Below are 68,390 nucleotides of genomic sequence, written 5' to 3'. Positions count from 1 at the left end.
AACAGGGATGAGAGGTGGGAGGGAAAGGGAGAGAGAAGGGAAATTGCATGGAAATGGAAGGAGACCCTCAGGGTTATACAGTGGAGGGGGTAGAGAGAGAGGAGGGGAGGGGAGGGGAGAGGTGGGGAGGGTGGAGGGTGGAGGATGGGAAAGGCAGCGGAGCACAACAGACACTAATATGGCAATATGTAAATCAATGGATGTGTAACTGATGTGATTCTGCAATCTGTGTATGGGGTGAAGGTGGGAGTTCATAACCCACTTGAATCAAAGTGTGGAATATGATATGTCAAGAAATTTGTAATGTTTTGAACAACCCACAATAAAAAATAAAAAATTTAAAAAAAAAAACATATTTGCATGAAAAAAAAAAATGGAGAACACCCACTCGTCGTAAACAGAAATTTTCAGTAACTCACTCTGATACCTTGGACAGCGCCTAGGCGTGTCGTATAATTCAACACTCATTCAATTGCCTGAGTGGGATATTTGATTAAGTGAGCCCTCAGAAAGCAAGCATCCAAGAAAAGAGGAGTGGGTAGGGATGGAAGCAGCACGACAGACAGGAGAACACTGATACTCAATTAGTGCATTAGTGCACTTCTGAAACCCCTGGGGCATCACTTGGAAGCCTTAGGCTTCCTGTCTCCTTGCATATCATGGGAGACTGGGGGCTCCCTAGAGTCTACATCAGCCAGTTGATGGCAGGACATCTGGAGCATGTCTGCAGGTGGTGAGTTGTCCCTAACTGACAAGGGAAGAGGGAGTCAGGGCCAGCTCCAGCCCACATGGCTCTGAGGTAGATAAGCTGCTCTCCCTCCAACATGCTCTGTGAAAGGCCCTTCAGTTCAGCGAGGGCAGGATCAATGTCTGTCACCCTTCCCTCTCCAAAGGGAATGTTAAGAAGCTGACATTTATCAAAATGAACAAACACCTGCTGCCACTGAATCGTGCCCTAAATAAGGACATACAGGAGGACATCTAGAGAGTTTGTGATGAGAACCAGAGGCTATCCATACTGAGGGCCTCCAAAGGCAAGCTTTCATTCATACCATGCACAGAATTTATCACAATCAGTTTGACCCCTGCAGGGAGGGAATCCTTATCTCCTTGCTCTTACTTTGGAGAGATGGAGATTAGAAAAAAGGCTCAGATTTCTTCTTGAGGTATGCCCCAGAGTCTCAGCCTCTTGTTTCTGATTTCTCATATACAGCAATTCATTTATATTCCACTGGGCTTGTGAACATAAAATTCATCTCTGTGTGGGTGGAAGTAGCCCCAACTTACTTCCGTGCTGTTCACAGAGTTATTTTCATTATTGGTACATTATGTGCTATCTGTGTAACTCACTGTACTTTGAGAAACAAATGTTGGACTCCAGAGGGGTAAAATCCAGTTTAATTGCCTTAACTCTCTTCTTGCCATCAGAGTAGGCATTGTTCTCCATCATCGTTCATCAAATGCCGGCATCCCTAGACTTGGATCTTCTGTACCTTTAATAATAATTCTGATGTGAAAATAATAATACTGACATGGATTTTAGAATTGTGCTCTGTGTTCTTCATTACTGTCACACAAATACAAATTGATAAATTTGCATGTGCCATGTCCCCTGCTGAAAAACTTGGACACCATGCAAGATCTTTTTTATTTTTTCCCCTTTTGGTAATGGGGATTGAACTCTGTGCCTCACACATGCTTAGAGCTCTACTACTGAGCTATACCCCCAGTTCCTTATTATTATTATTATTATTATTATTATCATTATTATTATTATTAAGGGATGGGGGCCCTTAATAATAACTATGTTGCTCAGGCTGACTTCAAACTCTTAGGCTCAAACAATCCTTCTGCCTCAGGCTCCTGAATAGCCAGGACTACAGATATACCACCACGCCCAGCCACCATGCAAGATCTTGAACACAATTTCAGTTGTTTACTGGTAGGGATTTAGTCTGGTTGGCTGGAGAGAGAGCTAACACGTATTGAATGTTTTCCCTGAGGTAGACATTTTCACATGTCTTATTTCATTAACAATGCCCACAATAGCTCTTGAAGGTAAGTCTTCCTAACCTTATCAATGGGTGAGAAAAAGGAGACACTGAGAAGTGAAATCACTTGTCAACAGTCATGAAGCTAACTAGCAAGCCAGGTTTCACATGCAGGACTGTCAATTCCCAGGTCCATGTCCTTTTTGCTCAGCTGTGCCACATCTCCTAGTATGTGCAGGACCCATGGGACTAGTGCTGAGAAGCATCAGTTGGAGGGTAGTAAAAGAAGACATCAAGTGGACCCTACTCAGAACATCATAAATGCATGTTGTTGTGTCCTACATGGAACATTGCCGCACCTGCAGAAAGAAGCTCCTTTTCATCAAACCCTGCTGGAGGCAGCTGAGGCATATCTGGATCATTACTTCTCTTTCTTTTTTTTCCCCTTCCAGTGCTAGGGATTAAACCCAGGACCTTGTGCATGATTTACCACTGAGCTAAACCTCCAGTTCCTACACATTCTATTATGGTTCTCAAGCACTTTTAGGCCCTTAAATTACTCTGTAACCTTTGACTAGTTTTCCTACTTTCAGAAATAACAGGATATACCTGAGAAGGCTGCAAAAGCCCCTCTCCTTAAGGCCAAGGTCTCAGGGACTAGGGATATCGCTCAGAGACAGAGCACTTGCCTAGCATTCATAAGGCCTCAGATTCAATCCACAGTGTCAAAAATAAAGGACAAATAACAATGTCAGAGATGAGCGATATCAGCCTCTACTAGCTCTAGAGCCACATGTTGAGGTTCAAATATAGGCTACTTCCTGGTTAATCTTGAGGAAATTGCTCCTCCTTTCTGTGTCTTGGTCTCCCTATCTGCAAAACTGCAGAATATAACAGTACATATTTCAGAGGGTTGTGATGGGGATTTCAGGAGTTAGCGTTTGTACAGCATTTAAATGACACTTGATCTTTTTAGTCACTGCTGCTTTAGAGACAGATTTTCTCCTTGCCCCTGTGGCAATGATCCTGGGCAAGATTTCTTCACTTTCTTTATAATCATAGAATGGCTGACCAGGAGTCCTTATGAGGATTTAGACTTACTGGGCTAGGGGGATGCAGTTTTTGTTTTCTTTATGCACTTGAAACAGGCCTGGGTTCTTTCATTTGTATCCATGGGTTAATTTCTCCTTTTAGACTTCAGTGATTGGGGAAGGCAAAGGCACAGTTTCTAGAGCCTTGTGCTGGTTATGCTTTTTGAGAATAGAACCTATGACACATCTTTCCCATTGGCGTTTCTCTGGCATCTGTACTTCATTCCATTTCGCTCTGTTTAACAGTTTCTGTAGTGTAGTCACTATTATGTTTACCTAACACCCCATCTCACAGGCTATGAATGTGTTCTAGGCCCTATAATTGTTTCAGAGGATCCCCAAGAATCACTGAAACAAAGGCTCTTGGCCTCAAGGACCTTCAAGCTCATATTGTTTTGTTAGTTCTCCAATTCCTTTGCATCTACAAGAACCAACCTAAGGATTTCTTGCCTTTTTCATGGTAGTACCCTGGCATCCATGTATATACTCAGATGAGTTTACTCAAGTTGGCAATGTTTATTATGTCATGATACCTCAGTGTATCTGCAGTTAATAAACACCCCTTGACTAGAGATATAGCTCAGTAATAGAGCCCATGCTTAGCATGCAAGAGGCCCCAGGTTCAATTCGCAGCATCAAAACCAGAACCAAACAAAAAACAAAACAAAAAAAACACATGTTGAGTACATCCTAAGACCATTTTTGTTTTGTTTTTGAGTTATTTTAAAATTTTTTTTAGATGTTGATGGACCTTTATTTTATTGATTTATTCTTTTTTAATTTTTTTTATTAGTTACACATGACAGTACAATGATCTTGACAATTCATACCTTTGTGATTTATTCTTATGTGGTACTGAGAATCAAACCCAGTGCCTCACACATGCTAGGCAAGTGCTGTACCACTGAGCCACAACCCCAGTCCCAAGACCATTGTTTTTAATGTCTCTTTCCCTCTCCCTTTCCACAAATAGAAATGGTTTTGAAAATGTGTGATGAGATATTTCTTTAAAATCTTGCCCACCGTTTAAGGAACATTGGCCCAACTTTAGGAGAAAAGCATTATTCTCAGCACTGGAGAAAATGCCAAGAACAAAGCCGAAGAGTCCTCTGCTCTTATAAAATGTGCATTTTAGGGGAGGGAACAGTCAATAAACAGGTGATATTTGTGCTGAGGGGTATAGAGAAAAAGGAGGAGGATCAGACAGGAGGGAGCAACAGTAGGGTGGTACGCTAGAGAATAATATTGGGAAGATAGCAGCCTGGGGGCTATTTGAAACTGAACACATGGGAACATGCTTTTTGAAACAGTGATTTTGACACCTCAATCGGGGAAAGAACCAGCACTTGAGTTAGGAGAAGGCTATAGAACAGAACAAACAGTACGTGCAAAGTCCCTTGGGCAGAAAAGGAGCATCATATTCAAGCCAGAGAAAAGCACTCCCGGGTGAGTGGACTCAGGAGGACAGTGGTACTGCACACAGTTGGGGATGTGGACAGCTGTCAGAGCAGGCAATGTCTTGGGGGCTGTCATAAGGAGTTTTCATTTGGTTATGAAAACATGTCTAGCACATTAGTACCTTCAAATGCCGGCTAGACTCTGCACAAAGATGCCTTCTTACTTTCCTATGGCAGATACCTCCTCCAACTTTAACCATTGGCTACTCCAGAATTTTCCAACCATTTTAAAGTAAAGCAGAAAAAGTAGAGGAAGGAAGCAAGTTTTAAAGAAACTGCCAAAGCTAAATGGAAAGGGAAAAAAATAAATCTTTAGTTCCGGTGCTCCTATTTTTAAAAGTGTGGTGGCTCTCATCTGGTCTGTTACAGAGACAAAGATTTGTCAGTGAACAGCAAATTAAGTTCCTCTGAGTAATGATTTTAATTGTTTTAACATGAATTATTGGTATCAGAGAAAAGTTTATATGTTGGGGATGCATTCAAACTCAGACAAAGCTTATCAATTCTGTCATATAAATAGCATAGCTTTTCCTTGTCCAATGATCTGAACTTATGTGGAAATAAAGCTAGGGAAACTAATTTTTCTGTTATGTGCTAAAAAATCAGAGCCCAGTATTAAACAAAGCCTGGGGAAAGGGGTAGCATAAATTCCTTAAATGAACTAGATGTTAAATGAGACTTCAGATAACTGTTCTGTATAATCTGTTAGCTTAGACATTAAATGTTATTGCCTCATTTTAAAAGAGTATCAATTTCTTCTAAAATGTGGTCCAAACTGTTATTTTAAATAGCTGATGGAAGAGTATTTGGAAAATTAATGCCATTTAGTTTAAGGTCTTCCCTTTTATTGTTTGCTTTAATTTATCTAAAGACTCCACTGTGGTTTTTATAGCAGTCAAAAAGAAAAGAATACAAAAAACCTTCTATGGGAAGATCTCACGAGAATAATGACCTTCCCCATCACAGTGAAGAGGAAGAAGAGAACCCCTTTGATATAGTAATAAGAACTTTCTTTCAGGCAAATTTAATTAAATGTCAAAATGTTAATAAACCATTTGTCGGTGCACTTTTTAATTACTTTGAAAGTAATACACTCCCCCAAGTTCATTTTCCAGATGAGAAAGTTGAGAATCATGATTTACAAAATAATCTCTAGAACAATGCTCTTTACAGTCTCTAGCTAGGAAGAAATCATCTCGCCATTTCCTCTTATAAAACTAATGTTAATCCTTCCAAGTCTTTGAAGCCAGGAAGTACCAATCTCCCCAAATTTCCAGAATAAAATCATTTTCTAACAGTTCCTCTCAGAATGGGCTCCAAATTGCAAAACTTAAAAAAAAAATACAGCATACATTGCTTCTCTGTATTTATATCTTCTGTATTTACATCAGAAGTGAATTTTAATTTAAGAAGCACAGCAACTTGTATTTTAAGAACAAATTAGCCTCATTAGCTAGTACAAAATGCTGCTCCTCCAGCTATGGTTCTGAGATTTTTTTTTAAATTACATTTATCTTTCTTTTGCTACCAGAAGTCAACTGTCAGATTAAATGACAGCCACCAGCCACCCACAGAGATACTATGGCAGATCAATTGTTGCATTTGGTCACTGCCTTTGCAGATATCAGAGGCACCAAAAAGGAAGGAAAGCCCAAGATACCCGAAACAAGCATTTGTATAGGAAATATGCTAAAACCAAATATTAAAAAATATGGCCACTTCTGAGAGGAACTTTGTAGAGAAAAAGGCATCCAGGAAGATTTCTGAAGTTTTGATAGATGGCAGTTCCATTTAATTTTTCAGTGTCGAAGGGTCACGGTCAGTGCAAACCTAATAGCTTTGGAATGAAAAGTATGGTAACAATGTAAACTCGTATTTTTCAGCCATGACCTTCCTTTTTCCTTTCACTCCCCTCAGGAGATACTTTAATCATCTCCTGGTTTTATTCTCAAGAAGTTTTCTTATAAATTTTGGTCCTCCAATTTAAACTCCAGTACATGCTTTTATTGTAAATTATACTTTAAGAATTCTTGGGTAGTATAATAGGCAAAAAAAAATCAGGACAATACTCTTAAATTTAAATGCTCCCATTCTTGTTACTCTTTTTTTTCTTTTGCCAAATCACACAGTCCATTTTTCTCATAAATCAGCCCATATACACTAATCACTTTTGTTGCTTTATGCTGATTTCCCTCTAGCTCCTCTATATCTGTCTGCTCCCAAGATACGCAGACCTGAACACAATATTCCAGGTGTGTTTTTGCCAAATTCACTAAATTACTCTACCCCTCTCCCATGATGTGATGTCTCCACACTTACAGCCCCAAATCACATTAGCTTCCATGGCATATTGCAAACACATCTAATTTGTTGTCCCCTCTCCCCCTGGTTTTTCTGGCATTACTATTTTCTGGATTTTCCCTTCTTGCTGCTAACTTTTGCAGCTCCCTCCCCACCCCTCCCCAGAGCACTGGAGTTATACCTGTCTGATTTAATTCTCATATCATTTGATTCTTTCCATATTTTTAACCTCAGAAAACCTGTATAGCACTTCTCTTTATTCACTGGTGTGTTTCCAGAGCTTCCTGATTTAATTTCATCTGAAAATCTAATTAACATGCTGTTTACTACATTTTTTTCCAGGTTACAAATGGACATGCTCAGGGAAAAATATAACACTAACAGGGATTCCCGGGGCCCTTCTCAGTGCCTGTCCTACTAGGATAGCCTCAGAAAGTGCAATTAACTTTCTCCAGCTCAGGGGATGGCTGTTTCAGCCACTTTACACCATTTTGATGGACAGCTGTGTCTCTCCTCTAATCAGCCAATTTGGAGATAGAACAATTACAAAAGACAGCAATTGTTGAATGCAGTCTGTCATTGTAAAGATGGAGATTGAGAAGAGGAAGAGGAAAGAAGAAATGGCTCAAATTTAGAGTCAGATGATAAAAAGGAAATCAACTTTATTGAGGGAGTGGACCCAAAGAGGGGGTGACAAAAAGCAAAGAGAGTTCTAGATTCAAGGAGGTCAAAATGCAAGCTAGCTTCTCAATGTTCAATTCATCAAAGATTGTTTTTGTAAATTTTGTTATTCTTAAAGATTCCCGAGTTTCTTCAAATCACACTCTGATAGCTAAACATTTAAGATTTTTTTCCTTATAACTCTGATTTTGTTGTTGTCATCATAATTAAAATACAATTCACTTTGTTTTTTGTTTTGTTCTGCTTTGTTTATCCCAGGGCTGGAGATGCAAACCAGGACCTCAGGCATGATAGGCGAGAGCTCTACCACTGAGCCACACCTCCAGCTCCACTTTGTTTTTTAAAGTGAATGAAATGACTGGAAAACCTTTTTTTTATAATGATTATGAACCGTAGAACTTTGAAGAGTTTTTGTTTGTTTGTTTGTTTTCTAATCTGTTTATTTTGAGAGGGCTTAGTAATTTCAAGTTTTTAATTTTTCCCCATATCCACTTTCGCAATTGTCTCAAAAGCACCATATACTTTCTCCATATCCAGAAAAAAGGCCCCCAAATCAGATACTAATCAATGAGAAAATATTACTTCCCAATTTTAACAGTCATGGTTTTTACAAGATTAGGAAAACCTCTTAAGAGAAACAATGCATATCTCTACTTACACATATTTAACCAGAATGATTTCTAATTAAATGTATTTTTTTATATTTCAGGAGAACATGAAAGACAGTATCAGGGTTTTTTTTTTTTTTTTTAATCAAATCTGTCAGAAGTCATGTTGAAAATTTGTGGAGCTTAATGTAGAAATCCTTTCCAACATAGGTTGTACAAACATTAGGAAGGAAAAAAAAAAAACTACAATAAAAATATGGCTTCCAGGGAAAACTTTCATATTTTGGTGGGAGAGAATCACATTAGCGAATCTTATGAATATTTTACAAAAGTGGTATACCTTGCCTCTCTCCAACTGTTTTTCTGTTCTCATAAATGAAACACAGAAAAGGAGAAGACGACATAAAATTCCAGCTTTCCTGTCAGTAAAATAAGGGAGTGGGGGGCTTTTAAAGATGGAGATATCTTAGAGAGACAAGAATAATAAAGGCAAACAAATGTCCTCTTTCAGATAAATGGGAAATAGACTGTGGAAATCTTCTGATACCAAAGCTTCCTGAAACCCTGAAGCAGGTGGTATATTCTCAAACTGGAATCTTCCACAGTGCCTTGGACAGGCCCAGCTTCAGAGCATCTGTAGGAAAAAGTAAAGGTAAATGTTTTTTGTAGAACAAAATGAAGTAAGTCCAAATTGGATTGAGCATTGACCCTGATAACTGGATTTGTCTTTTATTGGTTATATGACCTTGCATAAGGTATTTGATTTCTCCCTCTCTGATCTCTCATCTGTTCAAATGTCTTTTCCCATCAGGTTATCATAATGATCAAATGAAATGATAAAATGAAACCTCAATCTTTGTACAAAAATAAGACATTTTTCCTAATTAAGATTTTTTAAAAATTTGAAATGTTTTATTGTTACAGAGATTGTCTATAGTTATTATCAATCATCACTGGAAAACATTCAATTTTGTGTTCCTTAATCCTAGTCCAGTGATATTACACCTTCATTTTCAAAGAAACACTAAGAATTTCGAATATTAAAATATTTTAAATAGCTATTAAACACTTAATTTCATAAACTTTTCATTTTATTTATTCAGCCATTATCTATTTCAACTAATCATTTTAGTGTATATTTTTCATAGGATTTCAAACTTGAATGTTTATTTTGGAGTTATTCTATCATTTAACCACTCCGAAATCTTTTGCTATATTTTCATGTATTCTGTTTTTTTTATTTGTTCTAATTAGTTATACATGACAGTAGAATACACTTACGCACTTTGATATACCATACATAAATGGAGTATAATTTCTCATTTTTCTGATTGTAATTGTTGCAGAATCACATTGGTCATGTAGTCATATGTACATAAGGTAATAATGTCTGTTTCATTCTACTATCCTTCCTATCTCCACACCCCCTCTCCTCCCTGCACTCCCCTCTATCTAATCTAAAGTAATTCTATTCCCCACTTACTGTGCATTAGCATCTGCATGTCATGTATTCTATTTATTTACCAAGGATTTGAAGTAAAAATCAAGTCAATGGAACAACTATCATATTGAAACGATTATATCAATGAATAGTTGACCTAATTTTTTTTTTTTTTTTGCAAATATAGCTGAAATTAACCAGACTACAGATATTCACTCTGAGTCCTGCAATTGCTAACTGATCTTCGGTACTCTAATCTATTATTCATCAGTCAACCTGCAAATGGCCTGTGCACTTGGACACACAAAGCATGTTATTATGTAGACTTAGTCTCCAAGGATATATAGATAAGAACAGTGTATGTAAAACAGGTTATAAGAAACTCCAGGAGTGTGTGTGTGTGTCCTTAAAGTTAATTTTTCCATTGGCTGTTTGCTAATAAAGTGTATATCAAAGAATATTTGTTTATAATGAAAACAAATTAGTTAAATTCATTTAGCCAAGAGGATACCTAAAACAATAATCTATATATATCTCAGTAAAAAGATATTGAGATAAAATTAGCAATATCCATATATGGAAAGAAGCTTGAGAATAGATGAATATAGTCTTCAAAATCAAGAATATATACCATTTGAACTCACTGAAAATTTTCAATGTCAATAAAAATGGAATAATCAAATAGTTTGTGTCCCATAAAGTGATGCAATAGGAAGTATACAGCACCAACTACACAGTGTTCTTTTCTAAAAATTGGACCTGAAACTAATCAAGTCTAGAGATGTAGATAAGAGTTACAGGAGATTCAGTGGACAGAGGATCAGGCTATAAATATCTTTATAAGCAAACTGTTGGCCAATAGAATGTAAGACAGTGTATGGACAAATGACCTGGTTTATCTAATCAATAAAACGAAAAAAGTCAATTAATAAAACTAAGAAACATAATCAGAACTTTGTTTGGGTTCTGATTTGAACAAACCAACTATAAAAACCACCTCTGAGATAAGCAGGAGACCCCAGAGATGGATTAGGAATGAGTTCATGTTGAAGGAACACGCGACTGCTATTTTGGGTTATTGTAGTTTTGAAAAGTTGCCCTTGTTGGTTAGGAATGAATATTGTATTAGTATTTCAGGGTGACATGACATTTTGAATATTCTTTAAATACTCTAGGAAAGGTGGAGAAAGTGGGGGAAAGATGAAACAAAATTAGCAAAATGTAAGTAATTATTAAACGAGGTAATAAGTACCTGAGTCAACACCCTATCTACTTCTTTTATATGTTTTATATATTTTTTTCAAACTGAAACATTTTTAAAAGAGAAGACGTATTCACACTGTATTTGTATCAGCACAATAGTTTTGGAGAATAGATAGTAGCTAAAATCTTGATTTGTTTGCAAGTTCTAAATCATAGATCACCAATAATAAACTTGAGTATAAGCTACAATGAAACAAGAGTAAAATAACCTCCTTGTAGGACTACTCTGATTCCATTAAATGAATATTTATATATACCCATCTAGTGTTTACCTGTATCTCCTTCCCTCCTTTCCCACTTCCAATGAGAGTGGCTCACTTTATTGCTGAGTCATTGCATCTTTTGTGTGTTCATGTGGGTGTGGTGCTGGGGATTAGACCCAGGGCACCATGCATGTTAGGCAAGTGCTCTACTACTGGCCTACACCCCCAGCCCCTGTCATTGAATCTTGATCATTGTCACACAGTCTCCCATGGTGAAGCAAGGAATGGAAAACATTGCCTTCACACAAAGGAGCTCATTGATAACACACCTTGGTGCTATACCCACTGCATGAGCTAATGTGCATGACTCCAAAGAGGAGCTAGGGCTGGGATTTTAGGGACTGTGGCTAATACATCAGGAGAATGTGGGAAAGATAGAAGGAGATGATGTCTGAATATCCAATTTTCTCAAGTTCTGAAATTAATGTATAAATTTCCCTTGGATTTTTGTTTTGTACTTGTAAATGGTTTTATTTCAGATGGTTATACTTTATTTTTTTTGTTCGCTACCTCTCCAACATAACAGATATACATAACATATTTTTTTTGAGCCCAGGAAAAATATGTATCCCAAGTTACCATGTGGAGATGAGAAGCTGCTCCACATGAAAGAACCCCGCTCACACCCTACCCCCATAAATCCCAGCTCACATAGCTCTTCAAAGCCCTCCAGGGACAGCGGAGAGGCATAATGTGGAGCAACTGTTTGAAGGGTGGAATAAAAGCACATCCTGATGTCTTGGAGCTAAGAGAAGGAAAAGGATATTTACATAAGATGAGATGCCAATAAATTGGAAAGTTCAATGTGCTTAGAAATAGACAGTGGCTGGGACAATGATAGAGGAATCAAATTGCTGCAGCAGATTGCATCTTTCATGTTTAATTTTCATTTAATTCCTAAAGAAGGCAGAGGCTCAAAGGAATGATTCACCCTCATCCTTACCCTTCAGAAAAACTTTTGCCGACCTCTCAAATGCCAAAACCTGGAAATACCCTTCTTTGTTAGACCCCCGAATTGATCATTTTTCATAAAGTACTTATTGATTAGAAGCAATGTTCATCTGAGTCTCAGCCATGAAGTGGTGTTTCAACCAAGTGACGATGGACATTTCCAGCCTGTTCCTGTGAACTGACCCATCTGTCATCATCTTTGTGCCCAGAGGGAACAGTAAGCCTTCTTGCCTCCTCCTCCGTCTCTTACTTGCTCTATGTTGCAAAAATACAGTTAACACATTAATGTATTTTATCTGTTTTAAGCAGAAACATTTTTGTGAGCTCAGTTAAAAAAATAAAAGTTAAGTGATGGAACTAAAGTTCTGAATAACAAGAATAGTTTAGTCGGGTTCAACATGAGGTTACAACAAAATAGAAGTGACAAAGAAATTGAAATCAGATATGTTTAAATGACTTTAAACTGTTGTTTTTATTAAATATAGGTAAGAATATGCAGGAAACAAAGACAGCAGGTTTTCAATGGTCATGGACTTGACATCTCCTAAGAAATCCTTAACCCTTATTGTAGTGGTTTCCCAAAAGTCTCAGCATACATATAAAACATTCACTGTTTTGCCTTGATTATGAATGGAAGCTGATTTATTATGCTTATTTTAGTTCATAATAAACTGGAAAACCTAGAGAATTTTGAATTTTCTTGGGAACATAAAATTGATAACATCCAACCAGTTTTTCCTTATCTATGATGTCCCTTGGGGGAAGGAAGACAGTTAAAATGTGTGTGTAAATTATTATATATTTTTTGTATGTGTAAAATTTGAGGCCTTAAGGAAGACTGAGGCCTGTTTTGTTTTGTTTATTCCCATTAGAAGATTATACATTAATACCAAGAGTGATTATTGATTTTTTAAAATTCTAAATATTAATATTTTTTAGACTGTAGGTTAATTTATTCAACAAGATTATGGAGAACCCACTAGGTTCAAGAGAATGTGCTTAAAAATTAAGAACCTAGGCCAGGCATGGTGATACAGGTCTATAATCCCAACTGCATGGGAGGTTGAAGCAGGAGGATCACAAGTTCAAAGCCAGCCTCAGCAACTTAGTGAGACTCTATCTCAAATAAAAAGTAAAAAGGGGTGGTGATGTGACTTAGTGGTTAAAAAACCCTGGGTTAAAAAAAAAAAAAAGTGCCAAGAAAAGAAAGAAAAAACTCAAAGGACTTTAAAAATTAAGATCCTATTACTTAATCCCTTGTGAAGTTTTTATTCTTTTACAATTAAATAGTAGTTTTTGGTTTCTTCATGATAAAAACATACTTTAGTTACAATCAAAACATAATAAGAAAATAATAATTTCTAGCCACTACCTAACAAGTTGCTTTGTTCTTTCAACTTTTCATCTGGTATTAACTGTCATTACCTAGAAGATTATATTATATTGTATTTTTAATTCACTCCCCAAATTAAAGCATTTTTAGATGAAATTGGAGCCAAGTCCCATTGGTATTTGAAAGTGGCAATATCATGATTTCTCCATATTTTATATTCCAGTATTTTTTCTCTTTTCCCAACCTGTTCTGTAGACAGGTTTCTAATTCTGTGCCATATCTTTGAGTGTGATTCTACAGAAATTTCATATAAATGAGAAATATTCACTATACATCAGAAACAAACAACCCTCTAATTTGACAACAAATAAATTTTGTTTAAATGCAAAGTGTACTTTCACTTCCAAAAATCTGACCTTTATTCCCCACAAAACTTCTATGGAGAAATCCCATTCATGAATTTTATCTATACCAGAACAAAAATATCTAATTGCCTCTTCTATGAAATCTGTATTTATCAATTATGACTTTCTCGGGGAAATTCTAATTTGCAAAAATGCTCTACATTCCAAGCTTTAACAGTTGGAGGTGGATGTCCTTAAGGATGGAGGGGAAAAAAGTTCTTTTTTAAATGGCACATTTACTAATTATAAAATGCTCTTATCTCTCTGCAGCCAAAGCCAAAATGAACATGTGCCTTGTACTAAGAAATCCCAGGATTGTCACAACTTGTGCCAGCTGTTGAGGTTATGACACCTGTGCCAGCATCGCCAGCTCTGCCCACTGTCATCTGTTCCAACTGTTCCATCTGCACTGTTTGTACCAATTCTCCCATTTCTGCATCTGTACCTTCTGCAGAAACGTTTCCAACAATGCCAGCTGTGTCATTGGTGCCAAATATGCCAGATGTTCTATTTGTCCACCCTGGGCCAAATCAATGCAGTTTTGTGCTCATTAGTTTTAGCTGGTAGATTCTATTTTACAATTTTTTGAGATGTATTTAGATTGAATCCAGGCAAAAATCCCTCATACAACAATATTACATCTATCTATCCATCTTTTTGCATCTTTATTTTTTTTTCTGCCAACATGAAGTTGGTCAGTGTTATTTTGATCATGTTAATCCTGGTGGTGATAACCTGTTTGATGTTAATTGTGGTAGAGGATTTCCTATAATGTAAAATATATGTTGCAAAAGCCATGGAACACAGCAAGATATTGCAAAGTAATTAGGAAAAAAATGAAACTTTGTTCTGATAAACAGAGAATGCTCAGAAATCAATATGGTGAGCCTATTAAAGTAATCTGTGGCATAATGTCCTATTAAACTGCCTGTTTATTGGTCTTTTAATGGACAGAGTTATACATGCAAATTAATGTTGATGTCACATACTACTATTTCCTGGGTTCTGGTCTAGAAAGTATTAACCAAAGGTACACATGAGTTACACATGGGTGTTAGGGTGAGCTCTATTGCATTTGTTGCTTCCTGGTAAAACTAAGCAAGCTCAGGATCTAGTTCTCTAGCTAAAATCTAGCTCTCTCTCCTCTCCCAAATGTCAATTCTGCTGGTGCCAACACAAACCATTCTTATTCACATGCTTTTCCAGCTTTAAAATTGAAAAAAGCAAAAAAAAAAAAAAAAAAAAAAGTATTTTCATCCTCACAACCTCAATATTCTCCATCACCATGAATCAAACAATTATGCTTTTCTCTTTTATTTTTTCTCATTTGGGGAAGTCTTTTTAAGGAGCTCTGACACTTAATCTCTGAGTTTTACCCAAATTCTTTATTCTGAAATCATTTCAGACTTGGAAGATGAGCACAGTGCCTGTTATTTGAAAATCAGTGATTTACCAGGAATGCAAAATCCAGAGGACATGGAGGCTACCTCTTATTAATTTGCCCCGAATCATTTAACTTGTTCTTTCCAATGATGAAAGTTGTATCCACTCACTAAGGCTTGAAAGTGTTCATGGATAAAATTCTTTACAGTGGATAAAATGTCAGCTCACCATCACATCCAAAGATTTGCCATCAGCCTATACATGTGATGAGATACAGTGAGAAAATTTCTTGACAATTCCATCAGGTTTTCAAAACCTATACAAAAAACACTAAGTTTCTATAATGAATGAATCACCAAAGTACCCTGATTAATGAACTTATCTAAGGATAAAACTCCTGATGGTATCTTATGTTTCTGGGAAAGGATATACTGATATCTTTCTTATCAAGGGTCTGTGTGCTGAGCTGCCAGACCCCAGGGCAATGGTCCCAGAGCATGTCAGTTTTCCCGTATGGGGAGAACTCCTCCCTTCCACATACTCTTCCTTTATAGGGTCAGTGATTATTTCTCAATAAACCAAGTCCTTCACTTTTCCACCAGAGTCTTATCTATTTCTGATCCTTTCACTCTGAACCTTTTCCAAACCTAGATTGAATAAATATCGATTCATTAAAATGGTAGCTGTCTATCAAAAAATGCCTAGCTTAGCGAAAGGGATGCAATCTGAGTCTGTTGACCTTACTTCTAGAAATGCTACAAACTTTTTTATTCTAATTCCCTATGTTGCAAAATGCCAGGAAGGAACATCCTTAATTAGGATTAAAATAGCTTTGTGACTAGTTGGGAGTGTACCCTGTACCTTCTCGGTACATCTTAATTAATATAACTTCTGCTCCCTGCTGACAAAGACGTTTCCGATGGTGTTTTGGCCCAACATCTTTACCGCCTTCATTGATGTGAGTCACTTGAATACTTGGAGGAATCCACAAACTTTACAGTTTCATGTAAAATAAAGAATTGAGTGTTAGAATTGCCAGGTAGGCATACATAGCTGAGAATATTTACCCCTACCTATCTTGCTTTTTTAAATGTAATTTCTTAATATAATGACCATGAGAATCCTCATATTTGCAGACAGAGAATAGAAAAACACACATTTCAAGGTTTCGATGGCAGAGAAAAAGACCTGAGTGTTTTAGAAATCTGCTATTGTACATTTGGATTAGCCTTTAAATAGTTGTTTTTCTGGGATAAGTCACTGTCCGTTGTTTCCCTAACTCTTTAGAATAAACAGAAAACCTCAGTCCTCTGAAGTTTCTTGAGTATTTGTCACCCTACTTTCCCAATTTCATTCAAATTTGGAAGGAGAATGGAAACTCTGATCTTTCTAGTTGCATCTTTATTCATGTGTTTGTATGCTATGACTATCATTCTTTAAATCACAAGAATTATAGTAGCAGTTATACGATCAATATTCATTAAAATAGTATGAAAGAAGGCAGTAACTTACACTGAGGTGTCATGACTCAACTGGTACTTCAGTTCCTGTAGTCATTTTCATCCTTTTCTCTCTCATTTTGACACTGTGTTATTTTCAGGAAAATGACATTACTTGACTCACTAATGTTCCAAGACTTGAATTTGGCTCCTTTTAGGAGCCCTCAACTCCAGTGTTGATATATGTAGACAAGCCATCTACATCTAAAAGAGAAGTTTGTCAAAATGTAGAAGAGTTTGAAGGAATGGGGACAGAGATTGATAGAATACAAAGTAGAGCAATGATAGAAAAAGAGTGAGTCACTACACGAAATCAATAAGAAATGAATTGTCACTGGGCAGGGTGGCACATGCCTGTAATCCCAGTGGCTCTGGGGGCTGAGGCAGGAAGATCTCAAGTTCAAAACCAGCCTCAGCAATTTAGCAAGGCACTTAGCAACTCAGTGAGACCCTGTCTGTAAATTAAAAATATATATAAAAAAAAAAAAGGCGGGCAGGGGATGTGGCTCAGTGGTTAAGTGCCCCCCCTCCCCGAGTTCAATCCCTAGTATCCCCAAAAAGAAGAAGAAGAAGAGAAAAAAAACAAGAAATGGATTGTCTTGGTTAAATGAAACAGGAAATCAGAGAGCATTAGGAATTAATGACTCACAAAGTTACAGAACCATCAAGTAGAAAGCACTCGTGAAGATTCACTAATCCAACTAGAAAATTGAGAAGAAAATTGAGGTCCAGTGTTATATAGCTACACTCACACAGTTGATTAAAGGTAAAATCAAGTCTAGAACCAGTCTCTCTGTGTGTGTTTCCCCACCTATAAAATGGGAATGATAATAATACAGTATTAGAGAAAATTAAATGAGTGAATGGGTCTAACAGATAGCTTCTGTTAGATCCTGACAGTCATAGTTTTATCGACCACCATTCTTGTCATTGTCATCATTATTAGGATACCTGAGTCTCATGATTTTAACTTCTCCAAGATCAGACTAAACTAATCCTGCAGACCTCAGGATCAAATTTGTACTTTTACTCTGGACTTTGGGATGATCTTGTTTCCATGTTTTATTTTGATCATCAAATTCACATTATGAAAAAAATAGTTGGAATTTGAGTCTGGAATTAAGCAATGGTCCAATGACTTTATTTTCTGGCTACTATCTGACACACAATCCAGATGTTCAGTCAATGCAGGGAAATCCAAGATGTCCAAGTTCACAAGAAGGAAGCAAAAACATGATTAATCTCTACTGATAAATGACAAAAAAGCAGTAGTATTTGGCTTTAAAAAGAAAGCACATTGTCTGTCAAGAGCAGCCTCACACATTCTTACACAGATACTGTCCAGATATTTCTTTGTGCCAGTCACAGGCATGTGGGTTCTTGCTGAGTAACAGAAAAAAATGAGACCACAGGAACTCGTGAATGAGTTATCCATGTTGGGAAATTAGGAGAATCCAGAAAGGAAATTGTATTGGTTACTTCATAAAACTTATATTTCACATTTGTAAACACTTTTTCATAGTTGGTGTTGGAGATGGAACCCAGGGCTTCAAGCATGCTTAGCACCTGCTCTACATTTGAGCTACACCCTCAGCTCCTGCAAAACAGTTTATGCTTCTCTGTATTTTACTAACATCTCTGATTCTAGGCCTCAGTAACTGGTAGCTCATTAAAATCAACTTAGAATGTCCAGGGCTGGGGTGTGGCTCAGTGACAGAGCATGCTTAGCATATGTGTCGCTTGATTAGATCCCAGCACACACACAAAAATGTATACAAGAGTAATTAAATGAGAATCTCTCAGGGATCAAGACCAGGTAACTGTGTTATTTTGGTTTGTGTTTTGTAGATTTTTGTTTGTGGTACTGGGGATCAAACCCAAGACCTTGCACACACTAAGCACTCCCTCTGTCACTGAGCCACACCAACGGCCCCAAGTATCTATGTGCACCAGGAAGGATTTTAAAACTACCTTTTCTCTTCATTGAAACAGCCTCCTAGCTGGGGGTGCAGCTCAGTGGTAGAGCACTTGCGTAGCATGTGTGAGGCTGTGGGTTCCACCCCAACACTGCAAAAAAAAAAAAAAAAAAAAGAAAGAAACCAGCAGACCTCTAACAGAACTTCACTACATTTAAATTAGTCACATAGACCTTAAAATTTTTGAGCTTTAAATAGGAGATGATACTTCATTTTAAAAGTTTAGATTAAACTGGGTTAGCTTTCCCTGTCAAGGCTTCTGTTTCCACAGTATTTCCTTGCCTCATCTCAATCCATTCAAGTTGGACTGAATCACAAAAGCCAGAGATAGAACATGAACTCAGATTGCTCCATATTCTCCTGTAGGAGTCTGCCCCTTTGTTAACATTGTTACAACTCGAGATCCATCTTAAAAAGTGTTAGGATGAGTGATGATGCAGACAGAACATGTTAGAGAGATGGGTCACTGCGCTGGTATTTAGTGCAATCACAAATATACAGTGACATCTAAACCTAGTCATAGTATACTCAGTATGAATCCACAGAATATTGGACTAAATAGACTTTTTTCAAGCTAATGTTTCAAATCATGTTGAAAGCAATTCAAAGCACTTTTGTGCATAGAAGCAGAGTTACCCAACCTGTGGACCATGGCACATTTGTGTGGCCCAGATGGTTCCTGGGGGCGCCAAGAGAGTGACCCTTCATCCTCCGGGCAGCCAGAGATTCTGGGCTGGTCGCCTTCAGATATTAGCAGCCTCACCCCATTGACCATAAAAATATCACCATCTTCTATGTGTGCCATGTCATAAAGAATGCTGGAGAACACTGCAAAGCACAAGCCAAGCCCTGGAGCAGCACTCAATAGACTTCCAGAATTTCTGGACTCATAATAGCTAAAGAAGAAGAATCAATGTGTATTCTCAAACTTTTATTTTATTTTAATATAAAAAAATTATTACATATGAGTATAATTTCAGAAATATGGGGGATAGTTGCACTATTTCTAAAATGCTTTATTTTAAAATAGTTCAAAGCTGGTCAAGAAGAGGCACACACCTGTAGTTCCAGCTACTGAGGAGGCTGAAGTCAGAAGATCACTTGAGCCCAACAGTTCAAGGCAGTTTGTGCAGCATAGCAAGATTCTGTCCCAAAGAAGAAGAAAAAAAAGTAGTTTATGTCAGGGAAGAGAGTACAACCCAAACATGATATATCCATGAAATATTTATCAAGAAGAATTGAAGCTTTTCTTCTTGGTTTTATCCTGAATTTTTTAAATTTGTTTTGAAAAAAAAATCTTTATTTTAAGGAAAAATAAAGTTCACAAAAAATTTCACAAGTTTTTTTTCAAGAAATGTCTTACTAAAAAGTTGAATTAATATCATAATAAATATAAATATCCCCTTCATCTATATTCACAGCGTGTTTCCATTTGGCCACATTGGCTTTATTTAACTTTTCTTTGGCAGACTTTTGGAAAGTTGCATCCTTCCAACTACTTCATCCCTAAATACTCTTTCATGTACCCCTAAGGAGAAATAAAATATTCTTCACCTAAGAAAATTAGCTTGGGAATGGGACATAGAGTGGTAGAGCACTTGCCTAGCATCTGTGAAGCCCTGGGTTCCATTTCCAGCACTGCAAAACAAAAACAACATGAACACAGATACCTGGCAAAAAGGAAAATTAGCGTGAATTATATCAGCCTAAAAAACAGTTCATATTCAATTTCCACCATTGTTTCAGAAATGTCCTTTATAAATTTGTTTTCCAAGATTTAATCCAGTCCCACCCATACCTAGAGTGGTCCTGCCACACTTTTTTTTTTTTTAAAAAAGGGGAACACTTATTCTATTTTATGGAATGAAGTGTTGCCCAATTCTATAATGGAAAATAAAGTCAATTAAGATCTTTAAATATATATATATTGTTGACGGGTGTGGTGGCACACACTTGTAATCACAATGGCTCAGGAGGCTAAGGCAGGAGGAAGCTGAGGCAGGAAGATGGTAAGTTCAAGACCAGCTTTAGCAACTTAGGGAGACCCTAAGCAAACTTAGAGAGTCCCTGTCTGAAAACAGAAAAACAAAAGTGGATAGGGATACAGCTTAGTGGTAAAGCACCTCTGGGTTAAATCTCTAGTACCTCCCAAAATAAATGTTTTTCATTATATTGATTCTTTAGAAGAAAGAGTCTTCTTTTGAAATCTACATTCCAGATTTGTTTGTTTACTCATACTTTTAGCAAGAAGGGTTATTTTTTAAACTCTAGAATACAAAGGAAAGATATAATATCAGATTAAATGAATACATTGAATTAGGGGGAGAGATTCCCTCCATAGACTACATTTTCTTCCCTATGGAGTATAAATAGCTTAGTACAGGATGACACTTTTTACAGGCCAGCATCAGGGAATCAGCATCCTAGAGAATAAAAATAAGTCCACCATATCTAACTACTAATCAATGAATGGTGTCACTGGAAAAAAAAACCTAAGTCTTAATGAAGTGGTCTAAGATTCTGCCAGGGTTTGTTTATACAGGCCCTAGAGCAGTGGCTCCTTCCCCAAAAAATAAATAAATAAATAAAAGAATAAAAAAATTGTTAGGCTGCAATGATCTTCTCTGACCTTGAATGTTGTCTGTGATCAAACTGCGGTGGGGCTCCAGGTCTACTAAACCATTTACAGAGAGAGACTGTCAGAGCCCCCACTGGCTTGTTGAATAGTCCTGTGCTTTAATGAATGTGGTTTGCAGATGAAGCAGGGTGCACAGCCTCACCCTGTGCCCTGCCCACCTGCTGCCTCATAAGCTTGCTCAACGTCAGGAGTGTCCCAGTCATCACATGCTCTATTTGTTCAGAGCTTCTTGGTCATGAATAGAATAGATACACATTCAAACATGATCTGTGCTCTATCATGGTGCCCTGACTTGTGTCAAAAAACTCCTTTAGTTACATCAATTAAGATGAAAGTGTGTGACCACAGAACCCAGGACAAGGACAGACTCCAGGACAGCTACCAGACTTTTCAGTGTGCCAGCTGTCTTTCTGGGGGTAGGGGGTGCTCTCTCCATTCTCCCTGGAGCATTTCCTTCACCCTACAAGGTGCATTTAGTAATCAAGGAAGAAAGAAGATCTGCAGTCCCCTCTCTTATAATGGCTGGTCACAGCATTCCCCTCCTGAGTTGGCACCTCCACACTGGTGTTGAGTGTAGGGGACAACCAACATGACAAGGGCAGTGCACACTAAGTATCATATTCACACATCAATTTCTTTCTTTGTTTCCTTCTTTTTTCTGCAGTGCTGGGGATGGAACCCAGGGCTTCCTATATACTAAGCACTAGGCACTAGGCCCTGAACCACTAAGCCACAGCCCAACCCAGTTTCTTTTCAATGGACACTCATCTTTTCCTTTTTAAATTTTTTTTCTTTTCTTTAGTTGTGGATGGACGCAATAGCTTTATTTAATTTATTTATTTTTTATGTGGTGCTGAGGATCAAACCCAGTGCCTCACACATGCTAGATGAGCATTTCACCACTGAGCCACAACCCCAGCCCTCAGTGGACACTCATGCTTCTAAAAAAGGACTTGTGGATTACAACAGACACTGCTCACCTCAGTTACTCCACTTCTAGCCAGCTGTTCCTGTATCTGCTTGATACCATTCCTGAACCTGGCGCCTGCTTCTTCATGGCCTCTGTGGTTGCTTTTCAGACCAGGTTCAGCCAGAGATGGCAGAGATCACCCTTCATGTGTCTATTGTCCTCCCTTTTGCCCCAGCACAGAGTCCTTCCATTCATCTCATCCCATGTCTGCATCATCCACTGACTCTCAACAGGATGGAGACTAGGAACTGAGTATTCAGAGATGTGTAAGATACAGTGTGGTTGAGGGGAAATATAAATAAATAAGGTAGAGGGTTGTGTCTTAATAAAGGGAGACATTCGAGCTTCCGGGAGGGGGCACCTGGTTAGGCTACCCAGTTAGAAACTACCCTGCCTTCATTTTTGAGAAAGAGAAGACAGTGCATGCTTTTTTCAGGGAATAGTAAGTAGATAACTGGTTTGAGATGGTGACCAATGAGATATGGGCAGTATCAGAAAAAAGAATCAATTGCCTCATAGGTTTTTTAGATGGTATTAAAATCTAAATGTTAGTGCTATTGTATTAGTCAATAAAGAAAATTCTGAGCAATTGGGTTTGTGAGAGAAGCACCTGAACTGCTTATTCATCTCTTTCAAAAATATTTCTTTACCACATGCTTTATGCTGGGAACTGTGCTAGTCTGGGAAAGCTGCATTTTATTATTATAGTTGATATTCTGAGTTTTAGAGGTATTGTAGCATCTCAGATTATAGTCCGCAGATTCATTACAGGTTAGGAAAAAATTTTTAAAAAAAGTATGAGCCCAACATTGAGACTTAAATGTACAGTATAAAGTTTAGGCATCTGTTATATTAAAAAATTGAACAATACATAGATGCTTATTTTCTTATCACCCACTATAGGATTATTCACTCTGCTATTTTAAGGCCAATATATTTATCTGTTTTAATAATGGCTAATTTTGCAGAATAAAATAAAATAGAATAAAATGTGGTTGTCAATTAGATCTTTGACAAAACACATGGATTATCATTTCTTCCTATTTATTTTTCTTTTTTCAATACGGGGAATTGAACCCAAGGCCTTGTCTATGCTGAACACATTCTCTACCATTACCACGAGGCTACACTAACAGTCAAAACATGGGTTATCTGTCATTCAGTCATGAGACCAGACACCACTAGCCATCATGTGTAACCTATCCTAACTTCAGGGAAGGTTCCCAACTGGGCCTGGAGGGAGTCACCTAAGAAGTCTCCCTACTGGTGAAACTTGCAAACCACAAAGTAAATGATAAAATTATATCAAAACCTACCATATTCTTTGGAGAACTCATCCAACCAATGGTCAAACCAAGATATTACATTTGTTGAAGATAAACCAGGCAATGTTATGACTTAATTGAACTCAAATCTTTCCCTGGTATCCCAGGAGGACCAGATGTTTTATAATGGAAATCCCTAAGTTAATCACAACACAGTTGCACAGCTTTGTGAGTCCAATTCCCCCAGCTCTGGTAATAATATTGTAATTCTCCCTGACTCGTCCCTTAGGCTGTTTCACTAAGGTCCAGTTAAGTCAGACTTCGGTTTTTGCTGTTGATATTCCTTTGGGATTCTATGTGTCCCATAAAACAAGAAGTCATTTGTATGATTCAACTTGCCTAGCTCAGAAATAAGCATAGGTGTTCATACATAAATTCTTTAAAAGGCAAACATTAGCTGGGTGTGGTGGTGTACTTCTGTAATCCCAGCAGCTTGGGAGGCTGAGGCAGGAGTACCATAAATTCAAAGCCAGCCTCGGCAACTTAGTGAGACCTTGTCTCAAAATAAAATATAAAAAGGGCTGGGGATTGTGGCTCACTGGTTGAGTACCCCTGGGCTCAATCCACAGTGCAAAAACATAAAAAGGCAAATACTGTGTTAGGAACTATGAATTTAAACAACAAATGGAAAGAGATTTTCCAAACATTAGAGTTTTTCAGGAATAGCAGAACAACTCAATGAAAATATATGTGACAGTAAAATAAGAGTGCATACATAGAGGTTGAGGCAAGGGGAAGCTTTTGAAGGTGAAATGAGGAAGATTAGATAAGTTGTTTCAAATCAATTGTCCTTGGGTACAAGGATCAATAACAAGGGTGGCATCAGTCCAAGGTTGGATAGGCAGTTGCTGGGCAGATGCCCTTGCAGAAATACTTTCTGTGTAAGATTGTGGTGGCCTTTGTGTAAGGTTGTGGTTCTAGCACAGTCTTTTGTGATAGTTCTTTCAATCAAACATACTTGTGTGAGATCCCTTTCTTCATATTCTCCCAGCTTGATTGATTGATTGATTGTTTGATTTCCTAGGACTTCATACAAACAGCTCCATTTGATTCTGACAATTTTCACAGGGACTTAATATCTAATATGCAAGTTTAAGAGAAGGAAGACATGTTAGTCTCCTAGGATTGCAAAAAACTACCACAAACTAGATGGCTTGTTTTTTCATAATTCTGTAAGTTAGAAGTCCCAGTTCAAGGTGTCTGCAGGGCCTTGTTCCTTCTTAGGCTTTAAGGGAGAATCATCCCTGACCTTCTTAGTTTCTAGTGACTTTTAGCGATCCCTATTATTTCTTGGTTTGTAGCATTGTGTGTCTGTGTCCAATTTTTTTCTTCTTATAAGGACACTAATTATTAATTCAATATAACATCATCTTCATTTTATTGCATCTACAAAGATTATTTCTTCCTCCTCCTCCTCCTTCTCCTCCTTCTAGAGGATGGAGTGGGATGCAATGCAGGGCCTCACATATGCTAAGCACACAATCAACCACCAAGCTACAATCTACCACAGTCTACCTCCAACCCCTCTATTTCTAAATAAGGTCACATTCACAGGTAGCAGGGGTTAGGAACATCTCTTTTGGGGGGACTTTTCAACCTACAATAAAGGAAACTGCAGCCTTTTCAGTTTTGTTCTTTTTAATAAAAGGAGACATAAAAATATGTGTGTGTGTGTGTGTGTGTGTGTGTAATAAATCCAAGATGCTACAAATTTTCTTTAAAAAATGTTTTAAAGTTACATGAAAGACATTTTATTATAATTTTAAGATGTGTCCTAAAAAATTAAAAGACCTAAAAACTTGAAAATGTTATCAGCATTATTTAATTTTATTTTGAAGTTTTGTTTTATTTATTTATTTTTTTGCAGTGTTGGGGATCAAACCCAGGGTTGCACACATGCTAAGCAAGTGCTGCATCACTGAGCTAAACCCTCAGTCCTATTTTTGAACTTTTAACATGTGAATCAAACATGCTAATAGGATTGATGAAGACAGAAACGCCATATGGTAGCAGTTGAGCAGATAACTGTGCAGACATGAAAGTGGAAGTAAAAACAATTCTTTGAGTCCCTAAAGATTAGCTATTGACAGCACTGCTTTTAGCACCTCCATAGACTATCAGTCATTTTTTCCTTTGTAGAAGCATGGCACATAGAGTCGAAACACTAAGATTATATAGATATTTGCAACATAAAAACTGTCCTAGTGTTAAGCACTAAAAGTGCAACAGTTGCCTAAATAATCCAATACGCAGTCCTATGGTTTGGATCTTGAGTGTCACTTCTGTGTCAAATGTTTGTTCCCAGTGCAGCACTATTAGGAGGTGGTAAAAACTTCAAAAGGTGGGGTCCATTGGAGGGGACTGTGGGACCCCTCTCTTTTACATCCCCATTATAATGTCCAGCATCACCACAGACCCAGAAGCAAAGAGAAGCAGGCAACCAATTATGGACTGAAACCATAAGTTTCAAGGGCAGGCAATAAACCATAGACTGAAACCATAAGCAAAATAAACCTTCCTTCTGTATAAGTTTATTATGTCAGGTATTTCGTTCCAGTAATAGAAAGCTGACTAAAACACTGGGGATTGATGCCCCAGACCAGATGTATTATTTAAATTGGCATACAGGCGGCAGAAGCAGGAGGACTACAAGTTTCAGAACAGCCTAGACAACTAGGACACTCTGCCTCAAAATAAAATTTGAAAAGGGCTGAGAATGTAGCTTAGTGGCCCTGGGTTCAATACCTAGTACCACAAAATTAACTAATTAATTAATTAATTAATTAGCAGAGATAGCACTCCAGTCATTTGAAAAGAATTATACTTTTATACAATCATCTCTTTCAGCAAAAACAAATTTCTCAATTACCCTTCAATTCATATCCCCACAGTAAAATACTTTCAAAGTAATCTGTAGAATTTCATTTTAAACCATACCCTGCCTAAAAAGCCCCATTTACAATCCTCCTTTTGTTGTGGAACTATATAGAATCTCACACAAATGGATTTATAGACACTCTAAAATTGCAGGTATGCTCTAACACTCCAGCTTAATACTTACAAATCATTGTAAATATAGAGGGCAACTGGACTGTCCAAAAGCAAAACTGACAATACTAAGCCAGTCTACCTCTGGCTTTCTCAAAGTCATCCTCACTATGCATTGTGCTCCATCAAAGTAACACTCAAGAATAAATTGGAGGTCTGGGGATGTAATTCAATGGTAGAGCATTTGCCTAGCATGTGCAAGGTCTTGAGTTCAATTATGCAATTGTTCATTTGTGTTCCAGTACCCAGTAACACACACATACACACGAATAATTGTCAGTCACTTTTTCTAACATTCATTTGTGATCCTGCAAAATAGTTCCAACTTAGGTCCATGAAGATACCACTTATAGAATGGTATCATGATAAATCACATATAATAAGATATGCCTCTGACAAGTGAAAATTAACTGAAATTTTTGTATATGCTCCTAGAAGAAGGCAATTAAACTAATGACTCGACACTCCTCACTTGTGTTATAAATGTTTTTTCAAGTGATCTGAAAGAGTTGATGAACTTTTACTGTGTATTTAAGTTACTCCCAGGGAGTACTTGACATATATAAAGTACCCACTTCCTATGTCATGGCTAAAATGTCATGTTCTTTTGTGCAAGGTAATAGATCTAAGTTCTCACAGGAGTACTATTCTCAAAAAAAAAAAAAAAAAGCGATAGAAAGAAGGAAAAGAAAAGAAATAAAGTAAAATTGAAAATAAACCAAAATGTAACAAGGGTTCAGAGATTATCTGATCCAGATAAGAAGACACTCAAGCCTTTTAAAACAAACTTCCCAAGTCGGTGACTGTCACCTTGATTGGTTAAGCTGCACTAGGAGACTTCCCACAGGATGCCATGTGAAAGATGTGCTAAGACTCAGAATGTCCTTGAGTGTATCTCTTGTCAGCTGGAACAGCATTTGAGATTTTCTATATTTAAGTCATTCCTTGCTTTCCTTGTCCAGGATCCTCTTTCCAAATGCCCTCATGGTGCTCTGCACAGCACTAATCACACTGTATAAATCACCAAGTGCTTCCCCCCGCCCTGTCACCACTGGGTGATGAACAGATCTCCTAGAAGAGACCTTCTCTTACTTGTCCCTTGTGTTCCCAGGGCCTAATGCAGCGTCCAATGAATGGTAAATGCTCAATAAGCTTTTGCTCAATGAAAAAGTATTCTTAAAAAGGACAGTACATGAAGCCTGCCTTTCCCATCTGGGTATAAATATATTGTGTTGAAGTTTATTGAAGAAGTTACTTCACAAGTCACTAAAGGAATGGGATATAATTTGTGTGCTTGTTCTTCCAGAGGGATAGAAGGAAGGATGGAATTAAAGTTTAGGAATTTTCTATTTAGGAAAAGTATAGGTTTTAAAGCAAACCCCAGTCATCAGCTGTGCAGAATGAAGGGTTACAGTGGGGATGGGTCACTGGCAGGGACAGGTGAGGGAACTGGGAACCTGCACTGGAAATTAGCAGTTCTCCACTTCCATAAGTGACTTAAGGCTCTTCCCACCATTGGGCTTCTTATCAGATCAGCCGAAGTCAGGGTGAAGGGATTTCTTTTTTATTTTAGGCTAAAGGGGTTTTAAAATGCATTGGGCTTTATGTAGGCTGAGGTATTCCTATCCCATGCTAATTTCCAACAATGATAACAGTCCCTTTTCATGGATGAAGCTAACCAAAGTCATGCCAGCTTCCTTGTTGAGGCAAAAGACCCATCATAGCTCTCCAGTGCTTGCTTACTGATTCAGACAGGGTGGATTAAGGGTAATGCACATCACATCAGACTGAACAGTCTTACCAAATTGCTTCTGCAACTCCCTTTCATTTAGGATAAGGGTGTTTGTATACACAGGCTCTATTTCTATAACTCTCCCCCAAAGAGGAGACAGAAATTGAATGGTCTGCTTCAACACAAGGGATAGCTCCTCTGGGCCTGGAGGAGGCAAGGAGACTTCTTCCACCCTGGTGCTAAGTAAGGTTTCTGATTCTGGGGTTCAGCCTTCTGTTCTGTTCCCTTCTCTGATACAGCTGGGAGCCACACAGTAACCTCAGAGGTTCAAACCTCTCTGACTTGATTCACTCTCTTCTTCCTTTCCCTGCCACAGCCATATTCCAGATTTTGCCCTGATGGCCTCTCTGGCAATGAACTCTGACCTATTTGATTCTTTTTTTCTCCTGTCTCTCTACCCCATCCCCATTTGATTCCGGTTTGATGTCTTTTTTCTTTGTTAAGCAATGCTAGATCACGTGGCCTTGTTTGAGGGGTCTTGTGCACAAGCAGAGGGATTGTGAAGTAAATGAGGTCACTTGCCCTGAACTCTTCTGAGGCTATGAAAGGGTCCTTGGCGATTTTAAATTTGTTGTGTGTAATATTCTTCACATGTTTGCACATACAGACATATACAAATAAAAATACATTCCATAAACTTGGGCCCCCATACCAGTATCTGTCCCTGGTCTTGAATAAAAGGTTCTACACAGTCACAACCCGTCTCAGACTAACTACACTGTCAGGCAGCCTGACCTGGCCTAGAAAATTCCATTCCCCAAATCCAATCCCTTAGGCTCTTCCCAGCCCCATCACAGACAATAGCCTTCTATGTTCCCCCATCTGTTTATCACAGATTAAGACTCGTCTCTGATCTCTCTGAGCTTTTCTTGACCAGAATCTGGGGTTGTGCAGATAAGAGCCTGGTCTCTGCCTTGGCTTGTATCTTTGTTTTTTCTAAGACATCCTCTTTCTAGTCATTTTTCCCCACTGAGAATACAGCTCTCTCCTGTTTTTAAAGGCACATGTCATGATACAAAATAGAATTCCATTTGGTAGTAAAAAAAAAAAAAAAAAAAATCACAGCACTACTGAAAATCTTAATGAAAACTAAGCAGCAGAATTCAAGGTCAGACTGTTGAGACAGATTCCTGAGCATTTTTATCTCCCTTGCAAATGATAATTTTGAAGTAAACTCCAGACTATTGTTTAGCTTTAGTTACTCAATTAGTTCATCTTTAAATGGGCATTTCCCCTGCCATTGGGTGATGTTAGGGAGATAACTCTTCTGTTCTCATCTGATAGAAAGCTATGAAAGTTCATCAAAGGACTGAGCTCTTTTCTGCTCCAGGGCATTTGAACACACCCTCTCAACCCAAAGTACTCTTATCCATCGTAACTCAGTATTATAAACAGTCTTCCCTGACTATCTAAAGGAAATCCACTGTCATTCTCTAAGCATATTTTGTTTCCTTCTCAGAATAAGTAATTATATATGTATTTGTTTATTTACTTCTTTTTTCCTGTACCTTTCAAACCAAGGTCCATGAATGTAAGAACCATGGCCTCCTTTTCTATTTGTATCTGCAGCACAAGTACCATCCAAAGCCCTGTGTAATCACTCCCCATTGAAACCTGACAGATTGTTGTCATTGCCATTACAGTGGACTAGATCTCACAGTCCAGATAAGAGAGGCATAGATGTTTGCCCTAAGCTTGTGGTAGGGCTCTTCCTAAACAGGCAGGAACAGTTCAGAAATTTTCCTTTGTGGAGATACAGGTGATGTATGGCATCTCCAAAGTTTCTACTTTCTCTTCTACCTACAACTTCCCCAAACAGGCTGGCTCTCCAGTGCTTGCTTACTGATTCAGAAAGGGTGGATTAAGGGTAATGCACACCACATCAGACTGAACAGTCTTACCAAATTGCTTCTGCAACTCCCTTTCATTTAGGATAAGGGTGTTTGCAGATACCGACTCTATTTCTATAACTCTCCCCCAAAGAGGAGACAGAAAGTGAATGGTCTGCTTCAATACAAGGGATAGCTCCTCTGGGCCTGGAGGAGGCAGGGAGACTTCTTCTACTCTGGTGCTAAGTAAGGTTTCTGGTTTTGGAGTTCAGTTAGTTGTGAGCCTTTGACACTATTGGGAAGTGGGGAGACTCACTGTTCTGTTCTGTTATTCTGTTCTGTTCCCTCCTCTGATACAGCTGGGAGCCACACAGTAACCCCAGAGGTTCAAAGAGCGATTAGAAATTTATATTGAGTTCACTTAGCCCCAGAATTCAGGGTCCTCCCTTGGTAGTCAGTATCTCAGATTTATAACAGGACACATCAGAAATGTAGGATAGAAATTGGGGATAAAGAAGATGGGGATGGAGCAGTGGAATTCCAGCTTCCATCAAGAATTTGTGGTCTGGTCCAATCTGGGTTAGTCTTGGCAAAATATTCACTTGTAAGTTATTTGTTCTGGCTGCTTTTTCCTGTTTGTTCCTATAGAATGAGTTGTTTGTATGGACGCTAGCTCAGGATATCTTAAACACCAGAGTTTGCTTCTACAATTAATGTGAACAAAGCAGTGTGCTCATACATTTTAAAAATCTCTAGGACCCCAGTCCTCCATTATCCTTTAAGAATACGGACATCTTTAGATTCTTGAAGTCAAAACTGGTTGTGTATCAGTTAGATTTTAGACACCATGATGAAATACCTAAGAAAATCAACTTAAATGGAATAAAAGATTTTTTTTTTTTTTTGGCTCACAGTTTCAGAGGTTTTGGTCCATAGTTGTTCAACCCTATCATTTTGGGCCTGTGGCAGCAAAGCACATCATAGCAGGAGTGCTTCGCTAAGGAAGCCTATTCTCCTTATGCTGGACAGGAAACAAACAGAGCAAGAGGAAGAAGCTGGGGTCCTGCTATCCTCTTTAAGGGCATGCCCCCTAATAACCTAACTTTCTCCCACTAGACTCCATCTCCTAAAGGTCTCCCCACTTCCCAATAGTGTCAAAGGCTCACAACTAATTCTTTTAACACTTGGTCCCTTGGGGGACACCTCCAACCTTAGCAGTTCTGAAATAGGGACCGTTTCCCTCTTAAACATTTACCATGAGTCAGGCATGACAATTAGTGGTTCTGAGGCCAGTACAATATGTCAGTCAATTTGCCTGCAGGTATCTATGGAGAGAATTCAGAAGTGATTAATTCGGACACCCCTACCTTTTCTAGGTGGAAGGAAAAACTCCCAGTCAAGATTCCCATTTAATGCAGAATGAACTGTTTCTTAGGAGTTTTGCCACTGCAGGCCAAGTACTGAAAACCAAGGGAGTTAGCAGATCAGCGAAAGCAGGCTAATGAAGAAAATGACTGCAAAAGCAGCCTTTCCCGGACTTCAGTATCATACTGTGTTGCGCTTGTATTTTTGGTATCCGTTGATTGATTGAGAAGATACACAATGACAAAAAGATGTTATGAATTCAGTCATGCTTTTAAATAGATCTATGTCTAATTAGATACAGAAGCATCTACACACATTTCCAAAACATAATGAGTATATTTATATAAGACATTCTACATTCAGTCTCCAGACAAGGCTTGGTGGACATATGGATGCCTGGATTCCTTGCAACACTCCAGAACTGTCCAGGCATCTACATCCTTCATATTCTAACCATTAGTTAGATACTGTTGCAAAGGGCCTGGCCTTTCAGACTGGATGCCCACAGTTTGATTTGTTCAGTGTGGTGACAAACCCCACCAGCAGTCACACCCTCAGGAATCAGAAACCACTGACCAAGTGGGAAGAGGCCCAGGATATGAATCAGTTCCAGGGAGGAAGGCTAGCAAGAGTCACATATGGTGTAAAGAAATTTGTCCAGCAGGCTGGGGCTCAGGGACATACTCCATTTATTGGATGCTGTTGGAGGTAGAATGCTAGAACATGATAAGTGGCCACTGGGGAATGGAGAAAGAATCCAAGGGCATAGTGGGATGCAACAATTCATGGGGCATACAGGAGAACATGGCTTACCCTTGGAGCTGGTTAACAGCAAAGGACATTAGTGAGCAAAGAAAGTTAGCAAACATGGCACAACATGACATCCTGAATCTGCAGGGGCATTTGATTTAATTCTCGTAGTGGATAAGGCTGGGATTACAGACATCTGGATTGATTTTAGGATCTGGGGCCAGACTGAGCCAGCCAATGGAGATATCATTCAGCTAAGGAGATGAAGACAGAAGCATCAGAGGCAACCTAGTGCTATGGATAAGCCCAAGAAAATGGCAGAACACCCAGTTCTTAAAACAATATCACCTAGACTCCAAACACATCAGCACACACTCCCTAAGACTTACTCAAGTAAGTTATTCAGAAAGAGGAGGGTGGGGATCTCCATGGAACACTTCTGAGCCTCCCCTCTTTTTGCACTCCACATGTAAAGTTGCATTCAGTGGGGGAAAACATTAATACTTGGGGCTTCACTTCCAAAAAAAGAAAATGAGAGTGAAACAGCTTTATGGGCAGAATCTCTGTGGGATCTCTTGATTCAAATCCTTATTGTAATTCAGGAGCCAAAAGCTTTTCCACACCACCCCCACAACTCAGAATGAAGCCGCCTCTCCAGACTGGAAGAAACAGCTCCTAGAAACAACCCCCTCCCCAAGCCCTACAGAAACAGCTCCACATCTTTTGTCTATGCATCAAAAACAGGATGATTAACGTAGATGGTGGTGATGCTTAAAAAAGGATCACTGAGACCCAGGGATATTATCTAACTGCCAGTTTCTCAAAAATGCTTTTTTTTTTACAAACCTCAAAGTACTCCCTATCAAACACACCCAATGGAGCAGCATGAAAGGCCAGGACAATACATTGAAATGAGTAGTGCTCAGAATAGCAAAAAGTTCTGGGAATGGCCTAACGTCAAAACAATGCATCATAGTGAGGAGGGAATCCTGCCCTGAGAATAGCCTTCATGGAGGGCAATAAATAAATGTTCAGAAAAAAGAAAACACACCACCAGGGAAAAGAGCAAGCACAGAGATGTGTGGGAGTCTCATCAAGACTCTGACAGGTGACACATACTGCCAACCCCTCCTGAAAGGGTCATCTTTTAATAAGAAAGGATTATAGTTAATCCAAGTGAGAATTTTCAGGTGAAGCGTCTTATCTCCCTTCAGTTTTGTGCTAACTTAAAAATCCCTTTCAGGCAATAATGATGCCTGTTCAGTTTGGAGTTTCCACCCAGGTTATGCTCTAAGGTAGGCATCATATTCCAACCCAACCCTGACATAGACACTCCTTCTACAAATTAAATGAGGAGCTTCCTTAATTTTCTCCTGTTCTGGCCATACTCGTGGTAAAATGGAGTTTCTAGAAGCAAAAGAAGGCATGGCTAGTCCCCTTTCCATTTCATCTCCTCCTTCTACAACACAGATAAACTAAAGGTAGTTTATCCCATAAGTCATCAGGCTTTAATAATAATGTAAACAGCATAAAGAACTGGCATTTACTATCTGCCTCAAGGGAGCTCAGTGTCACATGCACAGAGTGACTGCTAATGGTTTCTGGTATGGAGGATGCATTTGGTTGCTTACTCAACCCATGCACTCTTCCTTTCATTTTTCCTAAGGGAACTCTGACCCATCTCTCCCTCAGGAAACTCAAGTGACACATAGGAAATTGACCCCATTCCTATCTCCAGAGGTAGGTGCTGATGGGTCTAAATGAATCACAGAGCTTGCTGGGGATGGGCTTAGGAGCACAAACACAAGCTTATCGCTTTCCTCTAGAAAGTTCCTAGACAGGGGCACACTGTGATCTAGGTCAGTATGCTCAGCCTGGAGAGGAGGACTTCCAGTTCATGCTTCTCTTTCTTCTCTCTCCGTTTGGATGCAACAAAGCATATTACCCCTGTTCCTGATGGTACTCATCTCAGTACCATGAAGGAAATCATTGGGAGAGTAAAGCTAACACAGAGAGAAAGGTCAGATAAGTCATCATGCAGAAATGGAGCCAAAGCCTTAATCATTCTCCACCTGGAGGTCTGCTCTACCTCAAGATTTCTTGATAGGTGAGATGATAAATGCCCCTATTATTTAAGCTAGTTTTATTTAAATGTTATTACTTGCAGCCCAAAGCATCCTAGCTGATATGTGATATATATTTCAGTCAGTCTCTCTCTCCTCCTCTTCCCCTTTTTATTTCTTTCTTTACGTGGAGGCAGTCTACCTCTGCTGCTCTTCCAGTCTTGTGACCTTAGGAAAATTCTTCCACTTCCCTGGTGTTTGGTGTTCTCGTATTTAATAAAAGAGATAAATACTAGAATGATCTGTAAGATGCTTTCAAATTTTAATATGTATTGTAAAAAGATTGTATGCTTTTTACTAAAAAGACAAATGTCATATTAAGTAAGATAAGGTGCTGAGATGAGTTCAAACTATTTCAAGCTGAAAGCAGACAGCTGCCAAGGCAGTAAAAAGGATGGCTTGAGAAGACATGAAGCAACCTCCCATAAACAGCAGGCTTCAAGTCAATGAACACAGAAAATCAATGAGGTGAAAACCATGTACCCCTGAGAATGAATAAGGTGAAAATAAATTGACTGCAAAAATCATATATTCCCTTTCATAGTCAGCCAAATATACACTAAATTCTCAATCACTCCATTGTGCCTCCTGGCTCTATATAGCCAAAGAAGATAAGGAGGTAGGGTCCTAATGCCTGAGTCATGAGAAAAGGACAGTAGAAAGCACTGCAATGAGCAGAGAAAGAAGGAATGTTATATGGGTCAAGAGGCTCTGAAAGTCAATCTTAGAGACCTTCCCCTCTATCCTTTCCACATCCATGTGGCTGTTTTGCTCATTTTGAGTCTCTGGTTATTATGTGCTGGCAATGACCTAAGTTCCCAGTAGTAGTGCCCCAGTAAAGAATTGTCCAATTGCTGTTCCTACATAACTAACTACTGCCTCCAACAAGACAGGGATACAGTAAAGAAATCATTTCTCTCTCTCTCTCTCTCTCTCTCTCTCTCTCTCTCTCTCTCTCTCTCTCTCTCTCTCAGAGACAGGGTCTCACTATGTTGCCCAGGCTGGCAAACCCATGGGCTCAAGTGATCTTTCTGCCTCAGCCTCCTGAGAAGCTAGAACTACAAGCATTTAACAACCTGGCCTGGTTGTAGGGAAGGAATCATGAGCATAAGTAATTGAGTGGCTGTCAATTTGGGGATGAGAATAGGGGAGCATTACCCCTGAGAACTCAGAGACAAGCAAGTCTTTCTATGTCCCAGGTAGTGATGACAGTGAGAGCTTAGGAACCGTATACCATTGGTATCCAAATCACCAAGAGAAAGAGGTGCCTATTAACACATTATGGGATCCCTATGGAGGCCCTCTATCCTATAGCATAGTCCTGGCATAAAAACAAGTTCTACATATAATTGCTGCATTGATGACTAAACTGGGACGGAAGTAGGGGGAGAATACATCTAGTGAATATACTTTATGGTAACAAGATATAGGGGAAATTGAACAACAGTTAGAAAATTGGGGGATGTGCCTTTAAAGAATAATAGAGATGGGTCCATATAACAGTAAAATATTTATACTGATTCTCCGCTCACTTTGCCCTTGGAATCACCTGGAGAGGTTAAAAAATAATAGCTATCATGCTTGACTCTGTCCAGAGGAACTTTTATTCAGTTGATCCGGAGTGAGGCTCAAGTTTGGAACCACCGAAGTAGGGTAAAGAATGGTTAAAACTAGCCCTTACTACTGATTCTTCAAGTGCAGTTTTAACCATTGATAAGGTGCTTTTTACAATTGATGTGGTTTGGATAAGTGTCCCTGAAAGAACCACAGTTTGATACTACCAGGTGGTAGTACCTTAAGAGAGGAGGCCTACTGGGAGGTCTTCCAGTCATTGGGGGCTTCACTTGAAGGGATTGTGGGATGCAAGGCCCACCTCTTCCTTCCTTTTTTGCATCCTGGCCATGAGGCAAATCATTTTGTCACACACTGCCGCATGATGGACTGCCTCATCACAGGCCCAAAAGCAATGGGAATAATCAATTATGGGCTGAAACCGCCAAAACTCTAAGCCAAAATAATTTTTTCTCATATAAGATGATTATTCATATATTTTGTTCCAGAAATAAAAAGTTGACTAACACAATGATATAAGTATATCTCTGCTTTTCTAACTGCTAGTACTTACTACCAGAACCATCAGCCCAAAGCCCTCTCTTCAGCAATCTTAATGGTTTCTCCATTACTTGCAAGTTAAAAATCCTGGAGCAAATTAAAGGTTTTCTCATGCCTTCCTTCTTCTGATTCATCAACAGCAGTGTCATCTTTCACACTTAAGGCATGTACCAAGGAAATTTCTGACTTTCAAAAGTAAAGATTAAAAAGAAAAAATAAAACTTTTTAGAAAACTGATATATAAACCAGGCTTGGCAATGCACACCCGTGAACCCAGTGACTGCAGAGGCTGAGGTAGGAGGATTGCAAGTTCAAGGCCAGCCTCAGCAACTTAGTTGAGGCCCTAAGGAATTTAGCAAGACTCTGTTTCAAAATAAAGAATAAAACGGGCTGATGACGTGACTCAATGATTAAGCTCCCCTGAGTTCAATCCCCTGTATCAAAAAACAAAAACAACAATAACAACAACAAAAAACAACTAGACAAAAACAATTTGACTTATAAACATTTGTCAAAATCAAAGAGAGTATCTAAAAACAGAAACAGATCAGTTTAAAATTTTTTTCTCTTGGTGGACACAGATATCAAAAAGAGAAGGAACTAAAAAAGATTTGTTCAAAAATCATTAGATTATTTACTGATGGTCAGCTGAGCAGATGGGAAGCTAATTTCCCAGACACGGACTCTCTTTAAGTTCATTAAAGTTTATTTTTAAATTGTTTAAACATTTTATTAGCAATATTAACTTCTTCTTAGAAGGAAGATGAGAAATGTATCATGAAAAAGTTATCCGGACCAGGTTTGGGAATTTATCCTTTAAATTTTAAACTCTTGGGCTGTTCAGATATATAGTCACTCTTGCCACATAGCAGAACAATAGAGAAGAAATGGATGTCACAGAATTTTAAAATTCTCAGACAAGAGAGAATATTTATTTATTTATTTATTTATCTATCTATTTATTTATTTATTTATAGCAGCACTGGGAATCAAACATAGGACCTTGAGCATGCTAGGCAAGTGCTCTTCCATGGATCTACATTCCCAGTAAGCTATTTCATTTTAAACCAAAAAAATATTATTCTGGTACCATTTAATACTCAACCTAAAATCAGTAAGTAATGTTTTCAAGCTTTCTAGAGAAAAAAAAATGATCTGATCCAACATTTCTACACCTGACATTAAATTATTTATATATAAGGGAAAACGAAAAACATTTTATTACATGAGGATTCTTGTAAAAATAAATTATTCTACTTTATTCTTTGAAAAACACACTAAAACAGCATAGCAAAACAAAAAATTAAATTGGAATAAATATCTAGAAAGAGGAATGCAAACTGTAAGAAATATGACGAACAATTCATTAAGTAAATTTTAGAGCTTGAATAGGGTACAATACTGTTATTGTAAAATATAAAACAAGGAATGGGGGTATAGTTCGATGGTAGAGCTCATGCCTAGCATGTACAAGACCATGAGTTCGATCCCCAGCCCTGCAAAAGGAAGGAAGGAAGGAGGGAAGGAAGGAAGGAAGGAAGGAAGGAAGGAAGGAAGGAAGGAAGGAAGGATAGATTTCTTAAGATAGCATATTCTAAGAAAAATGGCACTACTCTCTCTACTCTCTTCTATGACATCCATTTCTTCTCTATTGTTCTGCTATGTGGCAAGAGTGACCATATATCTGAATAGCCCAAGAGTCTTCTGCCTGGTGGACATTGTTTTGTTTTGTTTTTTTTTAACATACTGATATTAGCTTCTAGTAAAATGCCTCTTCCCTCAAGCATCACTAAAGCTTGAGATGTTCTGAACTCACTCCTATATTTGGCACTACATGTGACTAATCCTAAAAAGACATTCAATAAATAAAGCAAGAGGTTATAATAAGGGTATAAATATGAAAATGGACAGCATCTTGGAGTTTTGCCCTCCTAGTCCCAAAGCACAGAGCAAAGGTCAATTCTTCCAAAATGTCTTCCTTAAGAAAGCCAAAGGAGAAACTTCATGACACACAGTAGGCAATTCATACATGATTTTTTTTAATTAAATAGAAACAATTTAGCCATTTTATAAGAATACGTGTGATAAAAGAATACAAATGTATTCTTAGGTATGTAACATAAAACCACAGTAAGTAATAGTTAAACATATCTTATTCATTGGATTTGTTAGAAGTCATATTTGAGGGCAATAGTTATTTATGACTACGTGTTTATGGTTCTAGAAATCCTGAGGACACTCAACAAGCCCAAAAAAAGAACTTTCCCCCAATCCTATACTGTGCAGAGTACGATTGGCTTTTAATTCATGAGATTGTGTTTTTGAATACATTTCCTAAACAGAACAAAATAGAATGTATTTTGTTGAAACACAATTCTTTTGGCAAATACTTATCAAATCTTTAGGTAGTGCAAGCACGTTGCTGACCATTCTGCATCTGCATTTTCTGCACTGTTTCACATGTGGCTTTTCATGCAATCATCATAAAACTCTGTGAAGGAAGCATGGGTTAATGTCATCATTTTTACAAGAGAGAACTGAAGTCCAGCAAGGTTAACAATTTTGTCCAGAAGTTAACTCTATGTAGAGTCAGGATTGAAAGGTGAATCTTTAACACATAATCCATTGATTGGAAGAAAAATCAAAGAACATAGAAATGTGCTTATGTGGTCCAGCTATTCAGTGGCCAAGAAGAGCTTCCAGTGAGCCCAAAAAATGTCTGTGTACTTACTGCAGGCATCCAGCCATTAGCCAAGCAGTCCTTGCAGAATCTGATTCTAATTAGTAGTTCACCACATACAATGTGCCAGGCATAAGGCCAAGGAGTTTCACATGCAATTTTTCATTTAAGTTAATAATCCCTGTAAACCTGTGCGCCTTTCCCTACTTTTACTTGCATCTGTCAAGCCCTTTTACACCTTTTGCACCTTTGTTCTCATGTTCCCTTTCACAGACTACTCTTCCTCTGGGTCTCAGCAGAGATATTACCTCCTCAGAAAGGCCATCCCTGAACACCATGTTTCAGGTTTCTCAAATATTTTGAATATTCTTTAGGACCTTTACATTTAGGGAGGGAGAGAGAGAGAAAAAAAAAAAAGAGAATTTGTTTACGTGGGTTATATTTCTCTGCATTGGGAATTAAAACAAAAATTTTAAAAATTGTTAATTCATTTAAAATAATGATAACAAATTCCTTACATGCTAACTTAAATAATATATTTTTATGGACAATGACTACATTCATCTAAAACAATTTATGAGAAGAGTTACATTAGTTTATAGTTTTGCAATTCTCTTTAATGTCTGGCCTAAGAGAAAATAGCTAGGTTCCCATATCTCTTTCATTATTAAATCTGCTGGGATATGTTGTTTTGGTTGAAGTATATAAAAAAAATTGGTCTCGTGCAGTTATGAAGTTGGAGAAAGGAGTAATATGGTAATAATCTTTTCAGATAGTATATATATTCTTATTTGCTATTACACCAATATTTGCTATGTAGTAGTTTCTGAAAGCTTAGTGGCAAAATGGAATCTGAAATTATATCAATTTTTCTACCCTATCACATTAAAATTCATTGGCACACATGTACTTAAAATGGATCTTTTCTCCATTCATGATTCTGTAACACTGTACATTGATCATTTAGAAAATAGTAGTTAACTGAGTTATGCAGCTCTCTCAAATGTTGGCACATTTCACTATACAAAGTCAAAAAAATCACTTTCATTAATATCAACATTGATGTCATCACTAAAAGGGTTTAAGTACCGGGAATCTGTCAAGATCAAGGTGGAAGATAAAAATTTTCCAAAATTTTAAATTTTACTTGAAAGCTTGAACTTTATTATGAATAACAAATATGTCAGTTATTTTCCTTTAAATGACAAGTTCACTTCACTTTTTTCCTGAGAAAATGTCTTCCAGTTATACAAGTGTGTATAACAATAATTTCCCTGTCAATCATATTTACCTAAAAGTGGTATTCCATGAACAGCAGCTAGTTTAGCTAGCAATTCAAACAACTGAATAAGTGCTTTACCTCAAAATAGCTATTCTATTTTGGTATATCGTAGAAATACCTTATGCATGGTTCCTCTAGAGTTTAGACCTGGAATGTCCCCAAAGGCTTGTGTGTTAGAGGCTTGGTCCCCATCCTATGGCACTATTGGTAAGTGGTTGAACCTTTAAGAGGCAAGGAGTACTGGGAGGTCTTAGGTCACTGGTGAGGTGGTGTGCCCTTAAAGGGGATAGTAGGACCCCAGCCTCTTCCTCTTCCTCATTGTTTTACATCCTAGCCATGAGGTGAAGAAACTTGCTCCGCCATGCATTCCCCAACTTGATGTGCTGTCTCACCATAAGTCCAAAAGCAATAGGCTAATTAAGCCTAGACTTAAATCTATGAAACTGTGAACCAAAACAAAGCTTATATCTTTATGTTGATTATATCAGGTATTCATTATAGGAATAGAAATCTGACCACACACTTCCTGTTTTCATAGAAAATATATTTTAAAATATGTATTCAGTGGTTGAGATATGATAAAATTAATAACTTTTTTACTGCTTCATCAAGAACACTCAAGTGAAACTGGCAACTTATTTGTTTATTTTTACAATAAGTGTGTGGTGGTGAAGAATACAATTGCTACTAGTGTAATCTGATGCCATTACTCGATACTTGCTGAGATGCAAGCAGTTTTATCCACCAAGGCTTTTACCTTATCAATGCAAAAGTCAATACAGTAGTCCCCTCTTATCCAAAGAGAATATATTTCAAGATCCCTAGTGGATACCCAAAGTTGCAAATAGGACCAAAACCTATTTATAAATATAAAAAATTATATAATTTTTTTCTATACATACACACCTACAATAAATTTATATTTATAAATGAGGCACAATAAGAGCTTAATAGCAAGGAATAATAAATAGAACAATTATAATAATATGCTTTAATAAAATTTTGTGAATGAGGTGTGTGTGTGTATGTGTCTCAAAATATCTTATTGTGCTCAACCTTCTTGGGATAATATGATACAATTCCCCCATGATGAGATGAAATGAAGTGAATTACATAAGCACTGTGACATAGTATTAGGCTACCCTTTAAGAGTATAGAACGGAAGCATTGCAGTACAGTGACAGCTGATCTAATAACCAAGATGGCTACTGAGTGACTAATGGGAGAGTAGCACATATAGCATGGACATGCTGAACAAAGGAATGATTCAAATCCTCAGCAGGATTGAACAGGACAGCATGAGATTTCATCATGTTACTTAGAATGGTGGCAACTTAAAACTTGAGAAATATTTATTTCTGGAATTTCCATTTAATATTTTTGGACCACAGTTGGCTTTGGGTAACTGAAGCCACAGAAAGTGAAACTATGAATAAAGGGGGAACTACTACACAATGAAAAGTGGAAACTAACATCTTAGTGTTATCATGAAAATTATCTTGACTTGTGGACTCCCTGAGAGTGTTTCAGCCTCTATCCCCACTCCCTAGGAAGGATGTGCAACCACATTTTGAGAACTGTTACCATTTCAAGAGGAGTTTCCTTTGCTTGCAGCTCTGTCTCATGGACCTGATCACTTCTTACCATTATATACCATGCTCTTTTTGTTTCTCCTTTAAATCTGCTCCCACCCCACTTTGAACGTAAGTTCCATGAGTTCTATATTTCTAGTGACTATCTTGGTAACTACCACATTGTAGGTACCCAATTATTTTTGGTTGATCAACTAATTTTCCATATAAAGAAGTCAAAATTAGAGGGGTTGGTGTTCATCCAAAGGAAAAGGAAAAAGCAGGACTAAAGTTTGAAAGTTGGCCTTTTGCTAAGTCTTCTACACTAGTCATCAATAAGAGAAAGTTAATTAGAAAGAAGCTTCCACAAAATAGTATTTTATATTCATATCTGCAAAACCTAATGGATGACTTTTTGGCTTTTGTTTGGTCCATCTGCTTATGTTGAAGGAAATAATACCATTGGATACTACTGAAATAACAATGAAGATGTTAAACTAAGAACCTCATTCCTTATCTCTCTCCCACCATCTCCCACCAGGGGCACTATTCCACACCAACTTTCTGAATGGTCAAAGGCTACAGTGACTGAGGGGGAAAAGGATCTTCTGACAGATGGGCCTGCAGTTTCAGCTTCTCAGGAGGCTGAGGCAGAAGGATCCCTTGAACTCAGGAGTTCTGGGCCAGCCTGGGCAACACAGAGACCAGAAAGTGAGAGAATGGAGCAGCAGTCTTTTTCCTGTCCATTTTCATTGTGTGACAGCTAGCAAGAGACCAAGATCATAATCCTAATCATGCTTATTTAATTATTTTTTTTTCAAACCAGTCCTTTTACCTGTAAAATGACAAATAATGTGCATACAAAGCCTAGCACCAAATGTTGCTTGCATTCTCATTAAAGGTCTGCAGGAGTGTGTAGCCACCATCCCACCTGATCTGAATTTGCCTTTTAAGAAAATTCAAACATACACTGGACTTGATACTGGCACGTCTTGATGGACCTTTTTCAGATACAGGCTAAACACCAACAGTGTGGCCATAGCTGGCCGGTGCTTAGGCTTTCAAAAACCACAGGGAAGAAACACAGCACTCTCCCCAATCACCAAAAGCCTGGGGCGGCTGAAATGGACAGCTGCGGGGCGCTGAGGGGCCTGTGGGCTGCGGCAGGAGGCCGGGGCAAGTGGCTCAGAGCCCAGGCAGCAGCCACAGGTGGAGCTTGCTTGGGGCTGCTTCGCGCCTGTCCGAGTGGTTTCCCTGCACCTCTGGCTGCGCAAAAATCTTCAAAGGCATTGAGAGGAATGAGCCAGGGTTACAGCAAGTGCAGTATCAGCAGGCTCACCCCCTTTCACCATCACGGCCATAATCCCCTCTTTGTGTTCTCAGCAAGCAACGAACCATTTGTAATTCCTCTCCCTTTTCCAGGTCCAAAGACGCCCAGGAGACCAGCCTTGATCATTACGTTCCTCTCCGTCGTGCAAGGGGTAGCTCTGGGTCAGAGGCAACAGCTTCCAGCCAGTTCCGGGGCCCACAGAGCCCTGGGCAGCTCTTCCCACACTCAGTAGCCTGGGGCTGGTGATGCATTCTGATGAGGGGAGGAAGTGGCCCAGCCAGTTCCTGGGGCCAGAGAGGGAGACTAACACCTCTCACTGGAGTCCTTAAAGGAAAACACTTTGGGGACCATTAAAAGTGAAAGTGGCTCTGCTCACACAAACAATAACCACAAAAACCCTGAATCCATGCTAAGAGGTTCCAGGGGAAGGAATTAGCTCTCTCAGATTTACTTATTGCTCAGAATGCCAGGAATTGGTCCAAAATTCCCAGGATAAGAGTAGAATAGCCAAGCTGGAATTGAATTTTCTACTTCCCCCCCACAACCTCCCACCCCAGCCCCAAGACTATGTTCCATTTACACTAAGTCTGAAAAAGAGGAGAAAAAAAAAAAGGTGGAGGTTCTCAATCCATCAGGAAAAAATAATAACTAACAAACCTTCCCTGTCTGAGAAAATCTAGGTTCTAAACTGCTCAAATGTAATGTAGCATTTAATCTCACACATTTCTCTGAGCATAAAATACATGTTTATTATTCCCATTTTGCAGACGAGGACACCAAGGGCACAGAGGTATTAAACAAACTTTCAATTGGATGAAGAAACTCCCCTGAGTACTGCTCCTTTTCTGTTCTATAAAATCAGGCTAGTTAGCTGGCCCTTGGGAATTTACCTGGTTTTAGGTAAATTCTAGCTCCACCCCTTAGACAAGCGTTTTAATCTCTCTGAGACCCAGTTTCTTTATCAGGAATGAGGGCGATCATTGTTGACTTTTCAGGAATGCTGTGGATATCAGATGTGTCCACACAAAATAGTTTCCCATTGTCCTTCCTGGAGTGGAGACCTTAAACATATGTCCTGAGAAGGGCACCACTCCTCAGAGAAACTTCTGCATCTGCTATTTGTTATTCAGACATTGGAAATCCCCTATTCCAAGGAGGATTCCTTGTCCTTTAAAAAATTCTTTTCTCAGTATATTGGATATACTACTGAATTTAGGTTGCTTCCCACAGGTATTACCTTGTAACTTAGGAACAAATTACTAAGCATCATGTTGGTTTTATGGTTAATATCCTGGTCTAGGAGGGTGGGGAGAAAGGTTATTCCTTTTTTAAGCGTGAACATAGCTAGGGAAGCCACCAGCGATCTCTTCATTCACTGCCCAAATCATGGCTATACAATTATTGTGGTGGGATTTCCTCAGGTTGACCCCTGCTTTTGAAACACTGTATGAGGGAGTATTTGAAAAAAATCAGGAAAGCCTGATGGAGAAACTGTGCAAAGGAAAAGGGAGCACAACAAATTCTGCAAAGAGCAGGCCTGGAAATGCAGTGTGTTCTCTGCAACACAGTTGAAAGTAAATGTTTCCCTAGAACTCTGGAACTGGCATACAAAGACCTGATCCCATACAATGGAATGCTTTCAGAAGAAATGCCTTCTGCAAGGTACACTGTGGCATAGACTCAGAGGTCAACCTCAGTCACTTGTGGACATTGCTCTTTGCACAGTAGGAAGCCTGTTTTTGTATTAGTTAAGGTTGTTGCCTTGCTATAGCTTGGATCTGAAATGTCCCCAAAAGGCTCATATATTAAAGGCTTAGTCACCAGACTGTTGTACTATTGGAAGGTTGTTGAACCTTTATTAGGTGGGGCCTTCTGAAAGGAAATTAAGGGGACATGACATGCCCTTGAAGGGGATTTTAGGACCCTGGCCCCATTCCTCTCCCTTTGCTTCCATGTTTCCATGTAGTAAACAGGCTTTTTCCACTACATGTTCCTGCCATTATGTATTATGCTGCCACAGGACCAATGCAAATAGGGTCAATCAACCATGGACTGCAACTTCTGAAACAATGAGTGAAAATAAACCTTTCTTCTTTACAAATTGCTATGTCAAGTATTTTGTTACAGTGACAGAAAGTTGACTGTCTTAGTCACTTTTTTTGTTGCTATGACCAAAATATCTTGCATGAACAACTGGTTTACCTGGTTTTAGGTAAATTCTAGCTCCACCTCTTAGACAGGTGTTTTAATCTCTGTGAGACCCATGGTTGGCCAGGTTCACTGCTTTGGACCTGAGGTGAGGTGTAGCATCATGGCAGAAGTATGTAGCAGCGGAAAGCTGCTCAGCTCATGGCACAGTGACCTACTTCCTCCAATTAGGTCCCACCTCCTACAATTTCCATCATCTCCCATTAGTCTGTTCAACTATCAATATATTAATCCACTGATGAGCTCAGTGCCTTCATGGTCCAATCACTTGCCCAAGCTGCATCTCTGGATATTGCTGCATTGGGGACCAAGCCTTAGCACATGAGTCTTTGGGGTACATTTCATATCCAAACAATAGTACTGACTAATACATGTCTATTGCCTATGACATGAGTACCCCCAGCCTATGAAGATGCTATATTTGGCTTGGATTAAGGTCCAAGAATCAGGAAAAGTGGTATTTTTTTTTTCCCTATGAAAATGTGAATTCTTGCTAGGTAAGATGGTACATGTCTATAATCTCAGCTACTTTGCAAGGCTGAAGCAGGAGGATTACAAATTTGAGGATAAACTGGGCAAAATAAAATAAAAGGAGTTAGAGGTGTAGCTTAGTAGTAGAGTGCTTGCCTAACAAGTGTGAAGTGCTGGATTCAAACCACAGCACTGAAAAAAACCAAGGTAAATTCTGAAATTAAGATTATTTCCTTCAATTTTACAGTTTACCTTTCCCATTTTGCTCTGATAACCAGGAAACTTAACGTCCAATTTTATCAGTTTTAGCAGAAGTGTAAGGTTGACTGACCCATGCATCTCCATACCATAGTGGATTTGATCTTTTAATCCTATCCACATCTTCTGTAGTACTGATTCAATAGTTATTGTTATTATATAATATATACTCTAGATAATGTACCCACTCCACTGTGAAACATTACAGGAATATAAAAAATAACATAAATAAATGTTTATAAAACCCTCTAACTGGGACCCAAGCCCTAACAAATTTCTAAGGAAGAGCTACCTGGTACTGTGAGTCGGGCTCTTCTGTTTTTTTGTGAAGACACTGACTTATAGGAATTCAATAAGAATTAATGATGTAGCTGCTCCAGAGAACTTTAAACTACTTCAGAAGCACAGAATTTATCAATAATAGCCACAACAACCAAGGATGTTAATACTCTTCTGAAACCGAGTAATGGTCTGGCTCTTGATGAATATTGTCTCCCCTAAACCCTGCCCTGATCTGCTCCTTCCCACCCACCTGAGCCCTGGGGCTCTTATTTCTTAATTTGCAAGGTTGTTTCAGGTTTGTTTGATTTTTTTTTTTCATATAATGTACAAAATAGTCCCTTGGGGTTTTAAATTCAAAATACCTAGCTGGTAAAGCAAAAGCCCAATAATCAGATGTGGTAATAATTATAATCATCCTTATTCACTATTTTGAAGAGTCTGCTTTTGTTTCATAGTGGAGGACAGGAAAGTAAGTATTGCTGTCCAAATATTCTCCATTAAGGTGGCAGGAGATCAGACAGCACCAGGGATGATGCCACCTGAAGCTAAATTATCACTTAATATACATAGTGAGCAGCTGATGTCAAGAAGTGAGCATCAAGCTTCTTGCTAACATGATGAGCAATGGCCATCTGTCCCCACAAAGCCTGGCAGCATGACCTTCAGTCCCAGGCGTTGCCAGCATGGCCCTTTCCCATGATGAAGGATGAGAGAAAGAAAGAGCAGCTCAAATAATTTTCTGTTATTAGCAACAACAAAAACCAAAGTGCTCATCCATATTTTTATTGCATATTTTCTCCTAAAGAAAAATAGAGGAAGAATCAACAGGAACCCAGAGAGCAAGTTAAAGCTTACTGCTGCCTGATTCTATTTTCTTAGAAGGAAGATGTATGCATATAATTAATATGCACTCAAAGAGCAAAGCAGAGCACATGCATTATATTAGAAATTCCTTCATGTTTTATTAATTTAAGCTACATGAAAATGTCTAGCTGGAACAAAAGCACAGATCAAAACCTCAGACCACTAAACCTCTATTGACAAACTGCAATAGTCACTCTAAACTTGGTGACTACTGTTGTTGGCAAAGAGAAAGTACACGATAATAGAAGTAGGTGAGAACAAATTGCTACAAAGATATAACCTTGCCAGTGAGGGGTTTGTAATATAGATTGACTCATTAAATCCTTACGTGAATTGAATGCATTTCCCCATTTGTCTCCTGCATTCTTTTCTGTGTCTGTCATACAAGGGATCGTTAGCATCATCAGAACAAAAAGGGGGAGAAAAGTAAGCGCCTGCTTCTCAGTGGGAATCCTTCATTGGACAGAGAGTAAGATAACCATGTCCAAGATCAACACCACCAGACATTATAAAATGTTTCTCTAAGCCTAAGTGGTTCTCACAATATCAAGCAAACATGTATGCCGTATGTTATTTTTGTAAAGAATTCTATTTTTTCACAACCTTTTACTTAGCTCTCTGGATTTTTTATGTCTTTTAACGTAAGTTATTTCCTAAGAACTTGGTTTAATAGGCCATTTAAAGAAATAGGAAACATTCTATAGCACAGTAGGATAACTACGGTTGACAACAATTAATGAAATATTTCAAAACCAGCTAGTAGAGAGGATTTTTAATGTTCCCAGTACAAAGAATGATGTATATCTGAGGTGATGGATATGCCAATTAACCTGATCTGATCACTACCTATGGTACATATCTATTGAAATGTCATGCTGCACCCCATAAATATATATAATTACTATGTATCAATTAAAATATTTAATGTACATATTTTAAGAAGTTGGTTGGTGTATACCCTTAGCATGTGCCAAATCATGATGAAGAAAATAACTCATCATGGCTTAAGCCATAAAATTATTGAGTTGGGGCATGACTCAGTGATAGAGCACTGATCTAGCATGTGCAAAGCCCTGCGTTCCAACTCCAGTACCAAAAAGGAAAAGGAAAAGAAAAACAAAAAGAAAGAAAAGATCATTCATTATGGCCCTCTCAATAATCTGGAGGGAGAAATGGCTTCAGGGTAGGTCAGCAGCTGAAGGGTGTCCTCATGGGCCCAAACTCTCCCCTTTCCTCCGTTCCACCATGCTCTGTATATTGTATTTTTCCTGCTAATATTTGTCAGCTCAAGGTCCAAAGTTGGCTAACAAAGCTTCAGGTATCATATTCTCCTACTAGCATCCTAGTAAGCAAGAAAGAGACAGAGATAAAAAGTTTTGTCCTTACTACACTTCCTTTTTATTCAGGAAGAAAAGCTCTCTTAGACATCCTTATTGGCAGTGCTGTTTCATATCCATCCCAAGACTAATTGCTAGTGAAATTAAAACAAGTTTTGGCCAATCATGATTCACTCCTGGAACAAAATCTCTGCCCAGTAGTTCTGAGGTGGCCAGACGGGTGGATATGGGCAAATGGCTAATGGATAGGTGAGGAACAGTACCCTAATATATGACCCAATAGGCTCAGGGTCATCCTCCTCCTTGTTCTCCAAAACCTCCACCACCCCATGGAATTTCCGTGGACTTTATAAAAAATGGCCTATGTAAAATAGCTGCACACCAGATGGGATATTATATTCAAAACCTGTTTCCTTTATGTCTTTCCAAGCAGTTCCCTATTATTTTTCATTCTTCTAGTGTTCTATGTATGTAATTTTTCTTTCTTCTGACAGCATCTGTCTGTTACTCTTATGTTTGTCTCTGAGCCTTCTCTCCTATCACCTCCCATGTTTGAATAACTTAGCAATTGTACATCTACTCATCCAATTTTATTTCACTAAAAATCTAAAAACTCAAGTGAGTCTGCTTATAGTTCCTACATTCAGGGTAATAGTATTGAAGCTCTGACTTCAGTCTCTGGGATCAGAGCTGTCAACAGCAAGGCAAGCTTCCTAGGCAATTTTCCTCAAAAACAACAGAGGGTTAGGCAGAAGGCCAGAGATCAGGAGTCTCTGAGGGCTCGTGATTGAGCTGTGCAGTCTGTAAGCCCTTGGTCACCAGTATGCTTTCTTCCATTTATCTTCCATGAGCGATTATCAGATGCATTCAGTTGGTGGGGGTGAGCAATCTTCTTTGAAAAAAAGATTTCTTATTGAAGCACTCAGTCATCAACAGCTATTTCTACCCCTTCTCCCCCAGGTGGAGTCCAGCTCTGCGTCATGTCTCAGGGACAAACTTAACCTAAGGCAGGACATGCTCAACCAGCTCTACTCCCACATTCGAGCTCTAATTGCTTGTACAATCCTAACAGAACATTTATAAAGAAACTGCTGGTTTCCTAAAAAGAAAAAAAAGACAGAAAGAAAGAAATCCAGATGTACCTGGCTTGACAGAGAGGGGAGATTCTCTCTGTAGGGAAGAGGCAACAGGATTTTGAAGCCAGAATTATGGTTCTCTGTGAATGCTCACTGATGATCGACCTTCTCACAACCAAGGCTGATCTTGTTGGGACAGGTCAGGGGAGGGGAGCTGCACTCCCTCTCCCAGGCTTGGGTGTGGCCATCTCTACCTTCCCCTTGACCTTCTGGGCTACAGCTGAAGCCAGGTTACAACAGACAAATAAGATTTTTCTAAGAAATAATAAGGAGGAAATAAACCAAAACGATCACTATTCAGCTTATCATAAATCTACTTCAGCCTGGCTCAAGCTCAACTTCTTATTATCAGAAAACATCTACAACAGAATGATCAAAGGGCTCTCTGGACTGCCAAGGGCTGAGAGCAACTCAAGCGTTGAAAGCAGTCTATCTTTTTCAGGGGTGATTTTGCCCACCAGGGGACATGTGGCAATGTCTAAAGACATCTCTGGTGTCACAACTAGGAAGGAAGGTGCTGATGGAATCTAGCAGGTAGAGGCCAGAGATGTTGTTAAATATGTGGTAATGTACAACATCGATTTCACAGCAAGGAATTAACTGCCCCAAAGTGTCCATGGTGCTGTGGATAAGAAACCCTATCCTAGAGGAATACACTACCCTACCTTTGAAGAAAGACCAGGGACTGTGGACCTTGTTCTGCCAGCATTTGCCCATTACCAACCTGAAGGCTTAGAAGGAAGGGGAAGAGAGACCTAAAGGACTATGTACTGGAAAATCATGGTTGATCTCTGCAGTTCATGGGAGAGGGAGGGTGTGTTCCCCTCTACTTTAAGACTGAGTAAGAGAAGACTTCAAGAAACCTACTCCATCAACTTGATACAAGTCTTCTAGAGTTTAGAAGAAACATGAGCGGGTGTTTGGCTCTTCAGGGACGCAAATCTAAGCACAGGAGGTTGACTAGATCTCCGGCAGAGGTGCTGCATAGGAAGGAAGCTACAGTTCTACCAACAGCACAAAAAGGCCAGCCTAGGTTGTCAATAAATAAATAAATAAATAAAAAACAAAAGAACAACAAAAAATAAACCACCCACCTACAAGGATCCTTTGGTGGAACAGACTTGTCCCTACACAGGGACAGCTTATGATGATCAAGGAGCTGAGCATGGCCTACAAACAAGCACCCAGGGGAAATGCATGGCCAGAGAGAGATTCTGAGAGGGGATTTCTGAGAATCCCACAAAGAACTCTGTGAGAAAGCATAAGTCCTACCTAGACAGGACCAGTGCAGATATCAGTGGTGTCTACGAGCTCTCTGCATCCCACTCAGTGTCCAACCCCCAGGAACCACAGCAGAAGCCAATGAGTGTGAGAAGAGGGTGAGCAAGGAAAAGGGGAACTAGCTAGCCATGCCCTTCCCCAGTGACCTTCTAAGAAGGAGAGAGACCCAAGCCGCATAGGACAAAGGCTGTTGTAGGATAAAAAGTTAAATTGGCACCAAGCTAAATAGAGACATGTGATTGTTTGACTGGACTGGGACTGTGTTTATCTAAGAATAATTATCAAGGGAGGTAAAATGGTACAGCCACCATAGAAAACAGTATGGCAGTTTCTCAGAAATTTTAAAATAGAATTACCATGTCATCTAGAACTTTAACTTATGGGTATATATTTTCAAAATAATTGAAAGCAGGGACTCAAACAAGTATTTGTACACCCATGTTCTTAGTAGCATTATTCATACTAGCCAAAAGGTTGAAGTAACCCAAGAGTCTATTAACAGATCAAAGGAAAAACAAATACATATACAATGGAATGTTATTCAGTCTTGAAAAGGAAATTCTGGCATAGGCGAAAACATAGGTGAACCTTGAGGACATAATGCTAAGTGAAATAAGCCAAACACAAAAGGACCAATACTGTATGATTCTCTTTACATAAAGTACACAAAGTAGTTAAATTTGTAGAGACAGAAAGAATGGTGGTTGCCAGGTGCTGGGGAATGGAAAGTTATTGTTTAATGGAACTGAGTTTCACTTTGGGATGATGGAAGAGTTTTGGAGATGGACAATGGTGATGGTTGGACAACAAGTGAATGTACTTAGTACTGCTGAACTCTACACTTAAAAATGGTTAAAATGGTAACTTCTATGTTACTCTTTTTTTTTTTTTTTTTTTTTTTTTTTTTTTTTTTTTTTTTTTNCTTTTTTTTTTTTTTTTTTTTACCATGCTTCAAACACTGGAAATGAACAACAACAAAAAAATACCTATCAAGTTTATTTGATCTGACCAAGATTCCTTCCAAAGGGAAAGGAAGAGTGAGGCCAGAGTAAGTTTAACTGGGGTCAATAGGGGAAAAAAATGAAGTCAATTTCTACCTGCATCTTAAGAGGTTCCAACTATCTAATAAGCCAGCTACTCTTCTTTAAACTCCTGGCATTTAACAACACCCCAGACTCTAAGTGTCCCTTTGTTGCCAGCCTCCAACTTGCATTCCTGGACCCTTGCCATTGGTAGTATCCAATTAAGGGGAAAAAAAATTCTTTTCCCAGGGCTGAAGGCTTGCTCTCTGGACTCAGCTGGTGTTTTCCAGAGCTTAGTAAACCATTACACAGTGGTACAGACACCATTGTGGTGACCCAGTTTTTTCCTTAAATTAACAAAAAAATAAAATTGATTTTTTGGGGGGTATACTGACCTATGATGTTGAACACATGCAACAATTTTACTTTGGAAGTCACAATAACACCAGAAGTCCCTATAGTTGTGAGGTCAGGAAATAAGAAGAATACCCAACTCATATAGAGAAACAACAAAAGCCTGCAAATCTTTCCTACTGTGTCAGTTTCCAACACTTTTCCTCCAAGACATTCAAGCTCAAAACTCATTACCTGCTGTGTCAGTCAGCTTCACATTACTATGACAAATGCCTGAGATAAACAACTTATAAAGAGAAAAGGTTTATTTGGGCTCACAATTTTGGAGGTTTTAGTCTGTGATCAATGAGCTGTTGCTCTGGGTCTGTGGTGACACCATGATGGTAGCATGTGAGTAAGTGGCAGAACTACTCACCTCATGGCTGGAAAATAAGAAAAGACAGAAAAAGAGGGGGAAAAAAACAGGGTCCTAATATCCCTTTGAAAACCACACTCTCCACACTCCCCAATAACTTAAGACCTTCCACGGGCCTCCACCTCTCAAAGATTCTACCACTTCCCAGTAGCAACACACTGGGCCTTTGAGGGACATTAAATACCAAAACTAGAGCACTTCTTGTAATTATTACTCTTTGTTCCCACACTGAAGGCTGGAGCACAGATAAGGAAGGCCGTGGGTGGAGTGGGCGAGAGCTCCACCATTTCCTTCACAAAACAGAAAGTGAGCACACTGGAGTGACAGTTTATTGGAGTGACAGTTTATTAGAGTGACTCTATGTAAACATAGCCTTGAATCTGCCTTCATGCATTTTTAAAAATTTCTGCTGCTTCATTATCAGCACTAAACTGCGATATAACAGGTATCAACAATTTGACAATTGAGAACAAATGCCAGTTAGTAAAAAGAACTTTGACCCGGTTTCAAATCCTGGTTCTACCGTTTACTAGCAGGGCCTTGCCCTTGAAATCTTTGTGCTTCAGATTTTTCATATGTCAAGTAGGCCTACAGTTGTTATGGGGATTTGTGAGATAAAGCACTTAGCACAGAACAGGTTTTCCATAAATGGCAGCCTTCTGTGCATGTAGCTGTGGCCTAAAATGGAACCTATAGAATTGTAACAAACAGGACTTTTTTTCTAATTCCATCTAGGCTTTTATTATGGAAAACAATTGTGAGACTCTTTCTTTTCCTATAGCCAGCCCAAAGTACAAGTCATAATGCTTCCCAGGACTATGTATATCTATTAGGATGCTTTCAGTTACAAGAACAGAAAATGCAGCAAAATGTACCTTAAACCTTACAGCATTTATCAACTCACATAACAGAACTATAGACAGAACAGTTTTAGGGTTAATCAGTGAGTGGACCCAGATTTATGTGATCAAGGATCCAAATCTTTCCTTCTTTCTGTTCTCTCATTTCCAGTACAGTGACTTTTGTCTTAATGTTTGTAGTCTCACAGTCACAAGATGGTTGCAGTAGCTCCAAGCATTTATTTCACCCTTACACAATAACTTCATAGAGTTAGAAAAATAAAGAGTTTCTGCCATGGATTTTTTTTTTTCCCCACTCACTAGCTTGTTTTGAAAAGCAAAAATAATCCTTTCACAGAAGGTCACTACTTGGCAATCTTCCATTCACATCCAATTGGCCAGAATTGTATCATATGTCCATGCTGAACCAATCACTGGCAAAGAAAATGAGATAAGCAGAAATGTCTTGGACCAATCCAGATTCACCCCAGGAGGACGTTTTCCATAAGTATAATAATACCAGCAAATAATAAACAATTGTGTCACTACACCACCAAAAATATTATCTCCAGGCTAAAACACTGTCAGAGCTCCATAAATTTTATGGGTAAATAAAATATGTAGTGTAGAGCTATAAATAGCTATGAGGCTTGGAGTTTCTACTAGCAAACGGACCATAAGAAAAGTGAGTTGCTTTGGTTTCTTTTGGATAGCTCTTCTCCCCATGTTTCTGTCTTGTTTTGGTCAGATATTCATTTAAGTAATTACTTCAGTGTTTTTATCAAAATGATTTATCATATTTTTTAAATGAGTAATTTCAAAAGGTATGAAGGAAAACAGCAACAAATCACTACAAATCCCCCTGCCCAGTATTAACTGATGCTAATACTTGATCAGCACCATTGAAGACAACACATGCATATGAAAGGTACAGAAATGGAGCACTACAGATAAATTAGTTAATAAGAATGATGTGATACTTTTGCTCTGAATTATTAAAAGTCTTAAATTTAATTTTACTTGATTTTAATTAGGAAACATAATTTGAAGTGAAAGTATTGCCAAATTTTAAATGAATATTCCTTGGCCACAGATAGATTTTTTTTTAAAAAAAGAGAAAGTTTAAATGTGTATGAAATTAGATAGTTTTTTTATTTTTTAAATACAAGTTTAATTTTAGTAAAGATTGATAAATGGAGTAATTAGCTTTTTCCTATTCCTATTCTCAAATTCTTGCTGGTGGTATTATTTTGTTTTGTCACATTTTTGATATTTGCACTATCTGCTCTATAACCATAATTCTGAGGCCAGGTGTTTTGAACAGGCCTTATTTGCTTTCTTCCTTTGAGTCTTTTGGAAGCAAAGTTCCTGAAAACAACAACTTCACTTTGCTCTCCCTGGATTCTCCAACTGGGCAAATGGGTGACTTCAAGAATGTCTAGCCACATGCTATCATTTCTTATTCTGCACTTCTTAAGCTGTTTCTATCTTACAGCATAACCTGGTCTTATCTATTCTTCAAAGGCTAAGTCCCACAACCTTAAAAATGTCTTTTCTGTCTACTTTTCACATCAGAATTTTTACCTTTTCTTTGAAGTCTTCCTAAATCTATTGTCTGTACCATTATCTTTACTACTTAACCCTCTACTGTTTGTTGCATATTTCACACTGTGAAAGAAGAGTTACGGCCACAATATAATGCTAAGTGCCATCAGGAGGGTGTATCTGTGTTGATGTTAAGTTCAGAGTCTATGTATTAGTTCCTTGAATAGATCATAAGTTTCTTGACAGCAGAGATTAAATCTAATGGTACATTTTTGCCTGGCACAGGGCTGAGCACTTAATATATACTCAATAGACAAGAACTCAGTTGAAATAACTCTACACAAAGGTATGCTAGAACAACATCCTCTGACATAAAGGAGTTTAAAAGTACAGATATACCCCTGCTTATTAATCATTAAGAACAAATGGCTGCTAAGTTCTCCCTACTTAACCCTCTGGTATAAAAGCATGTCTCCAGACTTCATGGAAGGAGATGATCTAAAAACTAGAAGATAACTGGATCACTCTCTGTGAAACCACGTGAAGAAATTGTATGTGTATACACACAAATATATACAATGTGTATATATATAACATACACACATATGTTGAGAATTGAACCCAGGGCCTCACTCATACTCTGCTTTTGAGATATACCCCCAGTCCTAAGAAATTCAGAATTTTTTTTCTTATTTCTTTATTTTTGGTGGGGAGGCGGTACTGGGGATTGAACTCAGGGGCACTTGAATATTGAGCCACATCTCCAGCCCTATTTTGTATTTTATTTAGAGACAGGGTCTCACTGAGTTGCTTAGTGCCTCGCTTTTTGCTGAGGTTGGCTTTGAATTCGCGATCCTCCTGCCTTAGCCTCCCAAGCTACTGGGATTACATGTGTGCACCACCGTGCCCAGCCAGAATTTTTAATGACAAAAGTTATTGGTCTGTGGAAAAATGGTATTTTTGATTTATGAAAATCCATTTTGTTCATTAATTTGACAAATATCATTGAACAATTACTATGTGCTAGCTTCTGGGGATTGTTGAACTTGATAAAATCCTGTCCTCAGAAGTTTAAGGGAGAGGAAAAAAACAGGCATTAAACAAATAAAAATTATTTTGGTGGATAATTCAAGAGATGAATTGCAAGTATTAATGGGGGTCAGAATCTGAGAGAGCCTAGCTGGTCCAGGGATCAGAAAAAACTTTACTGAAGAAGGGTATATAACCCAAGAGCTGAACAGGAGTTGAAATTCCTTTAACTTAATTAGAAAAAAAATTAATGGGAAGGTTAGATTTAAGGAAATCTTTTTTTTTTTTTTTAAAGTGCTGGGGATCAAACCCAAGGCCTCTTGCATACTAAGTACATGATCTTCCACTGAGCTACACTCGAGTACCGATTTAAGGAAATCTTCACATATAGGTGTGGAGTCAAAGGTAAATGCAGACAGAAAAAAATAAAGTGACTCCTTTAAAACATTCAGCAATAAGTTAAAGATAAACAAGAGAAAAATAACCACAGGTAACATGTATTGAAGTAGTATTTGTCAGAGGACTTGAAGTCTTACTTATAAAACAACAACAAAAATTAAGTGAGAATATCTACTTAGTTGAGAATATCTACTTGCAAATGTCTGTTCCAAATTAAGAAATATCTCTATTTTAATGCTTTAACACTCTGTACCATTGTCTAGGCTTAAAATAGAAAGGGGCACTGCTTATAATTCAGACCTGCACATTAACTTTTTCCCACAAACTAGAAACTTTTGCTGTTATTGATGATCACACAAAAAGTCTCAGGGCTACATATTTTCATAATATACCTACCAAGTAATCATTTGCTTATAAAATAAATATTCACATATTATTCTAGATTCTTAAAGTAAGAATTAATTGGATGCAATGTCTTTTATCCAAGACATTGTAGGAGATATTTCACAATTCCTAAAAAAAAAACCCAGATAACTCTCATTGTATTAACTAGATATATTCCAGCAGAGTGTGTGTGTATGTTTGTATGTGTGCACATGCTCAATTGAGTATGTATTATTGGAGAGAGTCCCTAAATCATGTACCATGATTTTTTTCATTGATTTCTAATACAGTAATGAAAAAATGTCAAGTTAAAGAACAAAGAAACTCTAGAAGTAAAGATTTTCCACATAGGTGTTACAGAAATACCAACTATATGCTTTTGGGACAAATGATTTAGCTACTCACCATTAGCCAAATAAGGTCTGAGTCACCTCTGTTTTATTTGCAAATGTCTGTTCCATTAGCCCCAAATCATTTCCCTCCAACCACCGTCTTTATTCATGCTTTGAATGAGACCAAAGACTTAGATGAGTTTCATGGACTCTCCTAAGTGCATTTAAATGCAGGATCTGCCCTGGGTAGAGTAGTTCAGTGGTAGCATGCATGAAGCTCTGGATTTCATCTCCAGTAAAGGGGAGGTGTGGGGGTAGTAATAAAAATAAATAAATAAAGGTTCTCCACCCTCAGACATTCTAACTCAGTAGGTGGGAATGCAGAGGGCCAGAATTTGAGTTTTTCTCAGGGCCCTCTCTAAGTCATACCAAAGCATGGACTAATTGGGAACCCTTGATAACACCCTTTCCAGATGCCACTTTCTCTGAAAGTCTTGCCTTATCCTTTCAGCTCCACTCTGTTCTCCTAACCTGCACCTTAGCACTTAGCACACAGTAACCAAGTGCTTTCCAGCTTCTCCCTCTCCCTTCCCCTTCAGAACCTCTGTAAAGCCCAATGTCCACTATATTACTCTTTCTACTCCTAGTGCAACACTCAGATTCTTTTAATCATTTGTACATAGTCATGGAATGAATCAATAAATGAACGAATCAGGGGAAAAATGTTCAGTAATTTTTTTTTTTAAGATAAAAAGGTTAACATAGGGCCTGGCCCTATGGTCCTGGTAGGTCTTGGAGAACCTCCTGTGCTCCTCCTTCCAGGTGGGCACTCATCTCCAGGAGCAGGTCATTTCTAGGCAGCCCCACAGGAATGGCCTTTCTATGAGCTCAGATTTCACGCTTAGCTCTAGGATTTTTTTTTTCTTTGATTAAAAGTGGGGTTGTGAAATTAGACTTCACCACCCACAAACATTTAATTGCACAAAATCATAGGCTTGAAATTCCAGGTTCTGAAAGATTTCAAATTCGAATGAAAGAGAAATGTGTAGTTTGGGGGAGAATTCCAATTACACTTTTACAGGGCGCTACCAATCAATTTACCTCCTAGCTTCCACAAACACCATAAGAAACTTGTTGTTTTTTCTGAGAATTAACTGTTTCATTAGATGTGTCTGGACAATTACGCACAATCAATCTTGAGATCCTCGCAATAACAGGAGGGCAAAGTGGTTGCATGAAGAACGAAGAAATAAAACGGGGAAATAAATGTGTAAACAAGAGCACGATCCAAGGGCTAAATGGAGTTTTGGTGGGCAGAAAGGCAGCTTTGGATGCGCGCTTCCGCAGCAACCCCTCAGTCCCACTGCTGTGAAGGACTGAATAAATGGGAGTCAACAGTGCCCCTTAAAAAAAAAAAAAAAAAAGGAGAGAAAGAAAGAAAGAAAAAGAAAGAGCAACCAGAGGACGTAGCTGTTTAGGAATGCCTGCATCGCGATTCTTATTTACCATTGCAGAGCTTAAGCCTTGCTGCCTACGCATTCACAATATAAACAGGAAGGATTAGAGTGACCCACGTCCCAAAAGACTGAAGCAGTCCGGGAAAAGCTCTGGTTACCTTGCATCCTGAGCAGCCTGCCCCTTGATGACAAACGTCCCAGATTCGGGCATTCTTTTGTAGTTCATGGGAAAGCACGGCTAATCCGTGCAAGCCAGCGCGCACACATCCCAGCTCCATTCAGTTTGTCCGCACAATGCGCTCGCTGAGCTCCAGACCGTGGCTCCTCTGCCGGTCCTCGCTGGGCCCCTTGCTTCACCTCCACGTGCGGGCGCCGCCTCGAGGAACTCAGTGCAGAAGAGGGTGGGAGGGCTGTGTGGGAAAATTAGAAAGAAAAAAAAAAGTGCTGGCTGCAGGGAGAAAAACAAGATAGATCAGTTTGGTCCTTTCCCTCCAACCAGTTCTTGCTCACTTCTCTATTCTACCCGGGATTCCCCTCACCTTCTAAATTAGATGTGTCTGGACAATTATGCACAATTGCACTAATATGCACTAATCATCCTCCCTTGGCTCTTTTACTTTTCTACTCCATTGGCTCATTTAGCACTTACCTTCTTTTTTCTTTCTTTCAATGAGGTGCTGGGGATTGAACCTGTGGCCACGTGATTGCTAGACACTCTACCATCATGTCAAATCCCCAGCCAAGCTCTAAGAACTTTTCAGGGAGTGACTGAATCGTCATGCCCGTTCTGTAAAGTTGTACATATTATAGATGAGAGGAAACTGAGGCACAAATTAGTCGAGTGGGCTCTAGAGGTGGAATCAGGCCTCCAGAGCTCATTCTTCACTGCTAATTTACAGAAGTTACTCTTGCTGTCACTAGCACAAAACCCCTCTGTAATCTGCTCTGGGAGTCCTGACACAAACACATCTGTTTCCATCTCAACTGCCTCTTTTAGAGAGAATGCAAGGTCACAAGCCAGTCAAATGGAGACTAGACAGAAACAGTTCACAGTTCATCAAAACATTTTCACCAAAATGCATAAAAAAGAAAAACATTTTCATCAGCAAAGCCTGGCTGGGATGAACATTCTCTTGCTTCTATAAGGGTTCCTGGCTCAATAGAGTCTCCAGCTTCACCAGCTCTTTCCCTCAATGAGGAGGTTTAAAAGCCACACTGTAGTCAATGGTGTCCTCCCCTGTGGTCCTAGCTTCTGCAGAAGCTGGGGCAGAGAGAAACTGCTTGAATTTAAGAGTTTGAAACTAGCCTAGTCAACATAGGGAGACTCCATCTCAAACAAAACAAAATAGTCAAGTTGCAGAAAGCATGAACCATTGGCCTTGGACATTCTTTAATTGGATGAAAGGAGGGTGTTCCAAATGGCCAAGAAATATATGAAAAATTATTCAACATCTCTAGCAATTAGGGAAATGCAAATCAAAACTAAGTCACTTCAGTCAGAATGGCAATTATTAAGAGTATGAATAATAATAAAGGCTGGCAAGGATGTGGGGGGAAAGGCACACACTCTTACACTGTTGGTGGGACTGCCAGTTAGTACAACTGCTCTGGAAAGCAATGTGGAGATTCCTGAAAAAAAAAAAAAAACTAGGAATGGAACCACATATGACCCAGCTATCTCACTCCTTAGTACTTTTCCAAAAGATCTAAAATCAGCATACTACAGTGATATAGCTACTTCAATGTTTATAGGAGCACAATCCATAATAGCCAAATTACGGATACAACCCAGATGCCCATCAATAGGTGACCAAATTAAGAAAATGTGGTACATATATACAATGGAGTGTTACTCAGCCATAAAGAAGAATGAAATGATGGCATTTGCCTGTAAATGGATGGAAATAAAGAAAATCATACTAAGTGAAATAAACCAGACCCAGAAAACAAGGATCTAACGTTTTCTCTCATATGTGGAAGCTAGAGCAAAATAGGGGAAAGAAGGTAGTTAGGGATGGGATTTGATATCATAAAGACACAGGAAAGATTATTGGAGCAGATAAATAAGAGAGAGAGGAAGGAAGAGGAAGGGAAAGAAATATGGAATGAATTTAACAAAATCATGGTATATTCATATGTAAAGATATAAAAAGGAATTTCACCTTTATATATGTAGAAGAAAGAAATTTAGTAGAATAGAAGAGGGAGATGGGGGAGGAGGAGGGAAGGAAAGCGGGGGCAGGGATTGGGGATTGAAATAAATTGCTTGCATCTATGATCTCATCAAAATGAACCCAAATACTGTGTATAATTATAATATTTCAATATAAAAAGGAAGATACACTCCTTAGATTACACTCCAAGACCTCTTATTCTCAACTACCTACATGCAAACAGCTTACTCCCTCGCTGGGCTTGACCTTTCAAGAAGCCAGTTCTGGAATCTGAGCTACCATGTGGGAAGCAGGACTCCATAAACTGTTTTATCATCCCACAGCCACACCTGAGGCCTCTATCCTGGCCTGCAGAACCACCTCAACACACACACACACACACACACACACACACACACTCACAGGTGCACACTGGTGCACATGTACACTACCAAAAAAAAAAAAAAATGGTGTTCCACAGAGGTTTTTTTAATTGGTAACAAGAGATCTCCTTGATGTCCTGGAAAATGCCTGAAGGAGTATACTACATATCTGGGAATACTTAGATAATTCAGAAAACAGCAAGAGAGTAAACAAAATCCAGAAAGTCCAGGCAGTTAAGGTTTTTGAGGCATGTTAGTAAGAAAACTGTGCTGGATGTGTTGGAGGTAGTGGTGGGGGAGGTTCATCTTCATTAATAATTGAAGAAATGAAATTTGGGGCCAGGGCTTAGTTAGCTTCATGGTAAAGTCTGTGCTTAGCATGCAGGAGGCCCTGGGTTGTTCCCAAGCACACACACAAAATTAAACAGCAAGAAGACACCAAATTTTACCTTTTGAACTGGTAGTCAGAGGGTAATACTAATGATAGAGTGTGCTATTTCATATACTGCTGTTGGAAACACACATAGAAACATACTTCAAAGATAATTTGGAAATACTTTTTAAAAATCACAAAATGTGTATATTTAACCCATCAGTCTGGCTACAGAGTTTTATCTTAAAGCAATAATTAAAATGTACCAAGTATTTTGGATAGAGAGTTAATGAAATGTTCATAATACCAAAAGAATGAAACAGATCTAGATGTCCATCAATAATGGACATCTTAATTGATCTATGAGATGCCAAAGAAAAACTGTGTACAATATATTGGTACCAGAAAAAAAGCAAATGCTGAATATGTGAATCATAGAACATTGTTTAAAAAGAATGTATAAAAAAAATTAAAAAAAATAAAAAGAATGTATATAGAAATAGGTCTGGAAGAATATACAAAATGTTAACTGTGCTTAATGCCTAAAGATTGTGAGTTTTTTTAATTTTCTCCTTCATGTTTTTCTGTGTCTTCTAATGTATCTTCAGTGAATACATATTATATGAGTAATATAGGAAAACAAATTTTTTTTTCCTTTCTTTGAGATGAGGTCCCATTACTTTGTCCAGGTTGGCCTTGAACTCCCGAACTTAAGTGATCCTCTCACCTCAACCTCCAGAGTAACTGGGTCTATACATACATGCCACCTCACCCAGCTAAAACACTTAAAGAAAAAAAATATATTTGTTTCTTTCATAATCATAAAATCAAGGATGGGACAGTCCTCCAAGTACATAAGAGTACTCATTGAGTTTTAGGACTTTCAGCGGAATGTGGATCTTGCCACATAATTGTATGGTACTCAAGCATTAGTGTATCATCCAATGAATAGCATAGAGTATGTGGATTTAGGTTCTCACAAAAGAATTTTACTGGAAAGTGTTGCCATCCAATGTTAAGCAAATGCCCATCCAAGAGAAGAGATATTCAAAAAAGACAGTCTGAGAGGCCTGCAATTCCTATAGTGAGACTTGGGACAATATTATTGCACAGCAGTTAGATCATTACCTCTGCACACAGACCTCATTAGATTAGCATTCCACAGAAATGTCTTTGCTGAGTTATATTTTCATGTTTTACCCTTGACTTCTATCTGAGCTTAAAATAAAATGGTCATCTGAGGAATATCTTCTTTATAAGTCCTTTGCTGCTTATGGTTTTTATGTCATATATTTTATCTGTGTATTGACTCCCTTGATAAAATCCCTGCAGAGCAGTTGTGTTTAAACTGGCTTGCAGGAGCTGCTGTGAGGGATGAGGAACCAAGACCCTCTTCCAATAGAAGACTCTACTTTTATTTGTAGTGCAGAGGTCAAAAATATTGTGATTTCATCCCCCTCCAAAATGAACCATTGGAAAAGAAAAAAATCCACCAATATTTGAGCCCTTACCTCTCGTATTATAAGAACCAATTATTCTTATCCAGAAAGCATTGTTTAAGAAAGAAATACTTTGATACCACCCTCATCCTGGTTTTGAATGCTTTAAAAGAAGGCAAAGAAATTCAACACAGTTTTAAGTTGCTCTTTCTAGAGGTGTACCTCACAATTAGAAAGTTCTGTATGCCACTGAAACTAGTCTTTTAAAGACTATAGTTATAAAATCAGTGATTATGTTGTAAAGACCACAGATAAATACTATATTTGTTTCTTAGGACTGTCGTTACAAAGTACTACAACAGGTACTGGCTTAAAACAACAGAAATTTATTGTCTCATGATTCTGGAAACTAGAAATCTAATGAGGTGTCTGCAGGGCCATGCTCCATCTAAGCCTTTAAGGTTTTATATGAAATCGTACTTGCAAGGAATTTATTTCAATCTCCATTCCCTACCCCTGCTTTTATTCCCTCCTCCATCCCCCTATTCTCCCTCTTCTATTCTACTGAATTTCCTTTCTTCTACGTATACATAAAGGTGAAATTCCTTTTTGTACCTTTACATATGAATATACCATGATTTTGCTAAATTCATTCCATATTTCTTTCCCTTCCCCTTCCTTCCTCTCTCTCATTTATCTGCTCCATTGATCTTTACTGTGTCTTTAATGATATCCAATCCCATCCCCAACTACCTTCTTTCCCTTATTTTGCTCTTTGCCTCTTCTAGCTTCTGCTGTTTGTTAGCACTCCTTGGCTCAAAGATGCATCATTCTTATCTCTTCCTCTGTCACCACATGGTCATCTTTTCCCCATGTATCTCTCTGCTTTTCTTATAAGGACTCCAGTCATATTGGGTTAAGGGCCCATCCTACTCCAGCATGATTCATCTTAATTACATCTGCAGTGACCCTATTTCTAAATGAGGTTAAATTCTGATGTACTATAATTATGAACTATCAGTTATATTGTTCTTATTTCTTAGGAGCCTGTTCTTATTTCATGGATATCTTTCCTCACCCCCCTGAAAATATTTATGTTTCTTTCTTCCAAAGTCTTTTTTAGAAGGGAGGTGTTAGAGAATGCCTCTTGTACTTCCCTGGGTACTATTTCTTCCATGTGTTAAGCTTTGTGCTTCTTTTGTATATTAGTTTCCTAGAATATTTGTAACAAATAACCCACAGGACTTTAGTATATCTGGGGGTGGGGCACAATTCAACCATAACATATAGCTACAGAACTAATTTTTTAAAGCTGTCTGGTCTTGTGTAAATGTTATTTGTGTGCTGAGATAAAATTCCAATGCCTGCATCATGAATAGAGTGAAAAAAAAACTCTGCTATATCTCAAATACATTAGATGGGAAGACAAAATTATCTTTTTTAAAATGTTGTAGATGATTCAAAAACAGTTCCATTTAATGATGAGACTTATGTTAGTTCAGCTTTCTGTTAGGCAAACAAATACCTGAAATAAATCAATTTGGCTCACAGTTTCAGAGCTTCCAGTCCATGGTCAGTTAATCTGTTGTTTGGGGGCCTGTAGTAAGATAGTGCATCATGATGCAAAACATGTAGAAGAGTAAACTGCTAACCTCACAGTGGCCAGGAAGTAAAGAGAAGATGAGGAAGGCACAAGGGTCCCAATATCTCCCTTTAAGAGCAAGCCCCTGTTTACTGGAAGACCTCTCACTAGACCCCACTTTCGTAAAGTTTCTACTGCCTCCTAATAGGGCCATCCTATCATCTAAGCCTTTAAAAACAAGCCTTTGGGAGACATTCCAAAACAAAGATATAGAAATACTGATATTAAAAACTCATTGAAAGAGTTTGAATAACATGATTTCTTAATAAGAGAGAGCTGAAAAGCACTTATTTATATTAATATTCTATTTTATATGCTCAAGACCCCTTTATTATAATACACATTGAGTTTCTAGGTGACAATTCCACTTGAAAAAGAATTCAGACTTTTTTAATATTTATTTTTTAGTTATAGGTGGACACGATGTCTTTATTTTACTTTATGTGGTGCTGAGGATTGAATCCAGTGCCTCACACATGCTAGATGAGCACTCTACCTCTGAGCCACAACCCCAGCCCTCAGACATTTTTTTAAGTGTGAGAATAATTCTAGATTCTTGGTTTTGTATCTTAGTATATAGTTTCTTCTCATCCTACCTGATTTTTACTTTTTAATCTTTTCAAGGAACCTAATTTATTGGGTGCCTACTATGTGCACAAAAACATTGTGCAAGGAGAAATAGTAGTGAATAAACAGGTTTCCTATACTTGTGGAATCTCCTGTAATTTTATTGAAAATTTAATTCAGTTTAGAAGCAGAGTAAATAATACACAAGGAGCAATGAAAGGAAGGGACAAGTTAATAAGGAATTACAGGTAAACAATAATTGACATCCTCAAATTGTTAATCCTTAGAAATCAATGTTTGGTTTCCTCATGTTTAACTCAAACAAAAATGGATTCAAAGAAAGGAAGAAAGAAAGGAGGGAGAGGGGGAAGAAGAAGAATAAGGAGGAGGAAGAGAAGGAGGAGGAGGAGGAGGAGGAGGAGAACAACAAGAAGTAGTAGTAGTAGTAGTAGTTTATTAAAACAAACTCCAAAGCCATAACTAGGAATACAGAGGTGGAGCAATCCAAGGATTGTGAGCTCATCATTTTGGATCCTCATCATCTGTGCAGCTCATGGTCTGTCTGTCTGTGTAGAGTTCACTGGGCAAAGATTTTTTTCCTCATCTTCTCCATCTGTTACCAGAAACCTGCAATTCCACTATTCTTCTTGATTAAAAAAAAAATAGCTTTACCATCTACTAGATTTCTCAGACAGACAAATCAATCTTGATTCCTCTCTTATCAAATTAATCTCCAAGATTTGTCAATTCTACCTATTAAGCATCTTTTGAATCCATGTGCTTATTTATATAACCAGTGCTATAAGCCTAGTTTAAAAATACAGTTTGTGGGCTGGGGGTGTAGTTCAGTAGTAGAGCACTTGCTTATCATGCATGAGGCCCTAGATTTGATCCCAGAAGCACCCCCTGCCCTCACAATTGAAAATTAAAATTAAAGATTTGCATTTTGTGAGCACTTATTTATTTCAGGCATAATTCAAACTTTTGCAGTCAGAATTAAAAGTTAATATTAATAGAGTTAATATAGTAGGCACAATTATTATGCTGATTCTCAAGATAAGACAGAGGGATATGGACATTATGTAACATTCTCAGAGTCACGCAATGAAGGAATACAGAGCCTGGAATCAAACCACAAATGACTACCTTGTGAGCCCATATGTCTAGGGGCAGTTCTGAACAGTTCCAGCAATCTTATTATACTTCCCTGAAAGCTTCCCTCTATCAAACCTGAGTATTTAATTCCCCACATCTCCTTACCCTTTTCCTATCTCCATACTCTCAGCTGGTGACCTTCCCTTCCCAGAGAAACAAGAAGCCACCAAACATAAACCTGCATTTGTTGGTACTTATCTTTTCTATTGTCTAGATATACTGAAAGAAGTATTTTTTTCTGGCTCTTATTAAAATCTAGGTTTTTAACCTGGGATCCATAGACTCACAAAACATTCATGGAGAGAATTCAAAAATTTTATAAACTTAGGAAAAATATTACACCTTATTTTTCACAAATAGAACAAACCATAGTAGCAATATTTTTATCTTTATCAACAACAGAAATCATCAATGTTTTGATATTTCATTAGTTTTACTGATATCTTCAAATATCATTTATGCTTCAACCTCAAAATAACAGTAGTTATTAGACCCACACATATGACTATATAATGAACTTTTCTCTCTCTTTACAATTTTTCCTGTTGATCTTCCTCCCCAAACCTGTTTTCTGCCTTCATCATCCACTTCTCAGTAGGTGGCTCTGTTAACAACAAGGTATTTACACCCAAACCTAGGTGTAGGTCTTCATTCCTTTGTCCGTCTCTCTGAACACCCCAATGGCCAATTCTTTAAGTTACACCTGCTGACCTCTTGATCCACCTCCCCATCTTCCACCCCTATTCCCACCCCCAGGGAGCCTGCTGTGCCCCTATCCCTACACTCAATCTTTCAGAACTTCCTTCCATCTGGAGCACTCTAGACTTGCTCTCCTCTTTTGCGCTCATTGTGGCTTGCATTTGCCTCTCCATATCCTCATGTAGCTCCCATTTCTTTATCCTTGCAGCCTTAGTTCCAATGTCATCAATAGTATATTTTCAAACTTGATGACCTAACTCATTCATCTATATTTCTTGTTTGTTTCTTTTCTGTCTCCCCCACCACAACATGAGCTAATTGAGGACAAGGATCTTGTCTGTCTCATTCAATGATCACATAATAGATGAATGGCAATGCAGTGGATGAATAAATGCTTAATCAACTACTTCATATGTAGTTATTATAAAGATTAATTAAAATAACACAAATTCATACATCATATTTATTCTACCATGTGGGGAGTACTGAGTTTCCCCCTAACCAGGTCCTCACTTTCTCATACCACTACTACCTGACAATGATCTAATATATTCTCCTGAGAAATCAAGCATAAAGTGGTAACTCAATTTAAATAAATCACAGAAGAGAACACTACATGCACAAATAGACATGTTTGGGGGGAAATGAAAAATGCAAAGTCCATTTATTCCAATAAACACAGGCCAGAAGGTTGAAGATTTTGTAGGAGGTAGACCAGTTTGGTTCAAGTTCCTATTCTTTTCCTTCCTAATGTTGTATGTTGGCAACTTATTCAATGTTGCTGGACTATATGAAAAGCTAATAATATCTGCTTTATAGGTTATGAAAGCTGGGTGACAGTACAAGACACATTGTAGAACTCTTTATAATATCATTTTTATTTTCCACCTATAGCAAGCCCTCTCCCTT

The 68,390-nt window shown here is 38.4% G+C and overlaps 1 long non-coding RNA gene across 3 annotated transcripts; it reads right to left on the bottom strand.

The window, feature by feature from the left end:
• Positions 1-7,918: 7,918 nt before the first annotated feature.
• Positions 7,919-59,544, bottom strand: LOC125618463. Of its 3 annotated transcripts, XR_007349734.1 has the most exons (7): positions 59,229-59,544; positions 19,702-19,787; positions 18,638-18,733; positions 17,419-17,477; positions 16,680-16,870; positions 11,748-11,841; positions 7,919-8,763 (listed from the first exon to the last, which is right to left on the bottom strand). It is a non-coding gene; the product is annotated as an uncharacterized LOC125618463 (long non-coding RNA). The 3 variants fall into 3 exon arrangements; XR_007349733.1 differs by lacking the exon at positions 11,748-11,841 and having other exon boundaries at positions 59,229-59,534; XR_007349735.1 differs by lacking the exons at positions 11,748-11,841; positions 18,638-18,733 and having other exon boundaries at positions 59,229-59,531.
• Between the last annotated feature and the right edge of the window lie 8,846 nt (positions 59,545-68,390).

Source organism: Marmota marmota, unplaced genomic scaffold (assembly GCF_001458135.2).
Source record: "Marmota marmota marmota unplaced genomic scaffold, marMar, whole genome shotgun sequence".
In the NCBI taxonomy this organism is placed as follows: domain Eukaryota; kingdom Metazoa; phylum Chordata; class Mammalia; order Rodentia; family Sciuridae; genus Marmota; species Marmota marmota.
This window is presented reverse-complemented; position numbering and strand designations above follow the sequence as displayed.